This window comes from Oncorhynchus clarkii, chromosome 20, assembly GCF_045791955.1.
Source record: "Oncorhynchus clarkii lewisi isolate Uvic-CL-2024 chromosome 20, UVic_Ocla_1.0, whole genome shotgun sequence".
NCBI classification, from domain to species: Eukaryota; Metazoa; Chordata; class Actinopteri; order Salmoniformes; family Salmonidae; genus Oncorhynchus; species Oncorhynchus clarkii.
Genome location: NC_092166.1, coordinates 23656967 through 23725884, shown reverse-complemented (window position 1 = coordinate 23725884; position 68918 = coordinate 23656967). Strand labels below are relative to the sequence as shown.

The following is a 68918-nucleotide window of genomic DNA, read 5'->3' as shown; positions in this document are numbered from 1 at the left end:
TACGGAATGAACGTGGCTTCCCCCAGATGGACACACGGTTCCATAGCGAGCCCTCCTTTGAGGAAATGTTTCAATAACATTATGTGGCAACCTAGATAAACAAATATTTAATTGCCCAGTAATGCATGAATAGCTCTTCTTTCAGTCAATGTTAAACAAAATGGTGGTATGCTACACACTAAAGCTGAATTGAGGAGAAAACGGTCACACTTTATTTAGATAGCAAGCAGTTGTTTATCAACATATAGACTTAAGGTTAGGGTAAGGGTTAAGTTTAGGGTTAGGATAAGGGTTGAGATTAAAGCTAGGGTTAGTAGATAGTCTGTAGAGCATCTACAGATGGACTATCCAAATAAAGTGTTACCAAAAAAAAAAAAATCTTAAAAGTTGTGACAACGAGCCCTGGTCTCCCCTACATATCATTTATAAATCTCTCGGTCATCTTCAGATGCTTGAACAATGAATAAATGATGCAAAACCCAAATTGTTCAACATATCCTACAATGATCCCCTTCTCATTAGTTAGCATCTGAAAACAGACACAGTCCTTGTGAAAAGTAGGCATACCTGACAAACTGTATTGAACTATGTCAGTAACCTTTTTGTTGCTAGACAACGTGTTTTAAAGACTTGTGAAACTTTTTATTGTCTCAACAGATTGCAACTGCTACAAAAATATAAACTGACCATCTAAGATTGACTGTTTTGAGGGTTGTTTGTTCGTTACCAATATCTATTTGTCTGCCTGTGCTCTCTGTGTTCTAAAACCTTTGGTTCAGCCAGAAGAATGATGTTTACTCCTCTACATGAATATGCTCATTCAGTTTAGTAAAAACATTTCTTAAATGTTTCTTTTGAAGTAATTGATTTCAGCTCAAATACAAAGAAGTTTGATCTGCAATGAGAGCCCATTTTCATCTCGTTGTGGATGAGACAATGCCCTTTGTGTCTTCAGTGTTGATTTGACAAATTGATATTCCAGATTCAGAACATAGTGTTTTCTTAACTTTCCCTGTAACCAAGGGAAACAGCCCACTGGGCAAAAACTGGTTGAATCAACGTGGTTTCCATGTCATTGCAATAAAACATTTTTAATGTGATGACATTGAATCAATGTGGAAAACTGACTGGATTTGCAAAAAGTAATCAACGTTTGGGAATTAGTTTTTTTTCCCACCCAACTTTTATTCTAAATCCAATTACATGGTGACATGTTTTGTTGATTTCACATTGAATTCACGTTAGTTGACAAATCAACCAAAATTATATCAAAACTAGATGTTGAAATGACATTTGTACCAGGTATGAAACGGGTGTAAATGTCTGGAATAAAAATTTGTGAGATTTTCATTAACATTCCAATCAGACACCGTATTCGTTCAGTGCAGTGAACTCTTTCCTTTGTAGCTTGGAATCTGTTAATTCAAAATGAATTAATTTTTATTAGACGTGCTGAAGGTTACAACAGCATGGTGCAGTTACTTTGAGGGGGGGGGGGGGGGGGGGGGGGGTTGTATAAAGAATTAGTTTTCCGTATTCCAATCTACAATGCTTATTTATTTCCTATTCCAAAGGCCTGAGGGGTGCCCTTACAGTTTCTCTCTAATTGTTTTCTCTGTGACATTGAGTTGAGGTAATGCTGACAGGTCTGTGTGAGTTTACCACTGTGATAGGTGTTAATTACCGGGCTGCAGGCCTAGTTGGGTAATGTTAAGCCTGAGGTTACCGTCCATGCCCATCGTCATGCCACCGGGGTGCCCATCAGAAATATGCTGTATACACTGCCTGTATACACTGCCTGGCCTATATCTATACTCCATGAGAAATGCTCCCAAAACTTCTCTCTAAAAACTAAGAATATAGATTATGAATGGATGAAGGGAAGCACAAGTAGGCCTAGTGCTGCTTCTGTGAAAATGCTCAAATTTCTCACCAGTGTGCCAGATACAGCATTTTGTATAGCTGAAAAGAAGCGATCTAAGCTTCTAAAAAGTAAGAGATGGAATATTTCATCGTCGCATTACATTTTAATTGCTTCGCTAATCCTGGGAGAATCCATCACCATGAGGACAGTCTACTGGGAAGGAGCATGCAGTGTGTAGCCTATGTCAACCTCAAAAGCTTGGAAGAGTCTGCAGTGCCCTCTACTGGGCATTAGTGACTCATGCAGCTCAGGTCTGCCATTTCACTCTGCAAGGCCCAGTACTACTCCTGTGATGCACGCTGTAGGTACAGATACCGATGCAAACCGAAATGTACTGACTGCATGGCCCATGAATTTGATATTAGTTTGGAACAGTAAACAACATTTTCTCTCTTCGTAAATGTGAAACATGCTAATATGATGTAACATTGTGATTATGCAAGTACTGTATGTGGGGCTGCAGAGAATATAGCGCAGTTATATAATCACCTGGACCATTTTGAATATTCTATTATATTCATGTGGAGGGGCACCTATTTGTGTGGATTGTCTTCTTAACATAGACAAGTATCATAAAAAAAAAAAACGTAAAATAGCCTTCTGATTTAGTAAGCCAAATAGTTTTCTACTTTTAATCTCCAGCACCACTCCAACATCAATGTGAAAATGGCGTGTTTCTATATTTTTTGTTAATAAAAAAGAAGACAAGCGTTTCCAATGACATCATCAACCAATTAGTAGGCAATTCCTACTCATAATGAGTTAAAATCACGATGCACACCGATGATGTCATTGGAAACACGTATTTACCTCTATCTTTTTACTACAATACATAGAAATGCACCATTTTCACATATGTTGATGTTGGCGTGGTGCTGGAGATGATGAATTTTTTATTATTTTTTCCGTTTAAGCCTTGTTCACATTGGCAGTTTGAAGTGACTATTTGTTTGAAGTGACTATTTGTTTGCATATCCGATAAAAATCTGTTATTTTCCCTTCGCTCTGGACAGCCAAAAAGCACATGGAAAAGGATTTCTCAAGCCACATTTCAAACCGTCTTCGTGGGTGGTTCGAAATTCGATTCAAATCTGATTCCTGGCAGTGCGACTTGTATGATTTATTTGCCCTAAAAGTCGTTTTTAGACTGTTATTTGGCATATCTTGTTACTTGCTAGCTACTCTACTGACGGTCTGACAAGAACATGTGCTAGCTAACTAGCTTTTTAATTGTTTACAAAGAAAATGTGTGAATATGCTAGAAAGATAAACAACTACTTAGCTAGCTAGTTGACTGCTGTGGCTAGCCAAAAAGTACATGTTTTTAAAAGTTGGATCATCTTATCCTTTGAGGCTTTAAAAGGGTTCTTACATTATGATTTTGAACATTCAAAGCAACTTGGAAAATCCATGGCAACATTGTTGTCACCTTGGCTTGCTACATAACTTCTGAGTGATAGGAAGCACAAGCACCACCACCAGTCAGCCCATACCACTGCACACACACACCCGTCGTTACTTTGACAACTACCATCGCCATGTCAGCAAATCACTGCTGTCTGAACACACACACATCTGATTTGGACACTCGATGTTTGGACAGTCAGTATTCCAAAATGGATTTGAAAACTGATTTCGCATTAAGGCCTGCAGTGTGAACAAGGCTTTAGAGACCTACAGGTAACTGCCAAAATAAAGGAAACACTTGAGTAAATGAGGGATACAAAGTATATTGAAAGCTGGTGCTTCCCCACAGGTGTGGTTCCTGAGTTAATGCTTAGGGTCATGTATAAAAATAACCAGTTGACCATTATTTTGGCTACCATGGTTAGAAGAAGAGATCTCAGTGACTTTGAAAGAGGGGTCTCAAAGGAGCATAGGGGGTTTAATATATATATATATATATATATGTGTGTGTGTGTGTCAGTTACCTGATCGGAACCCAATTGAACACATGGGAGAATCTGGAGCAACACCTGAGAGAGCATTTCACATCACCATCAAGAAAACACAAAATTGTGGAATTTCTCGTGATAGAATGGTGTCGCATCCCTCCAATAGAGTTCCAGACACTTGTAGAATCTATGCTAAGACGCATCGGAGCTGTTCTGGCAGCTTGTGGTGGCCCAACGCCCTATTAAGATGCTTTATGTTGGTGTTTCCTTTATTTTGTCAGTTACCTATACATCACCTATTCATTGCATTGAGTTCATCTTGAGGAACATTTTGAATTGCCCGGTCAAACAGTTCATTTACATTCTTCCAGCCAAATCTACCTGAATGAGTACCCACTGGGCATACAGACAGATGCTCATTTGGCACCGGAATGTTCCACTCTGCATCGCTCAGTGTTCTTTTTGGCATAGCTTTAGCAGCCCCTGCTCTGCTTGCTTAATGTGAAGAATGCCCCACCTGTGGGCTAGCCCATGTTGGGTTTGGAGTGGGCTAGCCCGTGTTGGGTTGGTGTGGGCCAGCATGGGTTTGGCTGATGTAGGCTAGACCATGTTGGGCTGATGTGAGATTGGTGTGGGCAAGGGCTTTCCCCTTGACAATAAATTTCACATGCTATTGCGCAAATGGAATAGACAACAGGTGGAAATTATAGGCAATTAGCAAGACACCCCCAATAAAGGAGTGGTTCTGCAGGTGGTGACCACAGACCACTTCTCAGTTCCTATGCTTCCTGGCTGATGTTTTGGTCACTTTTGAATGCTGGCGGTGCTTTCACTCTAGTGGTAGCATGAGACGGAGTCTACAACCCACACAAGTGGCTCAGGTAGTGCAGCTCATCCAGGATGGCACATCAATGCGAGCTGTGGCAAGAAGGTTTGCTGTGTCTGTCAGCGTAGTGTCCAGAGCATGGAGGCGCTACCAGGAGACAGGCCAGTACATCAGGAGACGTGGAGGAGGCCGTAGGATGGCAACAACCCAGCAGCAGGACCGCTATCTCCGCATTTGTGTAAGGAGGATCAGGAGGAGCACTGCCAGAGCCCTGCAAAATGACCTCCAGCAGGCCACAAATGTGCATGTGTCTGCTAAAACGGTCAGAAACAGACTCCATGAGGGTGATATGAGGGCCCGACGTCCACAGGTGGGTGTTGTGCTTACAGCCCAACACCGTGCAGGACGTTTGGCATTTGCCAGAGAACACCAAGATTGGCAAATTCACCACTGGCGCCCTGTGCTCTTCACAGATGAAAGCAGGTTCACACTGAGCACATGTGACAGACGTGACAGAGTCTGGAGACGCCGTGGAGAACGTTCTGCTGCCTGCAACATCCTCCAGCATGACCGGTTTGGCGGTGGGTCAGTCATGGTGTGGGGTGGCATTTCTTTGGGGGGGCCGCACAGCCCTCCATGTGCTCGCCAGAGGTAGCCTGACTGCCATTAGGTACCGAGATGAGATCCTCAGACCCCTTGTGAGACCATATGCTGGTGCGGTTGGCCCTGGGTTCCTCCTAATGCAAGACAATGCTAGACCTCATGTGGCTGGAGTGTGTCAGCAGTTCCTGCAAGAGGAAGGCATTGATGCTATGGACTGGCCCGCCCGTTCCCCAGACCTGAATCCAATTGAGCACATCTGGGACATCATGTCTCGCTCCATCCACCAACGCCACGTTGCACCACAGACTGTCCAGGAGTTGGCGGATGCTTTAGTCCAGGTCTGGGAGGAGATCCCTCAGGAGACCATCCGCCACCTCTTCAGGAGCATGCCCAGGAGGCACGTGGAGGCCACACACACTACTGAGCTTCATTTTGACTTGTTTTAAGGACATTACATCAAAGTTGGATCAGCCTGTAGTGTGGTTTTCCACTTTAATTTTGAGTGTGACTCCAAATCCAGACCTCCATGGGTTGATACATTTGATTTCCATTGATCATTTTTGTGTGATTTTGTTGTCAGCACATTCAACTATGTAAAGAAAAAAGTATTTAATAAGAATATTTTACTCAGATCTAGGATCTAGGATGTGTTATTTTAGTGTTCCCTTTATTTTTTTGAGCAGTGTATATTTGATAGTAATAACTTGGTTGCCATTCTGATACAATGTATCTTGTTCCTAATAGAGGCTTGAAAATATACAATTTATGTATTGAATTGAAAGTTTCATAAATACATTATAAATAAATAAATTCCTATTAAATTGCAAAGGCGCATCGACCCAATGTGGGCAGCCTACATGGGGCCAATATTTTAGCCCGCATTGTGCCCACATCTTGCCAATGTGGACATGTTTGCTGGGATATCTATGTGGTGAAATGCCAATACCCTGCAGTAGACTCTGTTTTGCTCCTTCAGTGTTACAGTAGAAATTGCTATCATCTACCCTCTCCTTATATCTTATATGTCATGTGAGGCTCAGTTGGTAGAGCATGGTGCTTGCAACGCCAGGGTTGTGGGTTCAATTCCCACAGGCGACCAGTATGAAAATGTATGCATAAGTCGCTCTGGATAAGTGTCTGTGAAATGTAAATATATATTCATTATCACATCAGATCACCATATATAAAGTAAGCAGCCTTGTCCAAGCCAGAATAGGGCAGGAGCCTATTGTCTGTTTCTGTAAATCTATAGCGTGCTGTTCAGTGATTTGTGAGACTCAGAACAGAGATATACAGGTAACTGCCAAAATAAAGGAAACACTTTGGTAAATGAGGGATATAAAGCACACTATATATACAAAGTATGTGGAGATCCCTTCAAATTAGTGGATTCAGCTATTTCAGCCACACCCGTTGCTGACAGGTGTACACAATTGAGCACACCGCCATGCAATCTCCACAGACAAACACTGGCAAGTGAATGGCCTTACTGAAGAGCTCAGTGACTTTCAATGTGGCATCATCATAGGATGCTAACTTTCCAACAAGTCAGTTCATCAAATTTCTGCCCTGCTAGAGCTGTCCCAGTCAACTGTAAGTGCTGTTATTGTGAAGTGCGTAGTGTGTAGAAATTGTCTGTCCTCGGTTGTAACACTCACTACCGAATTCCTAAACTGCCTCTGGAAGCACCGTCAGCACAATAACTGTTCGTCGGGAGCTTCATGAAATGGGTTTCCTTGGCCAAGCAGCTGCACACAAGCCTAAGATCACCATGTGCAATGCCAAACGTTGGCTGGAGTGGTGTAAAGCTCGCCGCCATAGGACTCTGGAGCAGTGGAAATTTGTTCTCAGAAGTGATGAATCACACTTCACCATGTGGCAGTCCGACGAACAAATCTGGGTTTGACTGCCTGCACAAAGCCCTGACCTCAACCCCATCGAACACCTTTGGATGAATTGGAACTCCGACTGCATGTCAGGTCCAATCGCCCAACATCAGTGCCCGACAGAACTAATGCTCTTGTGGCTGAATGGAAGCAAGTCCCCACAGCAATGTTCCAACATCTAGTGGAAAGCCTTCCCAGAAGAGTGGAGGCTGTTATAGCAGCAAAGGGAGGACCAACTCCATATTAATGCCCATGATTTTGGAATGAGATGTTAAACGAGCAGGTGTCCACATACTTTGATCATGTAGTATATATTAAAAGCAGAGCTTTCACATAGGTGTGGTTGGTGAGTTAATTAAGCTATTAACATCCTGTCATGTATAAAAATGCTGCCCGTTATTTTGGCTACCATGACTATGCACCGATAGGGTGACAATGCCCCCATCCACAGGGCGCGAGTGGTCACTGAATGGCTTGATGACCATGAAAACAATGTAAACCATATGCCATGGCCGTCTTAGTCACCAGTCTAGAAGAAAAATAAACTTAGTCACCAGACCTCAACTCAATAGAACACTTATGGGAGATTCTGGAGATTCAACAAAACACCAAATTATGGAATTTGTCATGGAAGAATGGTGTCACATCCCTCCAATATAGTTCCAGACACTTGTAGAATCGATGCCAAGGTGAATTCAAGCTGTTCTGGCTCGTGGTGGCCCAACGCCCTATTAAGACACTTTATTTTGGCAGTTACCTGTACATACATCCAACTGATTTGTGTATTATCTGCTTTGAGAATATCCACCAGACAAACACACATTTTTTTGGTGGAGATGAAAAGGTCTCTGACCAAAACATTGACACAATAAACAACGTGCAAAAGTATTGTATGTGTTTGAGTTATCCTTTTTACAATGGAGATATCAAACAGTCATAATCTGAAGAAATGCAGATTGAATGGAGAAATGCATAATCTGAAGAAAATGGAAGAATGCATACAAAAATACATCTGCATAAAAGTTCAATTATGAATTCCTCAAAATGAGTACACAGTTCAAGCCAAGTGTTCCTTCCCCATTACTGTCAAAAGCCAGAAAACAGAGTAACCAATCTAGGACAGGAAAAGATAGTGCTCCATGGCTACAGCTGAATCAAGTGGCACAGTCTTTAAAATCTAAAATGCTGGTGATAACTTCATCTCCTCAGTTCAGAACCAATTACAGTTAAAGGTTAGCTCGCACCCCAAGGCTCTTGAAAAGCAATTTGACCTCTCCTCGTAGCTCAAGTCTTTCAGCGCATCCTCACTGTGGGTAAACGTCTCTTCTTCCCCTCTTCCTCTTGCCTCCTCCTCTCCTCCTTGGCCTCTTTGTACCTCCACTTGGGGAGCTGGAGGAGCTCGGGGTCCTTGCTATTTTTTCTCTTCTCAGGGTTGGGCCATGAGGGGACCTTGCACAGCCTCACCTTGGGGACCACAATGCCCGGCCTGACACTGCTCCTCCTCATCATGTTCAGGGGCAGCAAGCTGGTGCGCCTCAGAGCCGAAGTACCAGCCACCGCAACCTCTTGCAACATTTGGGTCTGCAGGCTGGCCCTCCGGTCCCTCTTCTTAGGAACCAACTGCACCCGGGAGTTATTGAACAGCTTCTTGTTGTTGTTGAAGTGCTCGGGGCCCAGGCACTTCAGTTCGTCCACTCGCTGCTTCCTGAGGATCTCTGGCACGGCATAGCGCCGCTTCCCGATGCAGGGGGGACTTCTTGGGGCCACAGTGTGGCAGGCGGTGGCGATCAATGGGCTGGACAGAGCGGTAGTGATGCGTACCATGTGGTCCATCACACCATCGTCCACGGGGTCCGTCTTCATGCGTAGAGAGAACCTGCAGCAGACCTTGTCTGCCACCTTCTGCCAGCTGCTCTTGGACTCCTGGCGTTGGGCCACTAGCTCCTGCAGCATGGGCCATTCCAGCTTGTAGGAGTCACAGAACTGCTGGGCGCATGGCTGGGCCATCAGACGCATCATCAGGTAGCCCGTCTCATAGCGACATGTGAACAAAGCCCATTCCCTGGAGGTCATCTTGCGGCTGTAGTCCCTCGCCTCCACGTCCGCTCCTAGTAGAGGGAATACACAAATAAGAAGAAGCATTGAATGCATTGTTATTCAATTGTCATTTCTAAATGTTCATATTTATGGGAGCTGTTACAGATGTCGATCTTAACTTGACCAATTTCATCACAGGAGGAATAGAATCCTGCAGCAGGAGCATTTGATTATCTGAAAAAATATTTGCAATCACCACCAGGGGGAAGCTGGAAGCAGTGTTTGAATACAATGCAGTACCGTACCTACATTGTCCCTTAGACTGCATGGCCACTTAAGCGCCAGTTCATTAACTACATTTTGACAGTTGATTCATAACCTTAGGTTCACTAGAAACGTTAAGATGTCCTCTACAAGGTGTCGACAGCACCCACAAGGATACTGGCCCATGTTGACTCCAATGCTTCCCAACAGTTGTGTGAAGTTGGCTGGATGTCCATTGGGTGGTTGATCATTGTTGATACACACGAGAAACTGTTGAGCGTGAAAAACCCAGCAGTGTTGCAGTTCTTGACACACTTAAACCGGTGTTCCTGGCACCTACTACCATACCCAGTTCAAAGGCACTTAAATATTTTGTCTTGCCCATTCACCCTCTGAATGGCACACATACACAATCCATGTCTCAATTGTCTCAAGGCTTAAAAATCCTCCTTCAACCTGCCTCCTCCCATTCATCCACACATTGAAGTGGATTTAAAACTTCTTGATGCACCCATCCCGTTAGCGGAATCATTTTCGTCAACCACCGCTGAATTGCAGGGCGCCAAATTCAAATTAAATTACTAAAAATATTTAATTTTCATGAAATCACAAATGCAATATAGCAAAACACAGCTTAGCTTGTTGTTAATCCACCTGGCGTGTCAGATTTCAATAAAGCTTTTCGGCGAAAGCATACCAAGCATTTATGTAAGCACATCTCTCTCAGTTGACAATATTACAAACAGCTAGCAGCCAAGTAGATTGGTCACGAAAGTCAGAAAAGCAATAAATTAAATCGCTTACCTTTGATGATCTTCGGATGTTTGCACTCACGAAACTTCCAGTTACACAATAAATGTTCCTTATGTTCCATAAAGATTATTTTTATGTCCAAAATACCTCCATTTGTTTGGCACGTTATGTTCAGAAATCCACAGGCGGTGACGACATCGCAGACGAAAATTCCAAATAGTATCCGTAATGTTCGTAGAAACATTTCAAACGTTTTTTATAATCAATCCTCAGGTTGTTTTTACAATATATCATCGATAATATATCAACCGGGAATGTATCTTTTTCAATAGTAGAGAGAGAGAAAATGGCTGCACCAAGCTGTTGGGCATACAAAACGCTGCTGGCACCCAGCCATACAATGACTCGATGTGATCTTTCTCGCTCATTTTTCAAAATAAAAGCCTGAAACTATGTCTAAAAACTGTTCACGCCATGGCGAAGCCATAGGAAAAGGAATCTGGTTGATATCCCTTTAAATGGAGCGAAGGCAGGCTATGGAACATGGAGCTTTCAAAATAGAAGCCACTTCCTGGTTTGATTTTCTTCAGGTTTTTGCCTGCAATATCAGTTCTGTTATACTCACAGGCAATATTTTAACAGTTTTGGAAACTTCAGAGTGTTATCCTAATCTGACAATTATATGCATATTCTAGATTCTGAAACTGAGAAATAGGCAGTTTAATTTGGGTACGTTTTTCATCCAAACATCAAAATACTGCCCCCTACACTCAAGAGGATTTAACAGGTGACATCAATAAGGGATCATAGCGTTCAGCTGAATTCACTTGGTCAGTCTATGTCATGGAAAGAGCATATACATACAGTGCATTCGGAAAGTGTTCAGAACCCTTGACTTTTTCCAAATGTTGATATGTTACAGACTTATTCTAAAACATATTAAATAGTTTTTTCCCCTCATCAATCTACACATTATGCCCCATAATGACAAAGTAAAAACATATATATATTTTTTGCAAATGTATATTAAAAAAAATATATATATCACATTTACATAAGTATTCAGACCCTTTACTCAGTATTTTGTTGAAGTACCTTTGGCAGCGATTACAGCATCGAGTCTTCTTGGGTTTGACGCTACAAGCTTGGCACACCTGTATTTGGGAATTTTATCCCATTCTTCTCTGCAGACCCTCTCAAGCTCTCTCAGGTTGGATGGGGAGCGTTGCTGCACAGCTATTTTCAGGTCTCTCCAGAGATGTTCGATCGGGTTCAAGTCTGGGCTCTGGCTGGGCCACTTAAGGACTTTAAGAGACTTATCCCGAAGCCACTCCTGTGATGCCTTGGCTGTGTGCTTAGGGTCGTTGTGCTGTTGGAAGGTGAACCTTAGCCCCAGTCTGAGGTCCTGAGCGCTCTGAAGCAGGATCTCTCTGTACTTTGCTCCATTCATTTTTGCCTTGATCCTGACTAGTCTCCCAGTCCCTGCCGCTGAAAAACATCCCCACAGCATGATTCTTCCACCACCATGCTTCACCGTAGGGATGGAGCCAGGTTTCCTACAGCTTGGCATTCAGGCCAAAGAATTCAATCTTGGTTTCATCAGACCGGAGAATCTTGTTTCTCATGGTCTGAGAGTCTTTCGGTGCCTTTCGGCAAACTCCAAACGGGCTGTCATGTGTCTTTCACTAAGTAGTGTCTTCCGTCTGGCCACTTTACCATAAAGGCCTGATTGGTGGAGTGCTGCAGAGATGTTTGGGTTTGGTGTATGCCAGAAGAATGCTACCTGCCCGAATACATAGCGCCAACTGTAAAGTTTGGTGGAAGATAAATAATGGTGTGGGTCTGCTTTTCATGGTTCCAGTGAAATCTTAACGCTATAGCATACAATGACATTCTAGACGATTATGTGCTTCCAACTTTGTGGCAATAGATTGGGTAAGGCCCTTTCCTGTTTCAGCATGACAATACCCCCATACAGAAAGTGAGGTCCATACTGAAATGGTTTGTCGAGATCGATGTGGAAGAACTTGACTGACCTGCACAGAGCCCTGACCTCAATCCCATCGAACACCTTTGGGATGAATTGGAACGCCGACTGCAAGCCAGGCCTAATCGCCCAACATCAGTGCCTGACCTCACTAATGCTCTTATGACTGAATGGAAGCAAGTCCCTGCAGGAATCTTACAACATCTAGCGGAAAGCCTTCCCAGAAGAGTGGAGGCCGTTATAGCAGCAAAGGAGGGATCAACTCCATATTAATGGCCATGATTTTGGAATGAGATGAACGACGAGCATGTGTCCACATACTTCTGGTCATGTAGTGTAACTATCCTATTCATCGTCTTCTTTGCCCAGATACTGGTTCAGTTGTTGATGTGTATGGATACATTTCAGATAAATGCACACTTGAATGTTGCAGGAATAGGATCCATATGCCTACAGTAGCAATAGGACATTTATTCATATTCTGTCTGGTGCTTTTAACATTTTAATGAGTGAAAGAGGGTCATCACTAATTACTACAGCCTCAAAGTCATAATTATGGCTAAACCCCACCTATTTCTACAATTTCTCTTCTTAAAATCTGATTTTAAACCTAACCTTAACCACACTGCTATACCCTAATGTTAAATTACATTTTTGTTTTAATGAATCTTTACGATATAGCCAATTTGGACTTTGTGGCTGCGCTAACTAATGACAACCGCAAGATAGGGAGGATGATTTTGATAGCTGGCACTGGTCCGAATCACTCAACTTCCCCTGAATATGGTGAAAGGGAACTGTGGCTTTTCAGTGAAAGTATCTAAATCACGAGGCCCATTTGAATTTCCTGATGCGCAGGACATTTTTCTGCAACAAAAGAAGATTAAGATCCGACATCTGTAACTGTACAGACTTATTCTTCATCACAGTGGGCCTAGCAACAAAATAAAGATAATGTTAACATTGGAGAAAGTATATAGGAAAATGAAATATCTTAGCTCTACCTGACATCATGAGCAAACAAACAACATCTCCCCTCCCTTGCATGGCTGCCTTCATCAAAGCGGTGAATCCATGGCAGTTCCTACGCTCTAGGTCCAGGTTGGGGAAGTAGTTGATCAAGTAGCTGGATATCATAATGTGGCCTGGTGTTAAAAAATAAACAAATGTGTTATTCACCTTATTCACAATTAACCATTTTTAATTCTACTCAATGTTATCAGATCAAAGCGTTTGTCTTCATCTGGATTTTCATTTAGAATTTTCATTATATTTCATGACACATTGCCAAAATATACTGTACTAGGAAGTAGGAACCAACCAACCTCCCAGCATTGAAACATCTGTAGATTCTTACCTGCTTGAGCAGCTGTCATGAGGGCTGTATTCCCCTCGTTGTCTTGCCAGTTGACATCGATATGGGGACACTGAGAAAGCGCTATGACCACATCCACCCAGCCCATGTAACAGGCTACTATCAGCCCATTCTGAAAAACACAACATTCAAAGATCAGTGACACATACCTCTTTTTGGATGTATGTTTACTGCTTTAGTAAAATACGTCAGTGGCCTTCTGGTGACTCTGTTGACACACAGTGCCATACCGTTCAACTCGAACATTTGGCCTTGCACCAAAGGTATATTAAGTCACACAAATACCGGCACATCACTTGTTTACTTTAGATCTCAAGAAAGATACACATCTCCAGAAGTGGCTGCTGCTAGTGCTTGTTAATGACATTGTAGCTAATTAAGGACACAAAGCAAGCTCACCCACCCAGGACTCTGAGGTCACTGTTACACTGATGGTCTTAAGTCGGTGGTCTCAGTGCTCATTATCCCAACACAGTTGCTTCACAGGGTCAATTGGATCAATAGGTGGGGCGTCATGTAGCCTAGTGGTTAGAGCATTGGGCCAATAACAAAAAGGTTGCTAGATCAAATCCCTGAGCTGACAAGGTAAAAATCTGTTGTTCAGCCCCTGAACAAGGACGTTAACCCACTGTTCCTAGGCTGTCCTTGTAAATAAGAAGTTGTTCTTAACTGACTTGCCTGGTTAAATAAAAAATAGCTCTGCTTTTTAAGGCATGTTTAAAGCTACTCTAGCTCTAGGTGCGTGGTGCTAGACTTGTGTTGACAGTGTAGAATATGACAGTGGGTAGTCTCTTTTGTAAATGAGAGCTGACTTAAGAAACTATCTATCTTTGGGGGTCTTTGAGAAACAATTTACCTGACAAAATAAACAAATACTTGGAGCGACACTGATAAACTTGTATGATTGGAGGGTAATGTCAGAGATGCCAACTGACAGACCTACTGATCCCTTAGGAAATTCCAAGTTAAGTCTCAGCTAATAGTCTTTCTGGAGCTTTCTGAACCATCTGCCTGCTGCTGCCTACAGTACTAATCACAGTCCACCAGACCTATGGTGAGATAGCATAATGACCGTATAGTAAACAGTATGCACGAGTGGCTCAAGGGCTCAGTTTCTGGATTTGGGGAAAAACCCAGTCACCAAGGCTACTGTACAACCAATCACAGGTATGGGCTGGATTCAATCAGTATTGCGGAAGTATCAGTGTAAATCCATGTAAAAAGGTCAAGGTCATCTCCAGTTAAGCCGACATATACAGTGTTTATGTGACTGCAGGCCACGGGAACATTGCCTTTAATTGTCAATCGCGCAATAAAGTGGATCTTCAGCACTACGTATTGAATTGAGCCCTAAGTCATCTGAAGAAAACTCATTAGACATTGTGTACTGTAAACAAAGCGTTATGCCCACTCATAATGAAAACCCCAAACTCAAAAGCGTTGAAATATCAACAGAACTTCCAGTATTCTCACTGCTTAGGGTTTACATGGTCAACTGATGTAAAGGTCTCTGTTGTAGGCCTAGAATGCAGCTTTGGGACCAAATAGGAATTCAAAGTGAAAATATCTGACAACAACACCCCATCTATAAACAACCCAAGGGAGAACATCATCTTGCCATGGCTCACTATCTATCTTGGACCCGCTATCTGCAGTGTTGGGGAGTAGTGAACTACATGCAGTTCAACTAGTAATTCAACTATATTTTGCAGTAGCTTTGTGGTAGTTGAACTAAATTCAAACCGTGGTTGTTTTTTCAGTAGTTAATTACTTTTTTTTGCCATGTAGCAGTGTAGCTAACTACTGGAACTACACTACTTTTTGGCCAAAAATAAAACATGGGTTAAGTAGGCAAGAATTTCCTTTCTTTTTTGGCATCAGTCCTTCCTAATTCTCACTTGAAACATAGTTATTGTGTTTAATAGGCTAAATGACACATTCTGTTCCATCTGACTCCAGAGTGGTTCATTTATAGTCTGTGACATTTCAGATTTAGATATGATAATTTATCACCAAGTAGTTTGGATGTAGTGAACTGCTTTTTCAAAATATTTTAAGTTAAATAAACTATATATTGTTAAAGGTTACCTTAGTGTAGCTTAACTCTTCCAGTGCGAAGTAATTGGTAGCTTGGTTAACAATATTTCCAGAGTAGCTTCTCCAACACTGACTATCTGTCTAGGTGAATTGGAAAAACTGCCGTTTTAGATTTGCCAAAAATAATCTCTTAATCTGCTCAAACAGAGTGCACCTTCAGTTTCTTTGATTTGAAAACACTGCTGTGTGTGGGTTTGTTTACATCTACACAGACTACACATTGGGGCTCATGTCATGACAGTGGAGGATGTAACATGAAACAACTGAGAGCATGTCTTGCTTTTATGGATCCAGACACACGTGCCATTAAGTGTTGCATGACATCAAACTTCTCCCCTCATTTGTACTGTATTAGTATGTCCCATGAGAAGGGAATAAACAGGTCAGTGGCCGAGCCTAGTATCTCAGTTTTACCAGCTACTGAGGGAAATCAGGGACCTACTGTATCTACAAGCAACACCTTTAGAATATAATGTACAATAATAGTCGCTGAATGTGTAGGCTACTTATATCCCTGGTATTATTGCTTTACCACTTAAGAGGATACAGCAGTGAGAAACACATTCAAAATTGTATTGGGTCTAACCCTAATGTCTACCTGTTGGGTACCCATGATGGTCATTCATGTTGTAAAGAATAAGCTATTTGAAGCACCATCCTCGTCCTTGGTATTGTCCAGCTGCACCCTGATATCTTGGGTGAACCTTTTGAAAGCTCAGCCATGATTGCGAGCTGATTCAATTCTATCTCAATCTCAGTGGCGGTCGGTGACGTTTAAGATAAGGGAGGGAAATAATTTTGGGGATGAACATGAACTAATTTCTATTACAACATATTGAATGACTGTCATTCATATTCCATTCACCCAGATCAATGTAACATCAATAGGTTTAGGCTCTTACATGATACTCACATTTTTCCTATACACATCATGAGGTTGCGACAACTTAGCCGAATGAAAGTTTAAAACATAGGTGCACAAGTTGAGAGAAATTTGAGTAACCAAGGTGACAGACATTGACAGATTCAATACTGCCTTGCACAATCTTGCCTGTATCTAGCTTATCAAGGGTGTAATCATTAGTCCAACAGTTGCAAACGAGAGTTTCTATTTGACAAATTCAGGTATATTTACCCTCGTTTCGTTCTGTTTGCTTCCATTTAAGCAACATTTTCCAACAGAATCAGCTAAATGAATACACCCCTGATCACACGGAAACACAGTTCACTTTCAAAACAGCCACATATAAACAGCATGATCCCTTTGATCGTTGGATAATTCCTTCTCGCATCTACACGCCCTCCTCCTCTCAAAAAAAAACATTCCAAGCCAAACCTTCATATCAGAACTGCTAACCGCTACACACAGCCTACATCATTGTCACCATATTAGCTAACATCAAGTCAATGTAGCTACTAGACCTAACAAGTTAGTAAACTCTCTACAATCATGCAGTACAGTGTACGGTTAGCAAGCAGTTTATCAGTTACACCGGCAAGCCCCGGTGGCAATAAATTAATAAAACCAAAAGTTTACCTTGACATTGAAGAGTTCCAGTGTTGGATAGCCATAGCCAGCTAGATAACGGAGCATCCCTCTCGGTTTGAGCCGGGTGTGTGAGAAGGCTAAAGTATCCAGCTGCATTCACTAGCTAAGTAAATACATTTTTTTGAAGAAATGTATTTGTTGAAAACTATTAAACTCTTGTCTTTCTCTCTCTTTGAGTCAACCACTCACCACATTTTATGCACAGCAGTGCTAGCTTGCTAGCTGTAGTGTATGCTTTCCGTACTAGATTAATTTATTCTCTGATCCTTTGATAGGGTGGACCACATGTCAGTTCATGCGTAAGAGCTCTGATAGGTTAAAGGATGTCCTCTAGAAGTTGTCATAATTACTGTGTAACTCTATGAAAGAGGGTGAGAACCATGAGCCTCCTAGGTTTTGTATTGAAATCGATTCAGAAGCTAGCTGTCCTCCGTCTTCGCCATGGTGCTGCTGAGGCCACTGTAAACCTTCAATTGTGTTTTACCCAATTATTTGGTGACGTTAATATATTTAATATAGTTTTATTTAATAATGATGACTTTTTAAATGTTTCACTATTTTTATTTTTATGAAATTTACTGAGGAGTATGGTCCTCCCCATCTTCCTCTGAGGTGCCTACACTGCTCAATCTGCAATCCACACCCCCATCTGTTTCAGGGCAACAAACTGCTCTGAGTATTCCTCTGAGATTGTCACTGTCTACAGAAATGGCACAATTTGGGCCCTATATGACACTCAGCCCTATACAGAAAGCCTGGAAAATGAATTCCTAGTTAAAATCTCTGCTGTTCTATCAAATCACTATAAAGCCAATTCCCGATTGGTGGAGATCTCATGGAAACCTTCTTTACAAATATCTAAGTTCCAATGTCCGTGCTAGCATGCCATGTAGAAAGCATTATGCATTGCTTCATTGCAAGTAGGATTCTAGTGTGGACATTGGAACACAAACAATGTTATATGTTTGTGCAGTCGGGCCTTTACTTGATAATACTGATATAAGTTTCAAAAAACAGTTAATTTCTTTAATGACACCACGAACATACTCTGTTGTTCTTGTCTGTTTCATTCACTTCCTCCTTTGTCACCCCTTGCCTTATCATAATCTTCACTATGATGGAATTGTTATTGGAGCAGGCCTTGAAGAAGGACAGAGGTTCGGGGGTGTTTGGGCTGGGAGTCCTGTATTTGAGAGAGTCATCGGGTGGATAGAAGGAGTTATCAGAGTCAATACTCTTGGTATCCTTCAGCAGATCTGGCAATGTGTCAAAGTCAAACTCTTCAAATTCCTGATAGACATCATCGTCGTCATCATCGTAATAGTTGCTTTCCTCATTGTCTCCCTCATTAGGATCCTCATTTTCATTGCCTGCGACCGTCTCTGACAATATAGACGACTCCTCATCTTTGCGACCCCTGACAATCCCATTCTGCTGAACATTTAACAAGGTCCCTCCACCTCCACCTGGGTCCTCTGTGATCTGCACCATTTAACCTCCTATTAGAATACACCACAATATCAATATTAATTGCCCCTCATTCAAAATGTAAATACTTAGCTAGGTCTTGTAGAAGAACAGATGTCAGTACAATCCCCAACTAGAACATAATCAAACATTTGTTCTGGTTTCAAAGCCACTTGAGGAAGATGTCTCAGAATGTCCCTTTTAATCCATCCATAAATCTTGTTCCCTGAAGCATTAGACGGACATTAAATACCTTGTTTATATCCATGTGACATCCCCAACGGATCCTCTTGTTTTCATCAGCTCCTCATTTGCCTTCTGTTTTTCTCACTTTCCAAATGGCAACCGGCAACAACAATGTGACAGCTTGAGAATTCATCTCTTGAATACATTTGTTGCCAAAGTTGTCCCACAAAACGCTGTTCACCAAAAGGCACTGTATTCTTTTAGACAGTCTCTAGTTCCTGCTGTGCTGATACCTGACTAGTCTATGCACCTGCAGTAAAGCATTTTGTTTCCTTTGACTGATGTGGAAAAGAATTGTCTAAACTGACGCTTCATAATCCCTTAAATCAGTCTTTGCTCTCTCTCTCTCTCTCTCTCTCTCTCTCTCTCTCTCTCTCTCTCTCTCTCTCTCTCCCGCTCTCTCTCTCTCTCTCTCTCTCTCCCTCTCTCTCTCCCTCCCCTCTCTCTCTCTCTATCTCGCTCTCATACTTTCTACTTAGTGGTGGGAACTTTTGTAGTCTGATATAGTATCTCCAAATTATATAGTTGAATAAAAAAAGTATTGAATGATAGAATTACAGATTTAGCAGACTAGTATTGTATTTTCTTGATCTGGATAGCTAAACCTCAATTCACAGATTAATTAAATGTTGTACTCTCTCAGCCAAATATTTCATTGCATGCCTGTGTGTGATAAACTGGTTTTGCACCATACCCATACCCTAAAACTATAGTTCATCCACTGACTTGGGGTGCCCACTAGTTGTGCAGCATTTGCATATGACCCTAATCTATATTTGGCTGTGGCTGCTGTTAGCTCTGTGTTAGCTGACTGGTAATTGGATACAGCAGAAATAACACAGCCTCTTAGATAAGTTTTTTTTCTTCTAATTTTCCTCAACAGCAAGCCAGCATGTCATAAACCTACTGTACACTTCGTGACACTAATTCACATTATTTTGTTAGTTGATTGACATTATTTTAGTTATATTTAGTTTTATGCTGTTAAAGGTTTGGATGTAGCGTTTGTCCGTTTTTACAGTGTCATAAACTGTAGTGCAACTTTTGGCAGTGCGGTTCCCACGCTTGTCCGAGCTCCATGCAATAGTCTTAGTGTCGTTCTGTGAGTGCTCATGTGGGTGGCTAAAAAGCACTTTTGAAAGTATCTTCTCCTAATTGCTCCTTGCTTCCTTGCAGATGCCTAGCCAATCTGACTGTCGACATTCTCACCGTCTTTTAAACTCAAGATGTCAGTATAATGAGAAAAGGAGATACCAAAGTAATGACACTATCAACAAGGCTATGAAAATTCAGCTTTGAAAATTCAATCTACAGATCTTGACACGATTGATTACTTACTGCATATGGTAGGCCCTGGGCTGATCTTAATTAAGGGGCAATCAGCAGTTGTTACATCCATTTTTGGACTTCTAAATGAATGATATGTACCCATTGATTCCTGAAGAATATAACTTATGAGCTTAGTTCAACTGTGGTACCCCATCAGAATGCAAAATATAAGCCTGTTTTACTCCGATGTTTGTAAAAAAAGTAAATGTAAACAAACACTCCATAGCTTAAAACCATGGTTAAAAACGATCCTTTTGATTTACTTTGTTTACTTGCATCAATAGCTATGTCTTTGAATTTGAGAGTGGTTACATTTCTCCAGCCCCATTTCCCCCACTTTGTTATTGTTTTAACTGCTGATTGCTGCTTTAAGCATTACATAATTTCCGTAGTTGAGTCTTAGTTGATGCAGTCAATGGTTGAGCCGCTGATGTTGGTCCATGCACCGGTAAGCCTTTAGCAAGATGTTGTACATCAGGTCAATGCTAAACTACTTTTGAGTATCACATCTTATTCCCAATACCAAATCAGTACACAATTAAAACTAGGTCAGTCGATGTTTAAAAGTAGACTAACATTCTTAGAGTATAGGCCAGTATTTAGTGTCAACGCCGCACAGGCTATATTTACCTCTAACAGGATCACTTTATAGCAAAGTGCCAGCCAGATTACTGTCAGTAACAGGAGTGTTATCTGAAAAGGGCTCATCCTGTGTTGAGTGGGGCCTTTCACCCTTATCGTTTCGACCCAAACTGTGCTCTTTTGGCTCACTTTTCAGTTAGTTTGGTTCAGTATAATGTCAGTCTGCCTGTGTTACACACTGATTATTACCAGACTAGTTAGAGTGGGGCAGGGCTAGCTAGCTAGGCTCCTCCATCAGTGCAAAAGCAGGCTGGCACCAGATACAGGTAACTGCCAAAATAAAGGGAACCCCCAACATAGTGTCTTAATAGGGCATTGGGCAACCACACTCTGCCAGAACAGATTCGATCCACCTTGGCATACATTCTACAAGTGTCTGGAACTCTAATGGAGGGATGCGACAACATTCTTCCACAAGAAATTCCATCATTTGGTGTTTTGTTGATCCGGCACTGCTCCAGAATCTCCCTTAAGTGTTCAATTGGGTTGAGATCTGGTGACTGAAACGCACACAACCTTTAAACACCTTATGCTCGTTTGAGACCCCTCTTTCAAATTTACTAAGATCTCTTCTACTAGTCAGGGTAGCCAAAATAATGACCCTAAGCATGATGAGACGTTAAATGCTTAATTAACTCAGGAACCACACCTGCTTTACTGCTTTACCTGCTTTACTTTGTATCCCTCATTTACTCCAGTGTTTCCTTTATTTTGGGAGTTACATGTATGTTATTGGGCCAGATGGTGCTGATCCGTGCTGGAAAGGACAATGTGAAAATAAAATATTCTGAAAGTAAAGTTTGGGTCGGCACAATAATGTGAAAGTGATGTTAGAATTATAATCTAGTAATCCATGTCAATAAACATTAGATATGCAGCCAACACAGTATTTCCAACCTCAACATATTTCCCGTACTTGAGCACCATGGAAATGTCCTACCATTTGTTTTTTACAGCACTACTACTATAATGTGCCATACATTTCTGTCCGGATCTGGGATGGTAATCAAATGGTATAAAAACTTGCCACGTTTTCTAGGGATGAGGACAAGACATTTTGACCTGCAAGCGATTTACAGTTTGACCAGCAGGATTAAGGGCCTAGGAAAAGTACTAGCCAACCAGGATATCGTTCTAGGAAAAACAGTTATTTTGAGTTCCATTGACTTGACATTATTCAGCCACTATCAGGTGTGATTATGTTATTGGCTATGAGATGACAGCATCATCAAATAAAATGGATTTGTATTTGATTTGTATTTGTCACATGCGCTGAATACAACAGCAAATAAAATAAAATTGTATTTGTCACATGCGCTGAATACAACAGGCACCTTACAGTGAAATTACAGTGAAAAAACATTGAAAACCCTCCCACTTGCTGGCCAACAGATTTTCTCATGGAGTTTTCATTCAATACGGTTTTCAGTACATTTATCTTAAACCATCCCTTTAAATTTGGTGTACCTTTAATTCTAATTTTGTCGACAGACTAGAATACATTGAGAGAAAGGGTTTCATAGTGATCAATGAAAGAACGCCATCTAAATATATGAATGTTTGGCCTCATTTCAACACCAATTGGTAGATTAAAATACTCCAATCTTGACTATTTAGGCACTTTTAATGATTAGGAAAGTATGTATGGTTTGGAGAGCCTTTACACACAAAATATATTGATCAATCAAAAATACAGTGGTTTGATTCATCCTGAAAGTTGTAATATTTAAGTTCATCATCCATGAAATAAATATTAGGCGGAAAGAAAGTGTAAAATAAGATTTGAACAATGGTTCTATAAATCTCCCCTAATCCTCACTAATCATGGAACGGTATGACAATGGTCCAGTCGTCGTGAACCATGGCGTCAGGCTCCAGGTTTAACCTGCTGTGTGGTCAGAGTTCCACAATGATTCAAATAGGATTCATGTCCCAAATTATTGCACAACGTTAGTCTAATCTGATCCACTAATGCCAGCAACCCTCAGGAACAACTACATAGACGTGACCGAGGAAAGAAAGGTCAACGGAATGGAATGATGCTAAATGTAAGCTACAAATTGAAGAAAACGAACACTAAAGTGAGTTATAAATGTATGTGGATATTACTGATACAAAATCTAAAATAAAACAGAGAAAAGCCTGGATATATAATTAAAACATTCTAAAGCGCATTAGGTTCAGCCCCAAGCCTATAGTTTGGGTCTCCAAATTTCATCCATGCAAATTGAGAGCACACAATAAATATTCGGAATAATGGCACAGCTATTATAGCCTACTTCACTGTGGAAAAGGGGCCGCAAAACGTCATGTTGATGTGATTTTCAGTTTGTTTCCATATGACTGGTTTGACATTCGTCTCCAGTGATCATAAGGAAAAATAATCTAAAACAATTGCTATGTGTATTTACAAATGGACGACTCATTCACCTTGCTCTTAGCAATAGCTCTTGTCAATAAAATATATCAATATATTTGAAAAAAGTAGATGCTTTTTCCACTTGGAACTGGCAGGTTCGCTTGACCTTATTCATGGTTTCCTTGCACGTAAAAGTGTTGGAATTATGAGGTAATTAAATCAAGATTAGAATACAGTTTATCTGTAGACACCTCCACCACACCTTCATTTCTTAGATCTCCACCACGAACGAATAGCATGTTATTCTCACCCTTAAATTCGTCAGAATACGCATAGAAAAAAGTGCATAAAAAATAAATTACGTTCCATTTACGCTTAACTCGGGTCGGAATCAGCCCCATGCCTTATTGGAAGGTTTCCACATCAAATTTCCACATCGTCAAAATCCAGATAAAGTGATTGACCAGAGTAGGCCTACGTTAAGAACTCAAATGTGAAGCAAGGGGTAACACACACAATCACAAGTAATTTAGCAGTATTTAAAAATAAATGTTTAACACAATGTTAATCCTCCCATGTAGGGATGTTGTTATATCGCCAATGTCTCCCCAACAAACACACATGCTATATAGGAAGAGGTGACTGAGCAAGGCTTATCATGATACAACACAAGAGGAAGTATTTTATGCTATTATTCACCTCTATGGGGTTTTTCAAGTAACCATTTATTAAGATGACCAATACACACTTGACCACTCAGGAACACACAGAAAAACAACATGAAGCATACAAAACAACAACACAAGATTTACACAACTTGAAACTGCCTCTATATGCACTTATAAAAATAGAACATTTGCTTAAAATGAGTCAGCATAAACTCAACATGTAAACACCAGCATCCAGTTTTGTATATTAAGTTACTAGAAGGTCACTTATAGAATCTTAGGATTTAATACACTCTCTGTAAGTTGGAAATCAAGTCTTAAACCTTGAACCGATAAGACAATGGTACACAGTGAAATGAAAAAAAAAAGCTTTATTTACAAACATATCTCAACACACAGCCCCAAAAAGTGTCAAACTAGATCGAAAACTCATATTTAATTTAATTTGTGTCCTCACCCCCAGATTGAAATACTGACTTGATTTAACTAAAATGGTTTATGAATGATTGCCACTATGCTAAAGCTTTTTTAAAAGTGCAATAGACTGATATTCGTGCATAAGTAAGAACAGGTGTAGCAAGAAATGTAGAGTAGAAATTATCCAAATTTCATGAGCAGTTACAATCTTGTAAATTCCTAATGCCAAACTCAGCAGATACTCTGCCTTTTAGGGTTCTCTCAAATGAAACTAAACACTAAAGCTACATCATATAAATATATGTCTAGCTAGGTTAATTAATAAACCCAGCCTGAGACAGGAGACCATCAAGTCAGTATATTGCTATTCAGGGAAGCCTGACACACTCATTAGCTCCTTTGTGGCCGGTCAGTGAACCGAAATCTATAAATCTGAATTAAAAAGTCCCTTGCTTTAAGCCCTGCTACAGAAAGACTAAATCACCCATTCCAATAGGAACTTTTTTTTCTTGCAAATAACAACCTCTCACCCACACACTGTAATACCTCTCACCCACACACTGTAATACTAAACCTCTAAAAAGGGAAATCGAAACTAATAAATACAACCTACAAAAACTGATCCCAAAGTTCTTCAGCCTTGTCTCACATTGCTCCCTCTAAAGCAGAGCTTCCGTCATGTGTTCCAATGGGATTATCCCATAGAGCAGAGCTGAAAAGAGGCTTCCCGGGACTCTGCCTCCTCCTATTCAAACAGGTTAGGTACTGTAGCAGTCCATCCAGACCTAACGACAGGAACTCACACAATAAAGTCTTCAATAAATTAATTCACAAAATACCATTTTTTTCTTTCAAGATGTACAAAGATTAAACAATTTTTTCAAATCCAAGTTGGTTGGTTATCAGGGTCATTTTGCCTTTGTTTAATCTTTTTTGTAAAACAAACTTCTCAGTTCTCCAGCTACGCTTGTAAGCAGGGAGTGAAAGAAGACATTGCGAGAGGCGAGTGCTTGAGTCATGAATGTGAAGAGAGGTCTCACAGCTAGAGGCTGTTTTCTCAGGTCAGGTGATAACGGCTCCTACTCCTGGGAAGAGCTGCTGTGTGTGGCTGTGGTGCTTCTGCCTGCCGCCTTGCGTTCATAGTTCACCAGTCTCTGTCCCACCAGGTACCTGAGAGAGAAAAAAAAGAAATCAGAAATACCATGCCATGAAAGGAGAGAGCCTACAGAGTGTAAAGTGGCACACCAGTATGCCAACAAGTATATCCTCAGGAGGCTTGGAGAAGTCATTTGATTTGATGATTTGTATTGGAAACTATGGTGCTCCACTGTCATAATGGAGACTAACACAGTCTGTGAGAGACATCCGGAAACCATTTTGTCAGGTCAGTATCGGCAATAAGTAACAACTGTGGTTGTGCTGAGCTTAAAATGTCAGACTACTCACTTGTCATTCTTAATGTGCTCATAAAGGCGCTTAAATTGACGGATCTGGAAGGAGAGGATTCCCACCAGCATGACTACCATGACCAGTAACGGGTAGATTCTCCTCTGCACCAAATTCTGCATCTCCATGGTAACTCCTACAGAAAGAGCAATCAGAGGTTCAATGATAAATTGGCTCACTTTCCCTCACCAATAATGTATATATTTCTATCTCTCTGGCACACAACTATAACCAGTAATTACACTTTCATTATCTGATAATTGCCTTACCTGGGGAATATTGAGCTACGATGGGGACGATGCCAGCAGAGATGACATAGGGCACACAGAGAGACACCAGTAGCACACAGATAACCGGAGCAGCCAGCTTACGGATGATGAAATGGAGATCAATGTTGCGAATTCCATTAGCGTACACCTAGAAGAGGGAACAACACTAGGAAGTCAATATAATTCCAAAACGTATTCATAATGAATCGGAGCTATATTATTAATGGCATCATACTACAGGTCTTCACACTAATTAGGGTAATAATCATAGTAAAACAGTCTTGTGGGAGCGACCTGTTCGATCACGGCTTTCAGCCACCACTGGGGACCCATCAGAGTAATGGCAGCAATAATTTTGGCATGGAGCACTCCGAGAGCCCAGTCCTGAAACAAAACGTCCCAACAAGAGCAGGTTAGTCTTAAACAGCGCTGTTGGCTGTTGTTGACTCTTCTTCTGTTATCCGATTGCAGGAAGCTAAATACTTCATCATAAAAGTTTTAGGCACAGTGTCAAATTAGCTGACTGACCGTTCACATCGCTCCGGCCAAACGATCACTTCATCTCCCTGACATGCTTGCCTCCCTGACATTTTGTAAAACGCAAACACATTCTGATCGTTCTGATTGGTCACAGAAACCGGTGGTTTAGGCCAGAGTCAGCCAACATGATGACCTTATCAACTTTGATACTGATTGGTTAGAGATGATCCAATCGTTGATTAATTTGTTCTGTACAACGCCCCTCATTTTGACGTCAGCAGAAATCTATTCTAGGAAGGCAGTTTTAGACAATGTATGGAGTGATCATAGAGCAGCGGAATTAAATTCAGGATGAGTCATTAGGCAAGTGTAACATTTTAAGATTACCATTTCAATCCAATGTAAAGCTATATGGTAATTGGTGTTAGATGGGTGGCCCTTACAGTACCTGCCAGGGGTAGAAGAGTGGTGTCTGGTCCAATGGCACCCTGAGAGGAGCTACTATGACCAGCTCAAATAGCAGGCCCAGCAGCAGAGGGATGGCTCCAACCAGCAGCACAGCAACGACCACCGTCTTCAGGATCTACAGTACAAAACGTATAGAAAACAGAGGGCTAGAAACACGGGCCTCTCAACACACAACACAGATACAGTAGGTATCACTTCACTGAGCGGACTTCAGATTGCATTCGGAGTCAGCCTATATAGAGGACATGAATGACCTAGAACCACTCAATCACACAGAGATGAGCCACTGCCTCCCGGGTGGCGCAGTGGTCTAGGGCTGTGCCACCAGAGACTCTGGGTTCGCGCCCAGGCTCTGCCGCAGCCGGCCGCGACCGGGAGGTCCATGGGGCAGCGCACAATTGGCCTAGCGTCGTCCGGGTTAGAGAGGGTTTGGCCGGTAGGGATATCCTTGTCTCATCGCACACTAGCGACTCCCGTGGCGGGCCGGGCGCAGTGCGCGCTAACCAGGGCGCCAGGTGCACGGTGTTTCCTCCGACACATTGGTGCGGCTGGCTTCTGGTTTGGATGCGCGCTGTGTTAAGAAGCAGTGCGGCTTGGTTGGGTTGTGTTTCGGAGGAAGTATGGATTTCGACCTTCGTCTCTCCCGAGCCCGTACGGGAGTCGTAGCGATGAGACAAGATAGTAACTACTAACAATTGGATACCACGAAATTGGGGAGAAAAAGGGGGACTTTTTTTTTTTGAATAAAAAAATAATAAAAAAGAGATGAGCCACTGCAAACAAACAAAGCACAGCATAATAAAAAAGCATAACCCCAAAACATAACCCCAAAACATATACCACTCGTGTATGTCTTATAAGTGTCTATATTGCCATATATTTTGCAGAATAAAATCACATGCTTATTCTAATTCAGTTGCTGTTTGCATTACAAGTGTGAGGGGAAAAACAATAAGAATGAGTTAGAAGAAGAAGAAGAATGAGTTCGAAGAAGAAGAGTTCAAGTGTGTGTTGGCGGTGGGTGTTGATAGTCATTACCGTGTTGCAGAGCATTACCATGAGGGTCCACTCCTGGACCTTGAGCAGAATGACCCTCCTGCCCTGGGGCATCCAGGCCAGCAGAACGGTGATGGCCCTGATGGACAGCCAGCACACGTATAGGCCGCACGCTGCCGTGTACAGCTCGTGGATCTTTGCGCTGCCCGTCCAGAGAGACATCAGGTACCGGCCGGCGAATACTGTAGCAGGGGGCGGAGACGGGGTGAGACAGCGAGAGTAAGAGAGGGTGACAGTAGGTAAATGTGGAAGAAAGTGGAGTGGGACGGTGCAATTACATTGAGTGAGTTGAGTGGACTATACAGTGAATTCACCTGGCAACGTGAGGCACACCAGACTGGCCACCAGCAGTGTCACACACATGAACACAATCAGCAGCACAATCTAGAAAAACAAGAATGAATACACATGAATAGACCACATTGAAATGTATTTGAATGCTCTGTGACAAAGATGGCTTAGAGAAAACAAGTGTCAGGTCTAATGAATAGTTAGGCAGGCTACCTCCTACCAGGTGAATCATATTATCATTACTATATGCAAGTTATAGTCATGACTCACCCTGAAGCTGAATTTAATGGGTTGGTGGTAGGGCTGGAAGCCGACAGGACCTCCCTGCTGTAGGATAGCCTGGTGGGCAGCGTGCAACCCATCAGGGATGGCGTTGTTATTCCTCCCCTGCAGATTGTTGTTGGCCTGCTGGTCCGCATCATCGTCATTCTCCTCCTGGTCACCCAACAGGTACGAGTGGAGGTCTCTGTGGCACAGACAGCACCGTTAACATGGGGTTCAAAGTCTTCTAACTGAGGATATGTGTCAGTCTATAATAGCGCATCTCTGGGGTTTAACCCTGGTTTTATGGGAGAACAGCCTACATGAACTACACTATATATATACAAAAAAAAGTATGTAGACACCTCTTCAAATTAGTGGATTCGGCAATTTCAGTCACACCTGTGGCTGACAGGTGTATAAAATCGAGCACACAGTCATGCAATCTCGATAGACAAACATTGGCAGTAGAATGGCCTTACTGTGGAGCTCAGTGACTTCCAACGTGGCACCGTCATAAGATATGGAGCTTCGTGAAATGGGTTTCCATGGCCGAGCAGCCGCACACAAGCCTAAGATCACCATGCGCAATGCCAAACGTTGGCTGGAGTGGTGTAAAGCTCGCCGCCATTGGACTCTGGAGCAGTGGAAACGCGTTCTCTGGAGTGATGAATCGCGCTTCATCATCTGGCAGTCCGATGGACAAATCTGGGTTTGGTGGATGCCAGGAGAACGCTACCTACCCCAATGCATAGTGCCAACTGTAGAGTTTGGTGGAGGAGAAATAATGGTCTTGGGCTGTTTTTCATGGTTCGGGCTAGGCCACTTAGTTCCAGTGAAGGGAAATCTTAATGCTACAGTATACAATAACTTTCTTGACGATTCTGTTCTTCCAACTTTGTTGCAACAGTTTGGGGAAGGCCCTTTCCTGTTTCAGCATGACAATGCCCTAGTGAACAAAGAGAGTTCGATACAGAAATGGTTTGTCGAGATCAGTGCGGAAGAACTTGACTGGCCTGCACAGAGCCCTGACCTCAACCCCATTGAACACCTTTGGGATGAATTGGAACGCTGACTGCGAGCCAGGCCTAATCGCCCAAAATCAGTGCCCGAACTCACGAATGCTGGTGGCTAAATGGAAGCAAGTCCCTGCAGCAATGTTCCAACATCTAGTGGAAAGCCTTCCCAGAAGAGTGGAGGCTGTTATAGCAGCAAAAGGGGGACCAACTCCATATTAATGTCCATGATTTTTTAATGAGATTCGACAAGCAGGTGTCCACATACTTTTGGTCATGCAGTGTATATCCCAGTAAAATAATGGATTCCAATATAAATGATAGAGCCCAAGAACACTCACAGTCTAACAGAGAGTTGGTTTGTTGTTGTTTGTGTGTGACACTCACAACAGATATCCAGCGGTGACGGTCCAGGCTCTGACCAGGCCTTTGAGCCACTGGCGTGTGTGACCTTGTTCCAGCAGCGCAGGCAGAACCACCTGAAGTAGCAGCAGCTCCAGAGAGAGCTCACTGACTGGAGCATCACTGGGAAACAGAGACAGACAGAGACATTATCATCATCCATGACTGAGTACATTACAGAGATATTTGTTAGTTACTGAAGAGGCATTTATTCATTACTAAACATGCATTGGTTATTGATGTTGTAGCGTGGCATAATCCGGCCAATGACTTACAGTGCCTTGCAAAAGTATTCGGCCCCCTTGAACTTTGCGACCTTTTGCCACATTTCAGGCTTCAAACATAAAGATATAAAACTGTATTTTTTTGTGAAGAATCAACAACAAGTGGGACACAATCATGAAGTGGAACGACATTTATTGGATATTTCAAACTTTTTTAACAAATCAAAAACTGAAAAATTGGGCGTGAAAAATTATTCAGCCCCTTTACTTTCAGTGCAGCAAACTCTCTCCAGAAGTTCAGTGAGGATCTCTGAATGATCCAATGTTGACCTAAATGACTAACGATGATAAATACAATCCACCTGTGTGTAATCAAGTCTCCGTATAAATGCACCTGCACTGTGATAGTCTCAGAGGTCCGTTAAAAGCGCAGAGAGCATCATGAAGAACAAGGAACACACCAGGCAGGTCCGAGATACTGTTGTGAAGAAGTTTAAAGCCGGATTTGGATACAAAAAGATTTCCCAAGCTTTAAACATCCCAAGGAGCACTGTGCAAGCGATAATATTGAAATGGAAGGAGTATCAGACCACTGCAAATCTACCAAGACCTGGCAGCCCCTCTAAACTTTCAGCTCATACAAGGAGAAGACTGATCAGAGATGCAGCCAAGAGGCCCATGATCACTCTGGATGAACTGCAGAGATCTACAGCTGAGGTGGGAGACTCTGTCCATAGGACAACAATCAGTCGTATATTGCACAAATCTGGCCTTTATGGAAGACTGGCAAGAAGAAAGCCATTTCTTAAAGATATCCATAAAAAGTGTCGTTTAAAGTTTGCCACAAGCCACCTGGGAGACACACCAAACATGTGGAAGAAGGTGCTCTGGTCAGATGAAACCAAAATTGAACTTTTTGGCAACGATGCAAAACGTTATGTTTGGCGTAAAAGCAAAACAGCTCGTCACCCTGAACACACCATCCCCACTGTCAAACATGGTGGTGGCAGCATCATGGTTTGGGCCTGCTTTTCTTCAGCAGGTACAGGGAAGATGGTTAAAATTGATGGGAAGATGGATGGAGCCAAATACAGGACCATTCTGGAAGAAAACCTGATGGAGTCTGCAAAAGACCTGAGACTGGGACGGAGATTTGTCTTCCAACAAGACAATGATCCAAAACATAAAGCAAAATCTACAATGGAATGGTTCAAAAATAAACATATCCAGGTGTTAGAATGGCCAAGTCAAAGTCCAGACCTGAATCCAATCGAGAATCTGTGGAAAGAACTGAAAACTGCTGTTCACAAATGCTCTCCATCCAACCTCACTGAGCTCGAGCTGTTTTGCAAGGAGGAATGGGGAAAAAATTTCAGTCTCTCGATGTGCAAAACTGATAGAGACATACCCCAAGCGACTTACAGCTGTAATTGCAGCAAAAGGGGGCGCTACAAAGTATTAACTTAAGGGGGCTGAATAATTTTGCACGCCCAATTTTTCAGTTTTTGATTTGCTAAAAAAGTTTGAAATATCCAATAAATGTCGTTCCACTTCATGATTGTGTCCCACTTGTTGTTGATTCTTCACAAAAAAATACAGTTTTATATCTTTATGTTTGAAGCCTGAAATGTGGCAAAAGGTCGCAAAGTTCAAGGGGGCCGAATACTTTCGCAAGGCACTGTATCTTCTGGTAATTGCAGCACGGTCGACTTCGGCCGTAACAGCTTCATGACATTACTAGGAGCCTATGGCTTAAGTCAAGTCATTCCATTGTTATTCCAGGCTTTAAAAAATTTAATTTACCTTTATTTAACTAGGCAAGTCAGTTAAGAACAAATTCTTATTTTCAATGATGGCCTCCCGGGGAACAGTGGGTTAACTGCCTTGTTCAGGGGCAGAACGACAGATTTTTACCTTGTCAGCTCTGGGATTCGATCTTGCCCAGCGCTCTAACCACTAGGCTACCTACCGCCCCACTTACCTGTACAGCATGACATTGTAGGGGAGGAAGGCTGGGAGGATGAATTTGATCGTCCTTATGGGAAGCCACAACATTAGTAAAACTATGGAGCCAAACACCACCTGCAGAGAAAGACCAGAAACCCAGTGTTACGGGCACTGTATATCCTGTCCAGGCACCCATAGCTATGACATTGTTTATTAGATAGGAATAAGTGGGTTGCAACTCACCACTGATAAAATTAATCTTCTGAGATGTCTGTATATTGGCAGGTGAATCATTTCTTGGACAGGATTAAAATCAGGATCGTTCAGGTTTCTGAGAAACCATAAAACACCAGGTCTCAGCACCTAGAGCGACAATTAGAAACAGATCCAATTGGGATACATAACTCAACAGCAGAAATCTCTTGACATAGGTTTATGGCACCTCAAATGACAGATATGAAGGTATGAGAGAGAATACCATCTCACCTCTCGCAGTAAGAGGATGAACGAGGCAAAGTAGAAGACGTAGACCATCCCTACAAGCCAGTGGAGGAACATGGTGGTGCCGGGAGCAGACTCAAAACTCAGCTCTCTGTCCTTCAGAGAGGCATCAAACATCTCCTGCAACAACACAGAACAACATTTGGCTTTTCAATAAAAGGAAAATGGAGGTATCAATTATTATTTTGAAAGGACGCATCATTAAAGCAGAAGAACATGGTCGGCTTACCAGTGAGCAGATGTCGAGCCACCAGCCACAGATGACAGGGAACACACCGATCTCCACAACTACCAGCAGGGATACCTGGTTAATCATAATATATGTATTATAACTGGTGTTATAACTGGTGTTTATTTCAAATGGCAATAGAAGGCAAATTGTTAGTTTATATGGTAATCCAGACTGAGAATACACTGTATCCAAGATAAACACAATATGCTGTATGTATATACTTCTGAGCCCATATACCAGTCAGGCTATGCATTCCCAATCAAGGACAAAATCATTATCATAATGTTCAGTACCTTGACAACAATGTAGCACACTCCTAAAAGGTGTCTGGATCTTTGGAATCTCACCAACGCTGCCAATCCCTGGGATTTTCATTAAGGAAAAAACACATGCAATACATCACAGGTACTACATATCTATAAGAGACTAAAACTAGGCTATAACACAGTTTTGTAACAGATACCAGAGGATACATGGCACAGTATTAATGTCATGGCCAGGAAGATGTAGCCTACGATGGTGGTGATGAGGCCTTCGAAGTGGGAGGCCTGCACCTGCAACAGGAAATTACATGATTAAAATAATCTTCTTTCTGACACTGCAAAGCAGCTCAACAATGTATGGAGCGAGTCATTCAAATTCCAAAACAAACTTCATAAAATCTATTCATACAGATTTCAAATATAATCTCTCTAGTTACACGCAGGAGAAAGGCCTTAAATTCAATGTAATTTACACTAAGCTGGTACTTACATTATTTTCAAAGCCAAGACCCACAACTGAGAAATGTCCAATATGATACGGACAAAAAGCTGAAAAGAAATGTTAGTCACTGTTATAATATTCATTTAGATATACTTTTTTTAATCAAAATGGCACTCTTAACATAAGTTTAATGACACGCACCGAACACCAAAATGAAGAGTGTGTTTAGTGAGACCACCCAGAAGACATGCTCCTGATGAAGAAAGAGGGACAACATATTTACAACAACCTGAAGATTTTCTCAAAAGAGTACGACATTTCATCAAACATGGGGAATGAGCTACTTACCAGGAAAACCAAGGAGCCATCAAGACCAAGCATCTGTGAAAAAAAAAAAAAAAAAAAAAAACAGAATGTTCAATTTCACTTCACATTTCTTATACACAACAATGACCGATGGGTATAACACACAAATTGGCCAGAGGGAATTCTAATTCAAACTCACCCTCTCCCATGTTAGCTCCTCTGCTGCCCGGTCCCATTCCAGGGCATTCCAATTCATGTCATCTACAAAGAGACAAAAGCAGAACCACACTTATTGACACCTCAAATTAACACTTTGTCAAACAAGCAGTCCAGATATGCCCTACAGATTAATGTCTATGATGACAAAATATACATTGATATAAAAATGTTGTAAAATGCAAAACCACCATCCTAAATTAACCTTTGAAATAAGGCTGCATTAGGTTAACATCTTGAACCTTTATAGCCTGAGTGCCAGTCTATAAATGCCATTATACCAAATGGTGCAAACAGATCTGGGTCCAGGCTAGAACCTTTCCATTCGAAGATTCATACCGTGTGCACCATTGTTGGCGTCCCCTACATCCTCAGCCCCAGCCTCGTCCTCCAGCTCCATGTCCTCTGCCGGGTCCACCTGGATGTCAGGGACCTCAGCCGCTGGACCATTGTCCGCCAGGGGCGCAGCAGCAGCAGGAGCAGGCTGGTTCTCACCCACCCCCTGCCCAGGACCCTGCTGTTGGGGAAAAGACATGGGACACAAAGGTGGGTGCGGTAGCTCCAGAACATTAGAAGAGGCTATCTCTGGTTAAGGAAGAGTGTATTGAGCGCTCTTTAAGACTCAACTTAGAAATGACAATTTGCAGTGAAGAAATGCTATAGTTAACACATAATTATGTTCACCCAAAGAGTGACTGACTTGAATTTGTAGTGGGATTTTTGGTTACCTCATTAAGTTGTGGAGCTGGTGCATGTTGTGGCTGCTGCTGCTGATTCTGCTCCAGCCACTGGGGGGCACCACCATGAACAATCTGCTCCCGCAGCCACACCAGACTGATGAAGGCGCAGAGCGTACACGTCACCACAAAACAACCCTGCAAGCAGTCCGCCATCAAGTTCTCTCTGTGGATGAAGGGACATTACAATTGTCTCATGGTGAGTCAGAATGTTACTGGCTAAATGACTAGACAACATTTGTTTAATGTTTTTACAGGGTATTGTTTTGTACAGGTTCAGGAGAAGAAAATAATGACCATCTTACGTAGAAAGCATATCTAATGGCAGGGTAAGGAGTGAGCTCACAGAGCCGGTAAACAGACACTTGTAGATGCGACCTGCGGGAATAAGACCGTCAACACACACTGACATATTCAACAAGGCCAACAATGGATAGCTTACTGAACAACATGTACCACTAGACTGTATTTTCAAACATTTGTACTTACATGCTGTGAGAGGAACGACTCCCAGCCAAGCAAAGGCAACTAGTGTGTAGTGAAACCAGTATCTAATAGCTGTGCCTACACTTGTCACCAGCCCCGCAAATATGTCCTGAACAGGCAGTCGGGAAGGCATGTCTGGAGAATAGACTGGAAAAAACAGAGGAAAGAAAGTATCAAAACAGGATATTTCTTTTTCACATCCTCAAATTCCAATCTTCCTTTACTGGTCCTAATTGGGTCCATTCAGAACTAAGAAAAGCTTGCATTGGATCATAACAGTTGTCTGGTCAGAAATGTGGCAAAGTATTTTCTATTGGTATCATGACAGACTATGATTGTCCTTTAGACAATTTAATCATCTGAGAAAACTACAATTTAAATCTCTCACTAAATGAATGAGGATGGCAGACGGACTCCGGTAAGAGAAATAGAGATTAGATTGAGCAATACTAGAGTAATGGATTAGTATAGACAAGGCCATGCGTGTGTCCCCTAGGCCTGTCTTGAATGATAACTAGTCAGGGCAGCTCACAGTCTTACTCAAATGAGAATAAGTAATACTTCCTGGGGCTGATCAAGACCGCATATGCACTTCAAAATAAAATACTTCAAGAAATAAGTTAGAGGTCAGTCATTGGATGATGATATTGGACTGCAATCCCTGTCAAAACAGGCAAATGACCCTATGAGGTAGGTTAAGCCTATACGTTAGTCACGTTGTTGGAACCCCATATAACTTAAGTAAATGCTGCATTGAATAATATGTTAAACAGAATAGGTATATAGAAGGAAATTAAATTGAATGACTTACTTGGTGTAAAAGCAAATCTGTGTTTGCATAACTCACAGTATTCTTTTCTGCTGTGTTTTAGCCATTGTACCAAGCTGTGAAAATACAGATGGATTATGTAAGTGTGGTGTCACATGTGCAGCAATATAAAATATCAATTTCAGTTGCTTAAGGACAGTTCATCTATCTAGATTTAGCACAGAGAGCGATCTAGTAGCAGAGCCCATCTCTGGCTAACAGATCACATTTTCATGGCAACTTGTCAAACCCTGGCTTCCATTACACCGTTCCCATAGTAATACTTGGCTCTGCTCCTCTCTGTTGAATGTATCATGCTCTGGCAAGAACCCAGTCTGTCTCTAAAGAAATGCCACTGGCCCTGTGTTTGAGTATACAACCAACCAGCAACACATACCATTCTTGATGGATGAATTTTATACTTCCTGTGCAAACACAGGGGTGATATAGTGGCTTGTCCTGGGTTCCTTCAGACCGGCAGACCCGGCATATATCCCCTGCAGAAGACAAGGACATGAATCAGACAAAATCGAGAACAGGGTTCATGAAATTCAAATAGGCTTTGTTTTGAGAAACCATTATGTGCAACTTGCATGAAAACATAGCTAGCAGATCTTTCAGTGATCTCAAGACTCTTTTTGTCAGGACCTTTCATTTGTAAATACTCTGGGGCTTTTGATTAACTTTACAAAAGAGCAACGAATCATTTCCATGCATTACCTGTCACTGATCAAGTGATTGGCAGCACTAATGGGTGCCACATACTGGGTGGGTTGGCAAACAGGTACATTCTATATTATTGTTGTTATGTTAGCTATGTTGATTAGTTAACTAGCTAGAACTGGAGGACGGATACATCACAAGTCTATTGAATTGAAATGTAATCAACAACGTGTAGAAGTGCAGAGAAGTCAGTAAGCTAGCTATTAACTAGCAGTGATAAAGGTGGGTTATACTTCATCTTAGACTTAGTGGTGAGTGCATGTAACTTAGCTAAAGCTAGCTAACGTTAGCTAGTGATGCTAGCTACTTCATGCAGGTTGTAGCTTCGGTATAAAAAATCGGTTAGTCAATTTGCGACAAAACAGATTCCTTGAGGCGCAATCAAATGTGTGTCACAACAGGAGGTTAACTAATTCTGTAACGTAAATTTGTTAACAAGATGGGTTGACGAGGTTGCTAGCTACCTTCCTCGGCGGTGTCCATCTTGAATGCTGACGCACACTGTCCTCGTTTCAGTCAACACACAACACCGTCTGGCTTGTTGGTGAAAAGCCTAGCAGCCAGCGAACTAAAAAAACACATCTCAGAATGATGTTCGATTCGATGACTGGTTACAGTGTAACTTCACTATTTGATTCCCCGTGGGGATACAATGTAGCAATTTTATCAGGCACTCCGGGGGCTAGGCTAGCTACGGTAAAAACTGCTATGCACAGCAACTATCAACATGCTGACGGTATTGAGTTACCGTAAAAGAGTAAGCTGCGCACTTTTATATTTAAAACAATTAACATTAAACAAATACGTTTTAAGACTAATTTCATATTCAGTAAAATTAAATGAATTGTGTTAGGTAGTAAGGAATGCAAGATGGGGAATTTGTTTAAATTATCACCATTTTTTATTACTGACTCTCACACATTTGATAACATCCTGGGAATGATTTTCAAAGCAACAAATCCCTGAGGCATTCAGGGATGAACACAATTAGTATGACGTGATAGTGTCATCATTGCCCAGGGGCTGATGTGGAGTTACAAAATGTCTCTGATGTGTTCCTCTTTCTGTTTTGAACGACTCTGCATCGTATACCCACACAGTGTCTATTCCTTCTCCAGCGGTGCCATCAGGTGCCCAGGTGGGAAAAGGGAAACGGCAGGCCACCACTTTAGCTGTGCTCTGTAGTTCTGTCTGCAGTTTGCCCTCCAACTTATCCATCTGTGAAGTAATACAATCAATCATCATATTGATGCTAATATTGTTGATGTAGTGCTATATGTGGTGGCATTTACAAAATAAAAAGCTACCATTATTTTGTCAAGTCTAGCAGATAAATAAGAGTTAAACTCACCATCTGAGGTACTCCAAATATGACAACATTCGAGTACTGATTAAAGCTGACCTGAGAACCAGGGCATACACATACATTAAAAGAAAGACCCAACATTAGTCCCCCCTGTAATGGGTATTAGGCTACTACATAAACATTATTTTGGATGAAGAATAATTTGTAAACAATCACTGGTGGATTGACTAACCTTCCATAAATCTGATATGTGGAAGGAAGTAGAATGATGAACACCCGCTCTCCAAGCTCTGTAACGGGAGTACCACACCAACCATGGATTCAACTCAAATCCAACAGCTCGAAATCCTTTCTTTGCAGCTGCTATCACCTGCAGAAATGAAATACATGCTTAAATCAAAAGTGCCAGTGATAGGAGCAACATAATACTACACACGTCCAGCCTAACAGTCTTCTGGGATGTTAATAGGCTACAACTAAATTCCCTCTAATGCAATTTGTAACTTTAATTTCCTGTCAAGAGTGCAACCCCTGCAAATTGCACAAACCCAAGTATCTAACTTAACAATCAAAAGTGAAGTCACAATCACAAATTCAGACAATGGCTGGTAGTCTTCTGATCAGACTACTAAGTGTACTTACTATTCTTCCATCCCCACTTCCGATGTCCACGAGGGATCCAGATCTCGCCTGCAGCACTTTCAGGACATTTTCCACCTGTGCTGTAGTTGCGGGAACATAAGGTAGGCACACCTTTCTCAAAGCAGGTGCAACAAATGGACCTGCAACAGCGTAAAGGGCAACCAATGACCCCCCGACAATTCCAGTTGCGATCAGTCCTAAACGTTTTTTGAAGCCGGTGTCTTTAGCATTAACGTTACATTGTATCGCCTCAGTTTCCAGTAGGCTTTGTTCTGCCATGATTACTTTTGATCAATGAATGAGCGCGAGCTGCTGGAAATCTCTCCTCCCACTGTTAGCTAGCTACTCATCCAAGGACATTTATTGATAGTTACGTCATTCAAGAACATATAGAAATTACGAGACTAGCCAACAGAAGTACACTTAAACATGCGGGACGTAACTAAATAGCAAACTGAGATGACATTTGAATGTCAGAAAAGGTGAAAAAACTTTATTAGAATCGAAACCTCGCTCTGGACCAAGGTGTGCTGCAGCTTTTTGTCCGACTTGATGTGAAATACAGTTTCGGTAGTTCCTAGTTCCACTCGTTCATCATGCTTTTTCCTGTGGTCAACATGCCATCCTCTATTACTACCACTCTATGTGTCACAAAACCAAGCATTTAATAATATGATGTTGATGTAAAATGATAATACATTTGTAAATGTAATAACAAAACAGGTACAGTATTTGGAGATGGGGTAGTCTAGACAATACAGAGGGAACAATGTATTATAACTGACAGGAAAAAACACTGTATAGACAACACCATTCAACAATAAAAAGCTAAATATTAAATCATAACAGGTGCAAACACATGATGTATATTGTATTTTTCATGTACACAGTCAAAGGGGGAAAATAAACCATTTCATATCCACAACATATATAAATTAAAACCAAGGGGACACCATAGATCAAATCAGAATGTGTATGTTTTTTGTTCACAAAAAATACTTACAAAACCACAACCATTCCATGATATGCATTCTTAATTTGTAGGCTACTCGTGTGAATCCAAGCAGAACAAAAACATATTTATTTAAAACAAATGGAACAAGCAAAGAGGAACAGAACATTTGTGTGGTTGTAGGGCATGCATGTTCCTCATACCTCAGAAATCATTGGACATTGACTGATGTGCAGCCAGGACATGGTGGCTCTGGCTCGGGGTCTGACAGTCATCCATGTCGTCATCCTGGTCACAACCATCCTGCCCGTCCTGTGAGTAACTGTACTTCATCATCCGTATATTCCTGTGGCTGGAGGGTGTGGCCTGGTGGGACTGGGAGAGAGGCATGTCTGACATAATGGCTGCGTCCCGCACACTCAGGTTACTTTGGCTTCCCCTGACGCTGGACACCTGGGAGTGGGCTCCGCCGCAGTGGTGGTCACGAATGCATTTGGACGAAGACCGTCTGAGTTTGTGAAACTTATCAAAGTCCTCGGCCATAGCCATTTCACTCATGTGGTCGGCAGAGGCTGCCCTCCGCAGAGTGCACAGTTCATAATGTGGTGGCTCGAAGGTTTCATGGAGCAATGTGGGGTCAAAGTCATCCCTCCTGATGATGTATTTTTTGCGTGGCTGTTTAACTTGAATGATACTTGCCACAATGAGAAGGACAACCACCAGACCACAGGTGACTAGAATGATTGCGACATTGGTGTGGTCAATATTGTCTAAGATGCTGGCTTTCCTCTTCTCTGTGGACAGTAAATATTACATACAATCAAGTTTTCTATTTTGGCGGCTAGGTTTGAATTGTGATGAATGGTGTGATGAAAATTACATTTAGATTTATCAACATTACATTTAGAATGCACCATTAACTTGTACTTTTGTCATACAGGTTAACCTAAAACATTGACTGTAGTTCATATTTGTTAGCTCTATACCCAAATGGAACAGGTGTCTCACCTTTGCAGTTGTTCTCGTCCCAGGGGTAGACACAGTTCTGGATCCCGTTGCACACTAAGCTGGTGTTGATACACATGTTGCTATGGCAAAAGAAAGCCTCCGCTTCACATGGAGCTGAAAACAAGGGGAAGATAGCTTTACTCCCTAAACATTAAATAGAGTTTTAAACTAATGAATTAGATTAAAAAGCAAACAATAAGGCTCACTGCCAATAAGGCACACTGCCACAACAAACTTCAACAAATGCCAACAAACAGACATCTATATGCAGTTTTTTTTTTGTCAGTGTTTGTTGGTGTTTGATGGGGTTCAATGTGGCAGTGTGCAAGTGGCTTTAGACCACGTTTGGTCCAGGAGTGTTGTTACTACACTGTTAAGAAAAATATAGTTGTTTCAACTAATTATTATTAAGTAACTCAACTTGTCGGTCAAAGTGTTGCCTGAACTTAACATTTTTAGTTGGCCAAAACTTAGCTCCAGCTCAATTCAAAATGCTCTGTTTGCTTAACTTGTCTCCTATATTCATTTAACTAGAAATTATTATTTGGGCATCTTAACTAAGAAAGGCTATGCAACTGGTTACACACACAGTGCCTTTAACATACAATGTTTTCAGTTGATATATTTGAGAGACATGAGTACATTGTGCATGTTCATTTACACAGTAATTATTATTCAACAAGCTTGCCTGGGATTTGAACTCACAACCTTTTGGTTCACAGCATACTGATCTTCCTGCTACACCACCATGTCTGTGTCAATTATCAGTTAATCTGACTATTCTCTCATCATTGATTTGATTGACTAAGTTCAACATTTAGGGTTTTCTGTATACAGTAGTTGTCTAATGTTGGTGGGGCATATTACTCAGTTTTAATGTTACTCCTTAATCACGGTGATAAATAAAATAGTTTTATTTGAGTGTACTTTTAACAGAGCTGAGATTTATTTTGAAGTGCAAAGTGTAGCAATACAGGTCAAATCAATCATTGACACAGGCATAGCAGGAAGATTGGTATTCCGTAAACCAAGAGGTTGTCAGTTCAAATCGCAGGTGAGGACATGTTGAATAATAATTACTGTATACATGGACAATGTAATCATGTATTTCAACATGTGTCAAATGTGTAAGTTGACAATATTGTATGTCAAAAGCACTATGTGTGTGTAACTGGTTCCGCAGACTTTTTGTTGTTGTTGATGAAGATGCCCATATAGTAATTTCTGGTTGAATGAACATATGAGACAAGTTGAGAAAACACATCATTTTAAATTGACTGAATTGTTGCCTAAGTTGGAGCTAAGTTTGGGCTAACTAGAGAATGTAAGTTCAGTTAATACTTTGATTGAAAAGTTGAGTAAACTAAAAAAGGTTGTGGAACCAGTTACTTAATAATAATTAGTTGAAACAACTATATATTTTTTTACATTGATACAATAACCCTGTAAAGGGGACCCTGTATTCCCTGCGACTGCCTCTATTTACAAACTAATTGGAACATTTCAAACAATGTGTCAAAAATTAAACAAAGCAGTAGATGGAGTGGAAATGGTGTCAAATGAATTCACTAACGCTCTAGGAAGGTTGTGAAAAGGATCCGGAAGCGGCTTTTTCGGCTGCCCTGATCAGCCCACATTCGTATGACCCCCACTGAGGTAACCAACATGACATCGTTGGCCACTGTGCTGCAGAATTTGTTCTTCAGGTGCTCCACTGAGCTACTCCCGTCGTACACAGCCACAAAGTTACGTTTGCATTCATTGGAGTTGTGCATCTCATATTCCAAAAATCGCAAATAGATCTGCAAAAAAAATTAAAATAACAGTGCGAAACAACAGGTTTCCAACCAAATGGGAACTTGACTTGTGTATCTTTTGAACAGCATGTTTTCCAGAAGACTAATGGAGAATGTGAGTGAGGGATATTGCAAATATGAAGAAGAAAAAAACACAAGAACTGTACTGACCCTTCCCTTTGGTGGCGCTCGAATGAACCACCTACAGTCCACAGCCTCTGTCTGCAAGGCTTTGCCCTCTTTGAGTATTGCTGCAGAATCAATGATCCCATCTGATCCACCCAGATCAAATTCGCAAACTGTAGTACAGGAGAGTCCATTGCACAGTGTGTTAGTTACACAACAGTTTGTTGTTACAATATACAGTATGTTTACATAGGTGATATAAGAAGAACCGTGTACCTACAAGGCAGAGGCGGTAGGACACCCATGTCTTTAAATTCAGGATCTGAAAAGAGAGCACACAACAGTGAACCTATTGTATATTTTTTTCTGCCATTTAAAAAAAATACATGTTCTGTGTCTGAAAGATAAGGGCCAGCAATGCATATTCTTGACTGTGTGAACTCTGTCCTTAGTTTAATCCATTCTGCAATCATCCACTTGTCCTTCATAAAAAAAAATGTTGAGACAGAAAGAACAGGACTTCTATCCTAAAGCTTCACCATTATGATTTGTAGGTGGATTAATAATCCTTGGACCAGCTTTATACAGATTAGGCTGCACAAGCAATGAGAACCAAGTGATAAAATGGGACTTCCAAAATGTTTTCCTGAAAAAATCTAAAAAGATGAGGTTGAGGGAGAAACCAGTTTTCGAAATATTAATATAAATATAAAACAGTTATATTTAGAGGCATATCTTTGTAATATCACCATGGCTGCAAGGAGGAGACAGCTGAACTATTTAAAACCTAACCTTAGCCATGAATCCTTATTAATCCTCTTGTTTCTTACCTCTGTATCATGGATTATTCACTGTGTGTGTGTGTGTGTGTGTGTGTGTCAGAAGAGGTACTGAAAAAAATACGAAAATATATGAAACATATGTCAATCTTGCTTTTCTATCTAGTTTAAAACAAATATTTACTGCAAACACTTACGCTTATGTAACAGTGTAGTAATAAGATGATGATCGGTCAATGAATTATCCTGCCACTGATGAGAGGAATTAGAAGAGATTAGCATTTGGCACTAAAGGATTCATTACTTCTGAGGTAAACACTTGGAAATCAGCTTGTACCAACGCAGGCCTGGGAAGGCTTTCTATTGGCTAGAGTATTGTTGCATGAATACTTTTTTATGGATACTTTTTGTAGTATTAGTCCTGCAAAATGTACCCTCACACCTCAAAATGTGCCACTGTGTTTCAGGGAGAGATTATATGGGAATCAATTTATATCAATCTATATTCATCTTTTGACACTGAAGTATCTCATCGGAACTTGTGGATGAGCCACTCACTTCAAGTCTTGATTCCAATGGAGGGCAGGCAGTGATATCGAATAACCATGTCTACTGGCAATGTCAAAACCTTCACGAGAATGTGAGGTTACTGAGACACATTTTTGTAAGATTGATCTGATGAATGGCTTTGATTGGGAGAGGGAAACAAGGAAGTGGATTCATCTCTCCTCCACAACGTAAGTGCCCTATAAATTCTGCCAGTAATAAATTGTCAGCTGCATGGGTATCCCTTAAGCCGAGGCTCAGAGCTGACAAGCTGTACTCCCCTGAAGACAAGCTTTCATTAACTGGGTGAAGGAGGAGATAAACCCCCCCCCCCCCCCCCCCCTCCCCAGTTGCAGCATGTGTGCCTGCACTACAAATGCAGCAGCTGATATGGACACACACAGCAGTAAGCACCACACCAGTCTCCTGTAGCTCTAGCTCAGTCACTGAGCTGTGACTGGTAAATTGTTTGGCTGAAGTCCTCTGCATTAACTGGATGTGTACAACTTTATGTCAATATTGTGTCTGTGTGTCTCCATGTGTGCCTGGGTGAGACAAACAGTTAGCCTGTCGGAGTCACACATTCAGCAACAACCTCAGAATAACACTGCAAATATTGAAACGGTTAAAGCAAATCGATGTATTTGAAATGATATTACCTTGAGTGAAGTTATAGCGTGCTGAAAATCCAATTGCCTCCAGTTCGCCGTCTGCAACAAACTTTATATGCAGGTATCGCCCACTTGATTTAATATACAAAGGGCTTTCCTGGCCACAGTATCGACCAATTAAAGTGGAGAAGGAAAAGGGCCCATCGCGGACTTCAATGTGGTCAAATTTGCATTCCCATGAAGGCTCTATTGAATATTTCTCATCAAAGAAGAGGTCGATGCATTGTCTTGGTGAAGCTGAGAAAACACAGTGGGGAAATGTAAGAAAAATAAACACAATATCCAATCAAAAAAACATTTACTTGTTGAGTTGGTGTTTATGTCTTACCTTCAATGATATAAATACATGTTCGCTCTGGTGGGTACTTTTGGGGGTAGTTGGGGGAGGTGAACAGGCCTCCCTCAGCCTCCTTTATCCAGGTGCCGCATTGGCCTATTGGAGTCACCCCTGAATTGTTTGTCACTGAAGCACAAGATTAATGTTCAGGTACCAATCATACAGAACCATTATACCATCCAGCATTGTCTGACATTAAAAATGTATCAAATGTATTGTTATTGATCTGGTGTTTCATGGTCTTCTTCATTACACAGACATTACTTTTCCCAGTTAGGTAGATTCCAACATAACAGGGAAATAAATAACTCTACGCACAGTGTAAATTTCAGTGTTACCTGCTTTTTTCCCCGGTGTACCAGACAATCCAAGAGTGATTAGACTTGCAACTACTGCTGTAAAAATAAAATGAAGTGAAAGTTAGAAAAAAATACCCAGAAAACAATTGGCTATGGAAATTGTGTTTGTGTATGTTACTAAACCACAAAATAAAATTATGTTCCACAAAATACAGAAATTATCATTTCGTTTCATAGCATAATGGATTCACATGTAGCGTTTTAAAATAGTTTTTAAAGCGTCATTGCTGGAAAGTTCAATGGCAAGCATTGATTTAACTTTATGCTGTTGACCAGCTAACTACGATTTTAAAGAGATCATGTTATACAAGCAAAAGTAGACAAAATTTACCGAGAGGCAAGGCAAATTTGTTCACCATGTCTAATCCTTGCTGTTTTCAATCCCAAATATTTCCAAAACGAAATGAACGAATCATTATTCCGTGCAACGGGAAAATTATATCATCATATCCACGATATCCCTATTATATCTCAGTGTAAACAAAACACAAATACAAAGTTACGGGAGGAAAAGCAGTCTCAATCCATCCGCTGCTGCCGTGACAGACAGGTCTGAACGTTCTCCTGAGTCCCGATTTCCATCCAAGCGCAGCGACGATAATCCGACCGACAGCAACCTTCAATGAGTATAGTATCCTTGACAGTTGACATCGTGCCAATTTCCCGTATTATATCCGCCACATGCCGGTGTACATCATCATTGGTCTCTGTGCTTGTGGTATTTATTTCCCGTGGACGTTCTGCATAAATACTTGGTCTGGACACTTCAAGCCAGACACTTCAAGCCACCTTACTCTCAAATATATAGGATATTCAATTCTGGTAGTACTGTAATAACTAGTTAATAAACTATAATGATGTTGTTTTATGAAGGAACCGCAATTCAGCTTCAACTCAAGCTCAACTTTTTATTTTTTATTTTGTGGCTCCTGTCACAACGAACCCTGGCTCGATTCCAGGCGGTATCACAACCGGACGTGATTGGGAGTCCCATAGGGCAGCGCACAATTGGCCCAGCTTCACCTGGGTTAGGGTTTGGCCGGGAAGGCCGTCATTGTAAATAAGAATTTGTTCTTAACTGACTAGTCTGGTTAAATCTAATAAAATATTAGAGATTAATTAGGGACAGGGTTTGGGTCAATTTGGAATTTTGGAATTTCAATTCAACCCAGGAATTAAAATTCGAATTTGAATTGTTCACACCCCACAGGAAGCAGAATTGAATTTGAATGAAAAGAAATAGAATTGAATTCAAACAAATTCAAACAAATTCAACTGAGACATGAAACCTACATTAGGTACACTCATGAAAATGGATGGCTCATACAGACAATGAGTCACGTTGCTGTGGCTTGCTATATAAAGCAGGCAGATGGGCATCGAGGCATTCAGTTACTGTATATTGAACAATATAATGTGCAAAATAAGTGACCTAAGCAACTTTGAGCTTGGTATGATCGTCGGTGCCAGGCGCTCCAGATTCAGTATCTCAGAAACTGCCCCCTCATAGGCTTTTTTTAGATTCTTGTCATGGATGGGCTATTGCCACACCACTCTTATCAGCTAAAAACAACAAGAAACGGCTCCAGTGGGCACACGATAACCAACACTGGATAATTGAGGAGTGAAAAAATGTATCTGGAACATGATATCGAGTTCGGTTTACTTGAGTGGCCTGCGCAGTCCCCCGACCTTAACCCAACAGAGCATGTTTGGGATGAGATGGAACGAGCTGTTCACAACAGGAATGTACCGGCGTCCAATCTGCAGCAACTGCGTGATGCCATTGTGTCAGCATGGACCAACACCCCTGTGGAACGTTTAAGACTCCTTATAAAATTCCCCTGAAGAATTCAGGCTGTTCTGAAGGTGAAGGGGGGTCCGACCCGGTTCTAGATGGATGTATCTAATAAACTGGCCCAGTGAGTATATACTGTAGCTATATAAGTCTCATTCCTTTGACGTATATTTAGCCAAAAGCATCTGCCACCTCATAGTTTAAAGAAATACGATTTCAAATATTAGCTTGATTATAACTCAAAGAAGTCAAACAGTATTTTGTTGGTATTTTTGTAATTAGATGTTAGGTTGTTCCATTCCATTCTGGAGTGTTTGATCTAATGCATTCTTGGATATGTATTTTTTGTTTAATATTTTATAACATTATTATATCATAGAACTATTATAGAAAACCCCAAAAATGATCTAACAATATTTACAGACCACTATAATTACTTGAAACTCGTTTAAATGTTTCAAGAAAATGTAAAAAATTGTATTGCTTACCATACGTTATATACAAAATAGACACGTGCTTAATGATTTATGGAATAAATTATCCATTTGAATTTCAATTAATTTCATCAAATTAAATTCCACTTCTTTCATTCATATTCAATACAACTTCTGGTTCCTGCAGGGTGTGACCAATTCAAATTCAAGAAATTGAATTGGCATTTTAGACCAATTCAACTTCGAATCAACCCCAATTGGGGAGCATTGTTATGATAGGCAGCAGGGAAGCTAGAATAAGGATTAATGTAATTAACAAAAGTTTACTTGGCAATGGGTCTCAGAAACAGATGGGAGGAGGGTTCATCCAGTCTCAAATTAATTTTGGCAACCTCTGTTTGAAGCCTTTCCCATATGAGTAGAAGGTAACCGTGGGTCCATACAGGAACCAAGATCATAATACTGGATAATGCTGCATATTAAACTTCACTATGAGGAGAAAAACGCAAATGAAAGGAATCATCCAAACAACATGAACAAAGTATCAAACAGATGCAGAGAGAGGAGGGTGGGGAGCTACAGTAATATGTTCAGCTGTCCTCTTGCCAAAATTACATTTAATTTCTTAAGGCCAGGTGTCCCAGGTGTGAAATGATTATGGGCAATAGGGTGTGCTGAACAGGGTTTGCTGACACAACAGTCAGTTCACTGTGTGGAAATAACATCTCTCATATCATACACATGTTTTTAAAATCTGCAATCCATACAAAAATAAAGACAGTCCTCTAAACTCAACCTGAACTAACTATGCAGTCCATAGATTTTGTCACGCCCTGACCTTAGAGAGCCTTTTTATGTCTCTATTTGGTTTGGTCAGGGTGTGATTTGGGTGGGCATTCTATGTTCTGTTTTCTATGTTTTTGTATTTCTATGTTTTGGCCGGGCATGGTTCTCAATCAGGGACAGCTGTCTATCGTTGTCTCTGATTGGGAATCATACTTAGGCAGCCTTTTTCCCTTCTGTCATTGTGGGAAGTTGTCTTTGTTAGGAGCACTATAGCCCTTGTAAGAGTCACGGTCGTTTTTGTTATTTCTTGTTTTTTTGGTGACATTTTACGAAATAAAATAAAATGTACACTCACCACGCTGCATCTTGGTCTTCCTGTAAAGACGGTCGTGACAGTTTTGTGTCTCTTTGCCATGCCTTTTGTCTGTGAATAAAACCCATGCATTTCTGTTGAATGTTTTTGACTGCCATATGGGATGAAGAAAAAAGTAAAAGTTAAGTATTTTGAATTCCATAAAGGTTTCAGAAAATATATATTTAAACAGATCCATATCATTCAATATTTCTGAGGAAAAATATGAGCTTGAGTTTCTCATATAAGTATTGCAAACATGTATTTCATTCACATTGCCTCAATGTTGCAAAGCTGGATTACTTCTCACTGTTCCAGACCAAAGAGAAATCAACTCCCTTGATATTCTACAGAAGGGAGACAAATCTGACAATCCAATCCATCTGGCTTTAGTTTATGTGAGGCAGATTGTTGTTATTCAGAGTTTTATCAGGACAATGAACGGGTCTTGTTTTTTTGCACAATCAGACAGAATAGAAAAATCTTATTTCATGATGACACAGAGTCAGTCACTGACTGTGTCCATTCCCCAAACGCACTCACCAGTCACATTATAATGGCAATGCCACTTTCTTACAATGAAACATGTATGAATGTTGAACAAGGTTTATATTTCTCTGTGAATGTTTTTTTAAAGTATTATGTAACTAATAAGAAGGCATTATACTATATCGGTATGCACAGACTAGCTAGTCTGAGACCACTGCGTGCACAGTCAATATCAAATCTGTAATTACACAGATTTTATCTGTACGGAGCCATAAGCAATTGTGCCATGCTTGGAATATCAAGGCAAGTTTTAGCTGCAGTTTGGATGAGCTGCACCCAAGTGTGGTGTGTAGTCTATGTTCAGGAGTCCCTCAATTCTACCCACTAAACAATCAGTCTGATGTAACTTTGTCTACAAAACATAGTATTTTGACAGATTTAGATACATGATTATTATGGAGAAAATCCAAAACCAGAGATTAAAGTCTTTAGTTTAAATAGACTTAACAGAGATTTGAGAAGAAAACAGTTATCAGACATACCATCTGTTCCAATATGGTAAGCAATAATGTTAAGTATAAAAAGTAGGTCATATTGACTGTAAAATGTTGTCAATATGGCCCTGGGTATGATATAACAGAGAACAGTCTACATTGGGCTTTCCATGAATATCAGAATACCATCTACTGGCAAATCTCCTTTTCTTTAATTTGACCGATTTTATATAGACAGATACAGGCGGCATACATGCTCATTTAGCATTTGCCAACCAACCACTTGATGGTGCAAGTGTAACTCATATCACAGCCTTGACACTACACTATACATATACTGTGAGTGAGTGAGTGAGTGAGTGAGTGAGTGAGTGAGTGAGTGAGTGAAAGAGCAAGAGAGAGAAAGAAAGAGAGACAGAGCAGGTTTGAAGGGGGACTGATTGCCACAAAACTGATAATCAGAGCAATCGCAAACCATAAACTGTTTTACAGTTTAGAAGACAATGTTTCTTCGATTTTGTACCATGATATCATTGGTCCTCCTAGGATTTGGCGTTGCCTTTTCGCTGGGACAGAATTACACAGAACCTCTTGTTTTGGAGGGAAAGTGTCTGGTGGTTTGCGATGCGAACCCGTCTGTAGAGGGAGCATTGACCTCTTCCTTCGGGATATCTGTCCGGGCAAGCGGTGCTAAAGTGGCTTTCTCTGCACTCAGGGGAACGAACCACGAACCATCTGATATGAGCAATACGTCTCCGACCATCTACTTTGACCAGGTTCGAGAATATGTATGTCTTTCATGATTTGTGTCTTTTCATAGGCTAATATTGACAATGTATGTTTGTGCTCTTTAGAACGTTTGATGTTTTTCTCATTGCAGGTATTAGTGAACATTGGCAACCATTTCAAGCTGCAAGCGAGTGTATTTCAAGCACCAAGAAGAGGCATTTACAGTTTTAGCTTCCATGTGGTGAAGGTTTACAACCGACAGACTATACAGGTAAGTGTATAGGGAGGTCTGCATTGTGATGCAATTGAATTGTGCTTTTCATGTCTTTATCATACCCATTGCATAACACTCTGCAGGTAAACTTGATGCACAACGAATACCCTATAATATCAGCTTTCGCCGGGGACCATGACGTCACTCGAGAGGCTGCGAGCAATTCAGTCCTTCTGCACCTGGAACGGGAGGACAAACTCTACTTGAAGCTTGAGAGGGGGGATCTAATGGGTGGCTGGAGGTACTCAACGTTTTCTGGATTCTTGGTGTTTCCACTCTAATCACAACTCTCAAATCAAGTGACTCTTTTTTATTTTCTTCAAGGACGTTGGCCACCCATCTCTGGACTTAAATTATGAAGAAATGTATAACTGACTGTGAGATAAAGTAGGCTATTTTGGCAATTTATGACGAAATTATTCCGTGCTATGAGGTTGGGATTTGTATTGCTGAATGTGACTGATTGTTCGGCATGATATTATATAAACTGCGAAGAGTAGCCTATTCAAGCGTTTGTCAGTTGCGCCCCTTCAGTAGCTATCCATGGTCCTGAAACAGTAGAAACACGGTAGCTGTCTGTTGAAACCACAAAACGCATCTCAAGTGTACAGAGCCAATAGGTGGCAATTGAGTGTTGGCTCTAGTGTCAACGTTGTTGCAGTAGTGCCATTGAAGTATTGTAATCAAATAACATTTTCCAAAGGTGTGCAAATGCAGGCTAGCTGGCATTTTGACCTATATTGCACATTGATACAGTGTTCATTTTGGCTTTTTTTAAAAGCTTTAGTCCAGTCTTAGTCACTTTGTAATAACATCCAAATCAAATGTTATTGGTCAAATACACGTGTTTAGCAGTTGTTATCGCAGGTGTAGCAAAATGCTTATGCTAGTTCTGACAGTGCAACATTAAGTCACATTTGTGTCATTTGAATAATGATTAAGTCTTGTCATTGTCAAACAGTGCGCCATTTTCGTAAACTAAATTCCCTTTAATTTCAGTCACATTTTAGTCACATCACATTTGTATTGTCTCATTAACCTATAGTAAACTTAAATCACTGACTCCCATGTGCACAAACATACATAACCTTGTCCCACCAACATATTTTTCTGCATAACATAACATCATATTCCCTTCCCAACAGCAGAAAAATGACAAACATATATTAGAATATATAATGATTATCTGGCCATTCCTAATTCAGCCTACATATCGTCAAAGTAGTATGGGTTGAACCTCCGTCACTGGGCCATGTCAGTGCCATTGTCATCAACGTTCCACAGACGTTGCAGCCACATTGGTGTCCAAAAGTAGAACGGGGGCTAATGACTTTGAACGGGATTTTTTGCCCAGTGATGCAGTCGAGTCACTAAAACCCAAGTCCGAATTGAGTCCCAAGTCCCCTGTGCTCGAGTTCAAGTCTGAGTCACCAATGTTGGTCGAGTAACGAATGGAGTCACAAGAAAAAAAATGTAGTCAATGAATTGCTTGCTATCCATTTTATTTTTTTTCTGTACCACCAAATGTGTGCATATCTGCTACTGGTAACGTTAATGTTACCAGGGCCACGTTCAGTTGCAAAACTTTCTCGGACATTGCAGACAGTTCCAGTCGGTATTCACGTAGTAATAATAAAGAATTCCCTTGACCCACGACAACAAATTGGGTAAAACCAACATTCTTTCCTATTGAAATAACAAAACATGCCAAAAAGCTGCTGTGTTGTTTTATGTAGCCAGGTCAAAAGTCCTGACCTGGGCCTCCCGGGTGGCGCAGTGGTTAAGGGCGCTGTACTGCAGCGCCAGCTGTGCCATCAGAGTCCTGGGTTCGCGCCCAGGCTCTGTCGTAACCGGCTGTGACCGGGAGGTCCGTGGGGCGAAGCACAATTGGCCTAGCGTCGCCCGGGTTAGGGAGTGCTTGGTCGGTAGGGGTGTCCTTGTCTCATCGCGCACCAGCGACTCCTGTGGCGGGCTGGGTGCAGTGTACGCTAGCCAAGGTGGCCAGGTGCATGGTGTTTCCTCCGGCGCATTGGTGTGGCTGGCTTCCGGGTTGGATGTGCGCTGTGTTAAAGAAGCAGCGGCTTGGTTGGTTGTGTATCGGAGGACGCATGACTTTCAACCTTCGTCTCTCCCGAGCCCGTATGGGAGTTGTAGTGATGAGACAAGATAGTAGCTACTACAACAATTGGATACTACGAAATTGGGGAGAAAAAGGGGTAAAAAGTAAAAAAAACAGTCCTGAACTACGGTTCTGTAAAGCTCCAAAGTAGAGAAATAAAGCCTGTGAAAAGATTCATCGTTAGACATGTTGTACTATTATTAAATGTTGTTTTGTAATTGACTAAAACAAGCAGACTAACAATAAAATTGCGTTTGAAAACGGTCAAGTTTTTGCTGTGAGCTAATGGGGAAACCTAGGTAACCTGTTAGTTTTTCCCAGAGATAGGCAGGCCGCACAGTTACAGTGCCTTGCGAAAGTATTCGGCCCCCTTGAACTTTGCGACCTTTTGCCACATTTCAGGCTTCAAACATAAAGATATAAAACTGTATTTTTTTGTGAAGAATCAACAACAAGTGAGACACAATCATGAAGTGGAACGACATTAATTGGATATTTCAAACTTTTTTAACAAATCAAAAACTGAAAAATTGGGCGTGCAAAATTATTCAGCCCCCTTAAGTTAATACTTTGTAGCGCCACCTTTTGCTGCGATTACAGCTGTAAGTCGCTTGGGGTATGTCTCTATCAGTTTTGCTCATCGAGAGACTGAATTTTTTTCCCATTCCTCCTTGCAAAACAGCTCGAGCTCAGTGAGGTTGGATGGAGAGCATTTGTTAACAGCAGTTTTCAGTTCTTTCCACAGATTCTCGATTGGATTCAGGTCTGGACTTTGACTTGGCCATTCTAACACCTGGATATGTTTATTTTTGAACCATTCCATTGTAGATTTTGCTTTATGTTTTGGATCATTGTCTTGTTGGAAGACAAATCTTCGTCCCAGTCTCGGGTCTTTTGCAGACTCCATCAGGTTTTCTTCCAGAATGGTCCTGTATTTGGCTCCATCCATCTTCCCATCAATTTGAACCATCTTCCCTGTCCCTGCTGAAGAAAAGCAGGCCCAAACCATGATGCTGCCACCACCATGTTTGACAGTGGGGATGGTGTGTTCAGCTGTGTTGCTTTTACGCCAAACATAACGTTTTGCATTGTTGCCAAAAAGTTCAATTTTGGTTTCATCTGACCAGAGCACCTTCTTCCACATGTTTGGTGTGTCTCCCAGGTGGCTTGTGGCAAACTTTAAACAACACTTTTTATGGATATCTTATGGATATCTTTAAGAAATGGCTTTCTTCTTGCCACTCTTCCATAAAGGCCAGATTTGTGCAATATACGACTGATTGTTGTCCTATGGACAGAGTCTCCCACCTCAGCTGTAGGTCTCTGCAGTTCATCCAGAGTGATCATGGGCCTCTTGGCTGCATCTCTGATCAGTCTTCTCCTTGTATGAGCTGAAAGTTTAGAGGGACGGCCAGGTCTTGGTAGATTTGCAGTGGTCTGATACTCCTTCCATTTCAATATTATCGCTTGCACAGTGCTCATTGGGATGTTTAAAGCTTGGGAAATATTTTTGTATCCAAATCCGGCTTTAAACTTCTTCACAACAGTATCTCGGACCTGCCTGGTATGTTCCTTGTTCTTCATGATGCTCTCTGCGCTTTTAACGGACCTCTGAGACTATCACAGTGCAGGTGCATTTATACGGAGACTTGATTACACACAGGTGGATTGTATTTATCATCATTAGTCATTTAGGTCAACATTGGATCATTCAGAGATCCTCACTGAACTTCTGGAGAGAGTTTGCTGCACTGAAAATAAAGGGGCTGAATAATTTTGCACGCCCAATTTTTCAAAAAAATGCAGGTTGTTTTGTAATATAAAAAAAATATACAAAATGGGAGGGGGGGGGGGTTATTTAGGATACTATTTTTCTGATGTTGATGCTGTACACACCTCCAGGCTGTGTAAGGGCTATTTGACCAAGAAGGAGAGTGATAGAGTGCTGCATCAGATGACCTGGCCTCCACAATCGCCCAACCGCAACCCAATTGAGATGGTTTGGGATGAGTTGACCGCAGAGTGAAGGAAAAGCAGCCAACAAGTGCTCCGCATATGTGGGAACTCCTTCAAGACTGTTGGAGAAGCATTCCAGGTGAAGCTGGTTGAGAGAATGCCAAGAGTGTGCAAAGCTGTCATCAAAGCAAAGGGTGGCTACTTTGAAGAATCTAAAATATATTTTGATTTGTTTAACACTTTTTTGGTTACTACATAATTCCATATGTGTTATTTCATAGTTTTGATGTCTTCACTATTATTCTACAATGTAGAAAACTGTACAAAATAAAGATCAGGACATCAGACTGGGGCGATGGTTCACTTTCCAACAGGACAACGACCCTAAGCACACATCCAAGACAATGCAGGAGTGGCTGTGGGACAAGTCTCTGAATGTCCTTGAGTGGCACAGCCAGAGCCAGGACTTGAACCCGATCGAACATCTCTGGAGACCTGTAAATGGCTGTGCAGCAACGCTCCACATCCAACTTGACAGAGCTTGATAGGATCTGCAGAGAAGAATGGGAGAAACTCCCCAAATACAGGTGTGCCAAGCTTGTAGCGTCATACCCAAGATGACTCGAGGCTGTAATTGCTGCAAAAGATGCCTCAACAAAGTACTGAGTAAAGGCTCTGATTACTTATGTAAATGTGATTTTTCCTTTTTTTTTATATAAATGAGCAAAAATGCCTAAAAACCTGTTTTTTCTTTATCATTATGGGGTATTGTGTGTAGATTGATGAGGGAAAAAATCTATTTAATCAATTTTAAAGTAAGGCTGTAACCTAACAAAAAGCGGAAAAAGTAAAAGGATCTGATTACGAAGTCACTGTACATAGTTTTCATTTCACCTATCTATACCTAACTGTGACACATGTATCATTTACCTTGACATTTTAACCCCCCCCCCCCACTCTTTCTCTGTCTCTCGCTTATCCATGGGGATACTGTATCCATCTTATCCCAGCAGCAGTCACGTCTGGTGAGCTGCACCGCTGTGGGATTTACTTAAGATACTATTTTTCCGATGTTGGTTCTTTAATTGGATATGTCAATGACTGTATGCAAATGTTTTTTTTTTTGTGTGTGTACTGTATTTAGTTTTGGGTGTAAGTATGTGTTATAACCCCCCCTCTCTCTTTCTCATCCATGGGGATACTGTGTTCATCTTATCCCAGCAGCAGTCACGTCTGGTGAGCGTGCAACCCTGTGCCTTCAGAAAAAAGTACTCAGCTCAACAGCTCCTCAGCGTGTGAGCATGGCTGTAGCCTTTTGATGTCTGTCCTCTGCATAGCAGTTCACACAGAGCAGTGGAATGCCCAAGGACAAAATCAATCTGCTCTGCGCGACACCTGGCATGTAAAAGTCCGTAATCATACCTCTCTCTAGTACCGTTTGAACCTGATTTTAACATGGGCCCTTTGTCCTGATCTTATCTACATTCTGTTTGCGCCAACATTTCCAGAAATGTGCCCACATTTGGTATTTAAATGTGTCTGTTATCAATCTGTCCACTGTCTGCATTGTGACCAGATGTCCTGGTCCCTTTCTTTATGCAAAGTATTTACAGCTATTCTTACAATAACTAAATAAATATTATTTTCTAAGACACATATTGATGTAATCAGTTAATCGTGCCACTTGTCAATGATTTTAGAGGGTGGAATAACTATGATTTAAATGGTATCTCTGTCCAGATCTGTCTACATTTGTAAGATATCCAGACACAATGCGTGTCTGACTACCTCCGGAGGTGGGCAGAATGAGCTGTCTTTTGATTGTCTACACCTGTCTAAAAATGTGGGAAAGATCAGAATGTAGATAAAGTCAGTACAAAGGACGCAAGTTACAACCAGGTATAAACAGGGCTTCTGAAACATCATGTGTATTTGCCTTTTCTTATCGAGATGGGAAGAGTCCTTTTCCCAGAAACCCAGCTGACCTTTATCCTGGCTGTAACTAGTTAACCCTGACTTTTAACGCTTTTGGAAAACACAGCTGCGTTTACACAGACAGACCAATTTTGATCTTTTGCACAAGTGTTGGCAAATAGCTGATCTGATTGGGCAAAAGACCAATTAGTGTAAAGATCTAAGAATTGAGTTGACTGTGTAAACGCAGCCCACTTGGCACACAGAATGCTATTTTTTCTCTTAAATGAAAAGTAACTGCATGGTTAAAAAAAATTAAATCATAGGCTGCGTTTACAAAGGTTGCCCAATTCTGATCTTTTCCCCAATTCTGATCTTTTCCCCAAAAGACCAATTAGTATGAAATATCAAAATTAGGCTTCCTGTGTGTACACAGCCATAGACATAAATATAGCTTTTCTAGCAGCGCTAGTTGAATGGCTACCTACACAGGCAGCCCAATTCTGATAATTTTTCAACTAATTGGTCTTTTGACCAATCATATCTGATGTTTTCGCATCTTTATCAGAGCTGATCTGATTGGTCAAAAGACCAATTAGTGAGAAAAAAAACTATGGCTTTAAACACAGCCATAGTTCTTTGCAAGAATTTACCAAAACAACAGCATATGCTAGACTTATTGCTTGTTAGGAACATGCTAACGTTGCATTTATTCTAGGTGATCTATAGTTGTTCCAGTGTGTTAATGGAAGACTAGTCTATCACTGTCTCTAAATCACCACGTGGTTTATGTTACTTCAATGAGTCATTTAGATTATGCTTAAATTGCATTCTGCTTCACTTGTTATTTTTTTAGATTACCCCAGTTGAATTATGTTCTCCCATCTGCTTCTCAATGTGATGACCACACACTATTTAATTCTGAAAACACTTAAATCAGTTTATGCAAAAATATGTTTTTTGGTGTATAGATTTATATACAAAAGTATGTGAACATCCCTTCAAATTAGTAGATTCGGCTATTTCAGCCACACCTGTTGCTGACAGGTGTATAAAATCTAGCACACAGCCATGCAATCTCCATAAGACACATTGGCAGTAGAATGGATGGCAGGTAACCTAGTGGCTATAGTGTTAGGCCAGTAACGGAAAGGTTGCTAGATCGAATCCCCGAGCTGACAAGGTAAAAATCTGTTGTTCTACCCCTGAACAAGGCAGTTAACCCATTGTTCCTAGGCCATCATTGTAAATAAGAATTTGTTCTTAACTGACTTTCCTAGTTAAATAAAGATTTAAAAAATGGCCTTACTGAAGAGCTCAGTGGCTTTCATTATGGAACTGTGATAGGATGCCACCTTTCCAACAAGTCAGTTTGTCAAATTTCTGCCTTGCTAGAGCTGCCCCAGTCAACTGTAAGTGCTGTTATTGTGAAGTGGAAACATCTAGGAGCAACAATGACTCAGTTGCGAGGTGGTAGGCCACACAAGCTCCCAGAACAGGACCGCTGAAGCACATAAAAATTGGCTGTCCTCTGTTGCCAACACTCACTATCGAGTTCCAAACTGCCTCTGGAAGCAACGTCAGCACAAGAACTGTTCGTCAGGGGGCTTCATGAAATGAGTTTTCATGGCAGAGCAGCTGCACACAAGCCTAAAATCCCCATTCGCAATACCAAGCATCGGCTGGGGTGGTGTAACTGGCCCGCACAGAGCCCTGACCTTAACCCCATTGAAAACCTTTGGGATGAATTAGAACGCAGACTGCGAGCCAGGACTAAACGCCCAACGTCAGTGTCCTACCCCACTAATGCTCTTGTGGATGAATGGAAGCAAGTCCCCGCAGCAATTTTCCTACATACATATGCAGTACCAGTCAAACGTTTGAACACCTACTCATTCCACAGTCATTTAGACAACTTGACCCGAAGCCACTCCTGCGTTGTCTTGGCTGTGTGCTTAGGGTCGTTGTCCTGTTGGAAGGTGAACCGTCGTCCCAGTCTGAGGTCCTGAGTGCTCTGGAGCAAGTTTTCATCAAGGATCTCGCTGTACTTTGCTCCGTTCATCTTTGCCTTGTTCCTGACCAGTCTCCCAGTCCCTGTGGCTGAAAAACATTCCCACAGCATGATGCTGCCACCACCATGCTTCACCGTAGGGATGGTGTCAGGTTTTCTCCAGACGTGACGCTTGACATTCAGTCCAAAGAGTTGAATCTTGGTTTCATCAGACCAAATAATCCTATTTCTCATGGTCTGGGAGTCTTTGGGTGCCTTTTGGCAAACTCCAAGCATGTTGCCATGTGCCTTTTACTGAGGAGTGGCTTCTGTCTGGCCACTCTACCATACCATTGTCAAGGATGATCAATGGAAACAGGATGCACTTGAGCTCAATTGCGAGTCTCATAGCTAAGGGTCTAAAAACTTACAGTACCAGTCAAAAGTTAAGTCACACCTACTCATTCAAGGGTTTTTCTTTATTTTTAAAATGTTCTACATTGTAGAATAATAGTGAAGACATCAAAACTATGAAAGAACACATATGGAATCATGTAGTAACCAAAACATTTTAAACAAATCAAAACATTTTTTTTTGTAGATTCTTCAAAGTAATCACTCGTTGCCTTTTTGACAGCTTTGCACACTCTTGGCATTCTCTCAACCAGCTTCACCTTTTCGGCTGCTTTTCCTTCACTCTGCGGTCCAACTCATCCCAAACCATCTCATTTGGGTTGAGGTCAGGTGATGCAGCACTCAATCACTCTCCTTCTTGGTCAAATAGCCCTTACACAGCCTGGAGATGTGTTGGGTCATTTTTACCAGATGGCGTATAGGTGCATAGTTTTGATGTCTTCACTATTATTCTACAATGTAGAAAATAGTAAAAATAAAGAAAAACCCTTGAATGAGTAGGTGTGTCCAAACTTTTGACTGGTACTGTATATATACAGTTGAAGTCGGAAGTTTACATACACCTTAGCCAAATACATTTAAACTCAGATTCACAATTCCTGACATTTCATTCTAGTAAAAATTCCCACTCTTAGGTCAGTTAGGATAACCAATTTATTTTAAGAATGTGAAATGTCAGAATAATAGATGAGAGAATTATTTATTTCAGCTTTAAATTTCTTTCATCACTTTCCCAGTGGGTCAGAAGTTCACATACACTCAATTAGTATTTGGTAGTATTGCCTTTAAATTGTTTAACTTGGGTCAAACATTTTGGGCAGCCTTCCACAAGCTTCCCACAATAAGTTGGGTGAATTTTGGCCCATTCCTCCTGACAGAGCTGATGTGACTGAGTCAGGTTTATAGGCCTCCATGCTCGCATTGGTTGGTAATGTAGGTTTCTTATAACCCATCGCTTTCTAATACATATAAAAATACAATACAATTATATATTTTCATTAAAAACCAAAGTTTATCAGAATTCCAGCCATTCCAATACATGTTATACCCTTTGATCTTCCAGAATAGGACTTGGAAATATGGAAGTATAGATTAGCCAAATTGTTTAACCTGAGCATGACCCCAAAACTAAGGATTTATTAGCCAGCCCGACTCTGTTGTGTATGATTTTGTTGTCATGGAGGACTGATTGGGCTCATTGATTCGAGTTGAAAAATAAATGCTGCGCTCATGGAATGGCATGGTTTGAGCATTACTGAAATGTGCTATTTACATGTGAAAAATGAATGAATTTGCTATAGGCCTATTGTTTACCTTTTTGTTGGTCACACTTTGATATCTTTATAAATCCACAGATGAAACAATAACAAACGGTTGCCCCGCCTCTGTTTTGATAAAAAGTTGAGGGATGGGCCTGGAGAAATGTAACCAGTCTCAGATTTATGGATGCAAGGACTGACCATCCATGATATAAAAATATTGTTTTAAACATGTTGAGGCTATACAGTGTTTGTTTACATTTGCAATGTTTACAAACAAGCTTATATTTTGGGTTTTCATGGAGTGTGACAGTTATATTCTTCAAGAATCAATGGATGCATACAGTGAAGGAAAAAAGGGGGTCAAATACTTATTTCCCTCATTAAAATGCAAATCAATTTATAACATTTTTGACATGTTTTTCTGGATTTATTTGTTGTTATTCTGTCTCTCACTGTTCAAATAAACCTACCATTAAAATGATAGACTGATCACTTCTCTGTCAGTGGGCAAACGTACAAAATCAACAGGGGATCAAATACTTTTTTCCCTCACTGTATATATATATTTTTATTTATATTCACTGTGTATATATATATATATATATATTACCTTTATTTAACCAGGTAGGCAAGTTGAGAACATGTTCTCATTTACAATTGCGACCTGGCTAAGATATAGCAAAGCAGTTCGACACATACAACAACACAGAGTTACACATGGAGTAAAACAAACATACAGTCAATAATACAGTAGAAAAATAAGTCCATATACAATGTGAGCAAATGAGGTGAGATAAGGGAGGTAAAGGCAAAAAAAAGGCCATGGTGGCGAAGTAAATACAATATAGCAAGTAAAACACTGGAATTGTAGATTTGCAGTGGAAGAATGTGCAAATTAGAGATAGAAATAATGGGGTGCAAAGGAGCAAAAATAAATAAATAAATAAGAGTAGAGGAAGAGGTAGTTGTTTTGGATAAATTATAGATGGGCTATGTACAGGTGCAGTAATCTGTGAGCTGCTCTGATGCTCTGACAGCTGGTGCTTAAAGCTAGTGAGGGAGATGTGTTTCCGGTTTCAGAGATTTTTCTAGTTTGTTTCAATCATTGGCAGCAGAGAACTGGAAGGAGAGGCGGCCAAAGGAAGAATTGGTTTTGGGGGTGACCAGAGAGATATACCTGCTGGAGCACGTGTTACAGGTAGGTGCTGCTATGGTGACCAGCGAGCTGAGATAAGGGGGGACTTTACCTAGGAGGGTCTTGTAGATGACCTGGAGCCAGTGGGTTTGGCGACGAATATGAAGCGAGGGCCAGCCACGAGAGTGTACATGTCGCAGTGGTGGGTAGTATATGTGGCTTTGGTGACAAAACAGATGGCACTGTGATAGACTGCATCCAATTTATTGAGTAGGGTATTGGAGGCTATTTTGTAAATGACATTGCCGAAGTTGAGGATCAGTAGGATGGTCAGTTTTACGAGGGTATGTTTGGCAGCATGAGTGAAGGATGCTTTGTTGCGAAATAGGAAGCCAATTCTAGATTTAACTTTGGATTGGAGATGTTTGATGTGAGTCTGAAAGGAGAGTTTACAGTCTAACCAGACACCTAGGTATTTGTAGTTGTCCACGTATTCTAAGTCAGAACCATCCAGAGTAGTGATATTGGATGGGCGGGCAGGTGCAGGCAGCTATCGGTTGAAGAGCATGCATTTAGTTTTACTTGTATTTAAGAACAGTTGGAGGCCATGGAAGGAGAGTTGTATGGCATTGAAGCTCGTCTGGAGGATTGTTAACACAGTGTCCAAAGAAGGGCCAGAAGTATACAGAATGGTGTCGTCTGCGTAGAGGTGGATCAGAGACTAACCAGCAGAAAGAGCGACATCATTGATGTAAACAGTGAAGAGAGTCGGCCCAAGAATTGAACCCTGTGGCACCCCCATAGAGACTGCCAGAGGCCCGGACAACAGGCCCTCCGATTTGACACACTGAACACTATCAGAGAAGTAGTTGGTGAACCAGGCGAGGCAATCATTTGAGAGACCAAGGCTATCGAGTCTGCCGATGAGGATGTGGTGATTGACAGAGTCGAAAGCCTTGGCCAGGTCAATGAATACGGCTGCACAGTATTGTTTCTTATCGATGGCGGTTAAGATATCGTTTAAGACCTTGAGCGTGGCTGAGGTGCACCCATGACCAGCTCTGAACCCAGATTGCATAGCGGAGAAGGTGCAGTGGGATTCGAAATGGTCGGTAATCTGTTTGTTGACTTTGCTTTCGAATACCTTAGAAAGGCAGGGTAGGATAGATATAGGTCTGTTGCAGTTTGGGTCAAGAGTGTCCCAACTTTGAAGAGGGGGATGACCGCAGCTGCTTTCCAATCTTTGGGAATCTCAGACGATACGAAAGAGAGGTTGAACAGGCTAGTAATAGTGGTTGCAACAATTTCGGCAGATAATTTTAGAAAGAAAGGGTCCAGATTGTCAAGCCCAGCTGATTTGTAGGGTGTCCAGATTTTTGAGCTCTTTCAGAACATCAGCTGACTGGATTTGGGAGAAGGAGAAATGGGGAAGGCTTGGGCGAGTTGCTGTGGGGGGTGCAGTTCTGTTGACCGGGATAGGGTTAGCCAGGGTGAAAGCATGGCCAGCCGTAGAAAAATGCTTATTGAAATTCTCAATTATAGTGGATTTATCGGTAGTGACAGTGATTCCTATCCTCAGTGCAGTGGGCAGCTGGGAGGAGGTGTTCTTATTCTCCATAGACTTTACAGTGTCCCAGAACTTTTTTGAGTTAGTGTTGCAGGAAGGAAATTTCTGCTTGAAAAAGCTAGTCTTGGCTTTTCTAACTGCCTGTGTATATTGGTTTCTAGCTTCCCTGAAAAGTTGCATATCACGGGGGCTGTTCGATGTTAATGCAGAACACCATAGGATGTTTTTGTGTTGGTCAAGGGCAGTCAGGTCTGGAGAGAACCAAGGGCTGTATATGTTCCTGGTTCTACATTTCTTGAATGGGGCATGCTTATTTAAGATGGTGAGGAAGGAATAAAAAAATAAAAACAGGCATCCTCTACTGGCGGGATGAGGTCAATATCCTTCCAGGATACCCGAACCAGGTCGATAAGAAAGGCCTGCTCGCTGAAGTGTTTCAGGGAGCGTTTGACAGTGATGAGTGGAGGTTTGACCGCTGACCCATTACGGATGCAGGCAATGAGGCAGTGATCGCTGAGATCTTGGTTGAAAACAGTAGCGGTGTATTTAGAGGGCAAGTTGGTTAGGATGATATCTATGACGGTGCCCGTGTTTACGGCTTTGGGGTGGTACCTGGTAGGTTCATTGATAATTTGTGTGAGATTGAGGGCATCAAGCTTAGATTGTAGGATGGCTGGGGTGTTAAGCATGTTCCAGTTTAGGTCACCTAGCAGCACGAGCTCTTAAGATAGATGGGGGGCAATCAGTTCACATATGGTGTCCAGAGCACAACTGGGGGCAGAGGGTGGTCTATAGCAGGCGGAAACGGTGAGAGACTTGTTTTTAGTGAGGTGGTAGAAGTTCAAATTGTTTGGGTACAGACCTGGATAGTAGGATAGAACTCTGCAGGCTATCTCTGCAGTAGATTGCAACACCGCCCCCTTTGGCCGTTCTATCTTGTCTGAAAATGTTGTAATTAGGGATGGAGATTTCAGAGTTTTTGGTGGTCTTCCTAAGCCAGGATTCAGACATGGCTAGAACATCCGGGTTGGCAGAGTGTGCTAAAGCAGTAAAACAAAATTAGGGAGGCTTCAAATGATAACATGCATGAAACCAAGAATATTACGGTTACAGAAGTCATCAAAAGACAGGAGTGGAGCTAGGCACTGCAGGGCCTGGATTCACCTTTACATCCCCAGAGGAACAGAGGAGGAGTAGGATAAGGGTACGGCTAAAAGCTATGAGAATTGGTCGTCTAGAACGTCCGGAACAGAGAGTAAAAGGAGGTTTCTGGGGGCAATAAAATGGCTTCAAGATATAATGTACAGACAAAGGTATGGTAGGATGTGAATACAGTGGAGGTAAACCTAGGCATTGAGTGATGATGAGAGAGATATTGTCTCTAGAAACATCATTGAAACCAGGTGATGTCATCGCATGTGTGGGTGGTGGAACTGAAAGGTTGGATAAGGTATAATGAGCAGGGCTAGAGGCTCTACAGTGAAATAAGTCAATAAACACTAACCAGAACAGCAATGGCAAGGCATATTGACATTAAGGAGAGGCATGCTTAGCAGAGTGATCATAGGGTCCAGTGAGTAGTGAGGTTGGTTGGGGTAACGGCAATTCAGACAGCTAGCCGGGCCATCGGTAGCAAGCTGGCAGAGGATGGAGGTCTGTTTTTAGCCACCTTGTGTGTTTCCGTCGGTAGATTAGTGGGGTTCCGTCTGGTAGAGTGGACCAATCCAATTGGCAAAATAGATAAAGTTATAGTGACCCAAGAAAATTGTCCGATAGACCTATTCAGATAGCAGTCGATAAGACAGCTAACGATTAGCGGGCCGCAGATGGGCGTTCAGGTAACGTCGCGACGGAGGGGCCAGTTGGATAACTCCCTCGGGCAGATAACGTCGGTAGTCCAGTAGTGAAGGCCCGGTGGGGCTCCACATCGGCAGTAAAACGGGTCCGGATAGGTGATTGTAGCCCAGGAGTGGCTGATGGAACTCTTCAGCTGGCTAGCTCCGGGAAAATGTATGTTTGCTCCGGGACCGATGTAAGCCAATAGTCACTCAGATAGCAGCAAGATCCAGGTATAAATGTCCAGAGCTTGCGGTAGAAATCCGGGGATATGGAGAGAAAAATATGTCCGGTATGTTCTGGTCTGAGTCGCATTGTACAAAACTGGCGATAGCTTTTCGAGCTAAAGGATAGCTGATGACCACCAACCGTGGTTAGCTGAATACTAACGTTAGCCAGTAAACTGGCTAGCTTCTATTGTGGATTTCAGATTTCTATTGTGGATTTCAGATTTCAGATAAGATTTTTTTTTTTTTTAACTGGTGAGGCGGATTGCAGGAGAGTGTTTTGAAGTTGAGTTTAGAAAAGAAAATATATAAAAAAAGATATGCGAAGAAAGATGTAAATATATATATACACACGGGACACGACAAGACGAGGACAAAGGACGTCTGACTGCTATGCCATTTTGGGAGATTTTGGGTGATATATAATAAGATATATAATTTAGAAGTCCAAAAATGGATGTAGCAACTACAGATTGCCCCTTTAAGTCTATCAAAAGTGTTTGAATTTGAGCATGTGTCCATAATCCTTTCTGAATTTAAAAGTAATCCTCGAAGTAACCGTGCTTCTACACCTGCATTGCTTGCTGTTTTGGGTTTTAGGCTGGGTTTCTGTACAGCACTTTGAGATATCAGCTGATGTACAAAGGGCTATATAAATAAATTTGATTTGATCTAGTTTTTCAAAAGTATCTGTAATCTGATTACAATATTTTAGCTGGTAACATAATGGATTACAGTTACCGTTTTTTTGTTATGCCTTACATGTAACAGATTACATGTAATCCGTTACTCCCCAACCATGCACATACATGAAACAAAATGAACACCTACATTGACAATTAGCATTATTATTGGGAGACAGTCTTCATTCATTATTCAGTTGTCTATGTGTGGATAGGTCTATGATAGAGGGATGGTGTTTTTCATTGTGAGTGTGTTAGTTTTATTGTGGTGCTCCGTTAACTTCCTGCTGACAGTTAGAAAAATATCCCTCTATTGGTTCACAGAGGCAGTGTGTAAATAATGAATAAGGGCATCTGTTCCAAGCTGTTATTTAATCTTATCCTCATCCTGATTAACTCAATAGGCAGGCACGAGCTCTTCACATTGTTGTTCGTCAAGAGTAGTCTTTGGCAAAGGTTGTCTGAATTCATAATAAAAGTGGTATTTTAAAATGATCTATTGCACTCCTCCTTTTGGGGTGGTAAAATGTCAATTTCTTTGCCATTATGATATTCATATCCTTCATTAGATCTTATTGAATGAATCCCAAGCCCATTTTCCCATGGCAACCTTGACATGAAGGTTGAATGCGCAAAACAATTTCCATATTTACCCACTAAGGACAGATTCAATCTTCATCCTGATTGTCAAACAAGATATCTGGCTACATCTGAATGTGTAGGCATCCAGCTCAAAGTAATCTCATACTTCAGTGAAGCTGTCAATGGCTGAGCATGCATGGCGTCCCACTGTATTATCTGAAACTGTGCTGCATAAGAACCCCTCTAATGTGAAGAAGATACATGCTGCACTGGATGAGAAGCCTTCTGGGGTTAGTGATGGCAGATGGCATTCAGAATAAAGTATCAATGTGACAAATTATTCTGCAGGGCCAAGAACCCACTGCAAGTACTGTGATTACAGTGTGACTGTGCATCCTATGGGTGGACTGATGGCAAATAAAACATACAATGATACCTCTACTATAAAAATAAATATGAAAAAATAAAATATGCTATTTTATTACATTTAGAATTATTTAGATTTGTCATTTCATTTTTTAAATTATAAAATCATCTTATTTGATATATTTTACTTAAAGAAAATTCCATAAAATCCTTTAAAGTTTACAAAATTCTGGTTGTTTACTGGTAAACGTATAAAGTTACCAGTAATGTACCCTCTCTTTGCAACCCTAGTCATAGCGCATTAAGAAAGCAGGCCACTCTGGTCTGATGGTTGGGGCAGCTGGCAGGACAGAGGTTACTTTGCAGTCGCCTGAGAGATACAGGATCCAGAGACACATGTTGAGAAGAGGGGGGAGCAGCTGGCAAAGAAGGTGTGGGATTAGGTTTCAACACCACTTTAACTGGAGGACAGTTCCTGGGGTGTAATCATTAGTCCAAACAGTTGCAAACAGAACATTTGTTTCTATTGGACAAATTCAGGTAGGTCCCTCCCTTTTCGTTCCGTTTGTTTCTGTTTAAGAAACATATTGCAACAGAATCGTCCTAATAAATACGCCCCTGATCTCTGAAGACTGAGAAGTACAGAGAGACTGGTTTTGTACCATTTTAAATATCTATTGCGTAATATTAAGTTCATAGAGTAACATTTCCAAATGAAAACATTCTGTATAATGATGATTAAGAACAGACAGACTATGTTATGGGGCGGCGGTAGCCCAGTGGTTAGAGCGTTGGACTAGTAACTAAAAGGTTACAAGTTCAAATCCCCGAGCTGACAAGGTACAAATCTGTCATTCTGCCCCTGAACAGGCAGTTAACCCACTGTTCCTAGGCTGTCATTAAAAATAAGGATTTATTTTTAACTGACTTGCCTAGTTAAATAAAGGTAAAAATTATCTGTGAATGCAGTTTATTAACAATCATAAACACCCCTCCTTTAACTGCATTGAAGATGTGCAATAAATTGAAGTACAGCCTTTCAAAAGGGAGCGAGGGGTGAGACATACCAAAACAAGTAGGTAGCATTTCATGACCTGAAAAGTAACAAGGTGAGGCATTTTATCCTTATACTTACAGTGACAGGCAAACAGTCAAGTTTAGGCTGCACAAACAAGCCATTATCTCGATTTATGCCTATACAGTCGATGACGATTAGTTCTCCCAAATTACAGCATCAGATGTGTTGTACTTAAATTTTCTTTCTCCATATACTCAATATAATTAACATGCAATGAGAAACCATCACTGAAGCAAAAGAAAAACAACTTTACTAAAGACTGAGCAGAGAACTTTCAGGTATCAAACTCATACTAGCTAGTAGCTACAGTACTAACAAACTGGTTTAATGTAAGACAACAAACCACATAGGACAATGCAGAAATGTGGAGTGTAGTAACGATTAGAACCATTTGTGCTTTATATAACAAAACACTTGGCTCATCAAAACACAATTAAAAGAAATAATCCAATGCTAATTTTTTAAATGTAGATTTGATTACGGTTCAATTTCAATCCTTTGCTTTGAGGTTGGGAGTATCTGTCAGTCAGATATCTGGCTTCAAAACCATCAACTCCTCGTCCACAGCTTTCACCAAAACAGAGCAAAGAGGGAAGCGAAGTGGAGTCAACATGCTTCTACCAAAGAGTTCAGTATGCTCTATATATATCAGTTGCTGGCATTGGCTGTTGAACAGATCACTAGATAGGGAGACATTGTACTGTGTTACATGTATTGAAATCAAATTCACAAAAAGTATTTGTAACAGCCAAGAAAAAGGGTAAAAAAAAATGTAAAAATGAGGACTAAGTCAATATATCACTGATCAAAAATGTGCAAGAAAGTCCAACTGAGTTTAATTTAAGCCCTTCAGTAGTGCTTTTCCTGCAAGTAATCTTTCATCTTGTTTGGCAAAGGCAACTTCTGGATAAGGTCGATCCGTGTGTACTGACGGATGACAAACCGACAGAGGTACTGCATGGAGCGCACCTGCATAAACCTTGAGATAGGGTTTGTAAGTCGGACAGGATACA

At 41.2% G+C, this 68918-nt stretch overlaps 6 protein-coding genes across 12 annotated transcripts in view; 1 reads left to right on the top strand and 5 right to left on the bottom strand.

Moving 5' to 3' along the window:
* Positions 1–8201: 8201 nt before the first annotated feature.
* LOC139377345 (ankyrin repeat domain-containing protein 33B-like) lies at positions 8202–19169 on the bottom strand. 2 transcript variants are annotated; one of them, XM_071120369.1, is made up of 5 exons: positions 18917–19169; positions 18244–18695; positions 13533–13662; positions 13180–13320; positions 8202–9242 (listed from the first exon to the last, which is right to left on the bottom strand). In XM_071120369.1, the coding sequence occupies exons 2-5, from the start codon at positions 18685–18687 to the stop codon at positions 8428–8430; spliced, it is 1530 nt and encodes a 509-aa protein (XP_070976470.1). In that variant the 5' UTR covers positions 18688–18695; positions 18917–19169; the 3' UTR covers positions 8202–8427. The 2 variants fall into 2 exon arrangements, with proteins under 2 accessions (XP_070976470.1, XP_070976469.1); XM_071120368.1 differs by having other exon boundaries at positions 18244–19169.
* Positions 19170–23920: 4751 nt separating this feature from the next.
* Positions 23921–37644, bottom strand: LOC139376103 (E3 ubiquitin-protein ligase MARCHF6-like). Of its 2 annotated transcripts, none has more exons than XM_071118291.1 (26): positions 37363–37644; positions 36573–36672; positions 36179–36252; positions 35371–35514; positions 35187–35259; positions 34873–35047; positions 34484–34661; positions 34128–34189; positions 33971–34003; positions 33824–33875; positions 33671–33729; positions 33391–33471; positions 33211–33279; positions 32915–32989; positions 32671–32805; positions 32428–32547; positions 32219–32319; positions 29999–30136; positions 28605–28800; positions 28358–28427; positions 28026–28225; positions 26968–27102; positions 26334–26423; positions 26040–26187; positions 25771–25906; positions 23921–25494 (listed from the first exon to the last, which is right to left on the bottom strand). In XM_071118291.1, exons 1-26 carry the CDS (start codon positions 37379–37381, stop codon positions 25404–25406), a joined length of 2754 nt encoding a protein of 917 aa, XP_070974392.1. In that variant the 5' UTR covers positions 37382–37644; the 3' UTR covers positions 23921–25403. The 2 variants fall into 2 exon arrangements, with proteins under 2 accessions (XP_070974392.1, XP_070974393.1); XM_071118292.1 differs by having other exon boundaries at positions 28044–28225.
* A 132-nt stretch (positions 37645–37776) lies between these two features.
* On the bottom strand, positions 37777–39608 carry LOC139376102 (fATP synthase c subunit lysine N-methyltransferase). The gene is made up of 4 exons (XM_071118290.1): positions 38847–39608; positions 38437–38574; positions 38250–38300; positions 37777–38116 (listed from the first exon to the last, which is right to left on the bottom strand). Exons 1-4 carry the CDS (start codon positions 39123–39125, stop codon positions 37886–37888), a joined length of 699 nt encoding a protein of 232 aa, XP_070974391.1. The 5' UTR covers positions 39126–39608; the 3' UTR covers positions 37777–37885.
* A 1-nt stretch (position 39609) lies between these two features.
* On the bottom strand, positions 39610–45994 carry LOC139376101 (neuropilin and tolloid-like protein 1). The gene is made up of 9 exons (XM_071118289.1): positions 45752–45994; positions 45400–45456; positions 45053–45187; positions 44713–44961; positions 43009–43050; positions 42774–42901; positions 42380–42608; positions 40807–40920; positions 39610–40592 (listed from the first exon to the last, which is right to left on the bottom strand). The coding sequence occupies exons 1-9, from the start codon at positions 45777–45779 to the stop codon at positions 40003–40005; spliced, it is 1572 nt and encodes a 523-aa protein (XP_070974390.1). The 5' UTR covers positions 45780–45994; the 3' UTR covers positions 39610–40002.
* A 4276-nt stretch (positions 45995–50270) lies between these two features.
* On the top strand, positions 50271–51057 carry LOC139377343 (cerebellin 2a precursor). The gene is made up of 3 exons (XM_071120367.1): positions 50271–50549; positions 50654–50773; positions 50860–51057. The coding sequence occupies exons 1-3, from the start codon at positions 50277–50279 to the stop codon at positions 51055–51057; spliced, it is 591 nt and encodes a 196-aa protein (XP_070976468.1). The 5' UTR covers positions 50271–50276.
* A 17469-nt stretch (positions 51058–68526) lies between these two features.
* Positions 68527–68918, bottom strand: part of LOC139376100 (suppressor of cytokine signaling 6-like) — a 2518-nt gene continuing 2126 nt past the window's right edge. For 4 of the 5 annotated variants that reach the window (XM_071118286.1, XM_071118283.1, XM_071118285.1 and 1 more), the window contains one exon: positions 68544–68918. This exon is cut by the window's right edge and continues 1462 nt beyond it. In XM_071118286.1, the coding sequence (XP_070974387.1) occupies positions 68755–68918 (164 nt within the window). In that variant the 3' untranslated portion in view covers positions 68544–68754. The other variant, XM_071118287.1, reaches the window with a different exon arrangement.

Excerpts from the sequence above, each read along its gene's own strand:
- LOC139377345 (XM_071120368.1), bottom strand. The coding sequence starts at position 18,687 with ATGGTGCAGATCACAGAGGACCCAGGTGGAGGTGGAGGGACCTTGTTA. Across the intron at positions 13,321-13,532 it reads CATGACAGCTGCTCAAGCAG|GCCACATTATGATATCCAGC; the intron begins GTAAGAATCTAC and ends TTTTAACACCAG. Across the intron at positions 9,243-13,179 it reads TTGTTTGCTCATGATGTCAG|GAGCGGACGTGGAGGCGAGG; the intron begins GTAGAGCTAAGA and ends TCCCTCTACTAG.
- LOC139376103 (XM_071118291.1), bottom strand. Across the intron at positions 34,662-34,872 it reads CAGCTCCACAACTTAATGAG|CAGGGTCCTGGGCAGGGGGT; the intron begins GTAACCAAAAAT and ends TTTCCCCAACAG. Across the intron at positions 26,188-26,333 it reads TGAAAGCCGTGATCGAACAG|GTGTACGCTAATGGAATTCG; the intron begins GTCGCTCCCACA and ends TCCCTCTTCTAG.
- LOC139376102 (XM_071118290.1), bottom strand. The coding sequence starts at position 39,125 with ATGGCAGAACAAAGCCTACTGGAAACTGAGGCGATACAATGTAACGTT. Across the intron at positions 38,575-38,846 it reads GAAGTGGGGATGGAAGAATA|GTGATAGCAGCTGCAAAGAA; the intron begins GTAAGTACACTT and ends TCATTTCTGCAG. Across the intron at positions 38,301-38,436 it reads ACATATCAGATTTATGGAAG|GTCAGCTTTAATCAGTACTC; the intron begins GTTAGTCAATCC and ends CCTGGTTCTCAG.
- LOC139376101 (XM_071118289.1), bottom strand. The coding sequence starts at position 45,779 with ATGGTGAACAAATTTGCCTTGCCTCTCG. Across the intron at positions 42,609-42,773 it reads GAGCGCCACCAAAGGGAAGG|ATCTATTTGCGATTTTTGGA; the intron begins GTCAGTACAGTT and ends TTTTTTTTGCAG. Across the intron at positions 40,593-40,806 it reads GGACGAGAACAACTGCAAAG|AGAAGAGGAAAGCCAGCATC; the intron begins GTGAGACACCTG and ends TACTGTCCACAG.
- LOC139377343 (XM_071120367.1), top strand. The coding sequence starts at position 50,277 with ATGTTTCTTCGATTTTGTACCATGATATCATTGGTCCTCCTAGGATTT. Across the intron at positions 50,550-50,653 it reads CGACCATCTACTTTGACCAG|GTATTAGTGAACATTGGCAA; the intron begins GTTCGAGAATAT and ends TTCTCATTGCAG. Across the intron at positions 50,774-50,859 it reads ACAACCGACAGACTATACAG|GTAAACTTGATGCACAACGA; the intron begins GTAAGTGTATAG and ends AACACTCTGCAG.